This window comes from Euphorbia lathyris, chromosome 1 (assembly GCF_963576675.1).
Source record: "Euphorbia lathyris chromosome 1, ddEupLath1.1, whole genome shotgun sequence".
NCBI lineage: Eukaryota > Viridiplantae > Streptophyta > Magnoliopsida > Malpighiales > Euphorbiaceae > Euphorbia > Euphorbia lathyris.
In genome coordinates this window covers 101,800,479-101,872,567 of record NC_088910.1, presented here as the reverse complement: position 1 = coordinate 101,872,567, position 72,089 = coordinate 101,800,479, and the positions used below count along the sequence as shown (strand labels likewise).

The 72,089-nt window shown below is 37.0% G+C and overlaps 1 protein-coding gene and 1 long non-coding RNA gene across 4 annotated transcripts; both read left to right on the top strand.

Moving 5' to 3' along the window:
* Positions 1-15,913: 15,913 nt before the first annotated feature.
* LOC136212468 (mini zinc finger protein 2-like) lies at positions 15,914-16,493 on the top strand. The gene has a single exon (XM_066002772.1). It carries the CDS (start codon positions 16,011-16,013, stop codon positions 16,299-16,301), a length of 291 nt encoding a protein of 96 aa, XP_065858844.1. The 5' UTR covers positions 15,914-16,010; the 3' UTR covers positions 16,302-16,493.
* Positions 16,494-27,501: 11,008 nt separating this feature from the next.
* LOC136209180 (uncharacterized) lies at positions 27,502-32,266 on the top strand. Of its 3 annotated transcripts, none has more exons than XR_010677424.1 (5): positions 27,502-27,806; positions 28,657-28,720; positions 29,979-30,461; positions 31,041-31,128; positions 32,030-32,266. It is a non-coding gene; the product is annotated as an uncharacterized lncRNA (long non-coding RNA). The 3 variants fall into 3 exon arrangements; XR_010677425.1 differs by lacking the exon at positions 27,502-27,806 and adding an exon at positions 27,836-28,561; XR_010677423.1 differs by lacking the exon at positions 28,657-28,720 and having other exon boundaries at positions 27,504-27,806.
* Positions 32,267-72,089: the final 39,823 nt, after the last annotated feature.

Here is a 72,089-nt window from a genome sequence, read left to right as displayed (position 1 = left end):
TAAACATATTACTTGACTTGGGGTGGTTTTAAGTTTATTAGTTTATTATAAAGTTTCGTCTCACTTCATACTTGTATGAACACTTTATAATCACTTTAAACAAACTTAGGGATTTCCTTTTATTAGACTTATTTAGTTCTTAAAAGAGGTTGCCTTTATATAGTTTATGAAACCATATCTATTTAAAACAAATGATGTAAAGAACACTTCATTTACATTAAGTTTATATCCTAGAACAATTGTCTATAGGACACTAAACCCCAACATACGCCCCGCGTAGATGAGCTTCTGAAGTCATATTTTTGTCCTCTAAAAGGTCCACGCTCCACGTGGAAAGGGTCACGCTCCGCGTAAATGATTTACTGACGCTTATCGAACACTTCTCACTGATTTAAGCTCCGCGTGGACGTTTATTCATCACCTTTTCCATCTTATATGTTTGTCCTGCAAAGCACAATTATGAACACCGAGATTACTTGATTTATTTATTTATTTTATTTATTAAAAATGATGAAAATCAACTAAAGGTACATAATTTATTACTTGTTGCTAATTTAATGAAATATGCAATAAACTAGCACTAAACCTAACAATTTAGCTTAAAAATAAACCGTAAATTACCCCAAAAGATAGGGATAAAATGTCCCTATCACCAACTGCCACATACAGTACTCCACCATATTTAACTTTTAAGTGTGTTCCATCTACACATATAACAGGGCGAATATGTGCGTGAAAACCCCGGATTGAAGCACCCATAGCCATGAAGAAGAATTTAAAATGATCTTCATCGTCAGTTTCAATATGTGTCACCGTACCTGGATTAACAAATTTCAATGTCTCACAATAGTCAGGTAACAACATATACGATTCTTCAAGTGAACCACTAGTGCTATCTACCGCCCAACATCTTGCTCTCTAAGCTTGCATATATGATAGGTTGATTGAAAAATCTTTTTCAGTCTCCCAAATGATGTGACTTGGGTGGTACACTTGATTCTCCATATTTAACCTATCTCTAAGTATGATACCTGCGACTTATTTCCCCGCTTGCCTATGATGCGGCAATAGTTGTCCACCCCGATCGCAGGTGTGACTGTCCATACTGTCAATTCTTCGTAGCATGAACATATCTGAACCTAGTATGACTCCACCTCTAGCCCGCCACTTGCATGTGTCAAAATGTTTGCATCGAACCTCAAACAATGACTTAGTTGATCTGTGCACCTTCCATTTGAACATATTATCAATTGCATATCTCCCAAGTGCATCTTGCAGTTCTCATTTTCTTTTGAACATATCGTGCGCTTTCAAACCACCATCCCCTGAAGATTCTGTAATTTTCATCAGAATGGCCGGTTCCTCTAGTACCTGTGGAACATACCGAAATGGATCCGTTCTCCTTCTCCGTCTGGCTTCATTATCAATCTCATTCAAACTTGGTTGAACATTATCAATCGATGGGTCTGAAACAGATCTTTGGCGATCATTGTTATCATATACGTGATCATCATTATCATATCCATTGTAATCGTTATCATATCCATGATCATCGTTATCATAGCCATGCCCATCATTCTCATAGCCATGACCATTATTATCATATCCTTGATCATCCTCGTTCCCTACGTTCTCATACCCAAACATTTGATCCAATGTAATATCGTCTAGCCCAAGAGGAGATTGGGTATATGGATTCATGATATGTTTTTCCAGAGCACGAGTCTCAAATGCTATGTTGGGAACACAAGAACTTAATCTGGATAGTTTACTTGGCCCAACATGTTCATTGTTCCGTGGTTGCCGATTTCAGCAACAATTGGTCGCCGTACTTCAGCAACAATTGGTGGCCGTACTTCAGCAACACTTGGTTACCGTACGTCCGCAATAATTGGTCGCCTTACTTCCGCAACACTTGGTCACCGTACTTCCACAACACTTGTTCGCGGTGTCATAGAAACATATAATGACATCACATCGGGTTTATTCCATCGACAAAACTCAACGAATCCAGCAATATCAATGTCCTCCACTATGTCTGCTAATCTTCCAAAAAGTTTATTTGGACCGTATGTTGTGTGCATTGCCATATATATTTCATGTGAGGTTGCATCAATATTCAGCGAAGCGTGAATTCTGTCTCTCAAAGTTTGATAATCAGTTGGCGTTGAAAAATGGAGCACCTTCGATTGACCACCAATGTATATCATTGTGTCCATGGGCCCCTCTTTTTTCCATTCTCCATCCCAAGAAAGCATACACAGACAAGTATTCAGGGTGGACATATTTCTGCATTATCATAAAAAAGAAGTAAATTATATATTATTTGTAAATTAAAGAAAGCTATCGAAACATATCATGATATACACATTTGGAACTATAAGATCGGTCGATATTTGTCGATATTGCAGTATATATCGACACATATCGGCACATATCGACACATAAGAATAAATCCTATGTCGATATCTGTCGATAATACATAGATATCGATAAATATCGACATATATCGCTACGATGCACTCTCATGATATTTGTCGATATTGATCAGAAATCGACAGATATCGACAGAAGATCAAGAGACGTTTTTTTGAATGATCAGTTAATGAGCATTAAATGCAGTTAATGATCACTTTGAATGACACTCTTTTTCGAATATCACTCTATCAATTAAAGATGAGTCTTGGCTATTGAGATTCCCCATGAACATTTCGATGCTTTCTCCTATAAATATACGATTTGTCTGTTCATAGTTATTCATTCTAGTAAACTTTCATTTTACCATCTAGAGCTAAAAATGGAGAGAGGATCATATTCTCGAACTCAGGCGCCACCTCCACAACCTCCTCTTCCTGAGTTCGAAACACTCATTTCTTCCTTTCGTCACGGCGACACGGACGAAATCATTCGCTTCATGATAGGCATGGCGAAAACCATGTCTTTTGTTGCAGAATCCTTGACTGCCCATCTAGAGTCAGTTGAGGATGAAAAGAAGATGATGAAGAAGGAGGTGAAGGCCCTCAAACGTCAGTTGGAGAAGTCCAGGAAGGAGCTCGCTGACGCCCTTTTGGGTCCTGAATATATTTTTTAGTTTATGTTTTGTGTTTATGTTTTTAATGTTTATTTACTTTTTTTCCGTTTGTTTGTGTTTGTGTTCTTAATGTTTATGCATCATTTTTTGTTTGTGTTTTGTTCATTTTTAATGTTTTATGTACTCTTTTTTTATAATATATTATTATGTTTGTTTGAATCTTATGGTTTAGAATAGAACACAACATAGATTATTTGGAACTTCGGTCGATATAAGTCGATATCAAATACAATATCGACATTTAACTTCGATCGATATATGTCGATATCGAATGCAATATCGATATATCGATAAATATCGATACTTCAATATCTGTCGATATTCATCAGAAATCGACAGATATCGACACTGTCGGGGAAAAAATCTCAAAGTGATGTTCCAAACCAAAATGCATCTTCCTACAATAATGCCACTGTTTTTAGGGATTCGCACGACCAGGATTAACATGAAAAAGCAACATAAACAATATACATTGGGTTGTAGAGAAAGAAAACGATAGATCTTAACGATGAATGGACTAGGCTTTACATATTTTCAATGGAACTAAAAACCAATGAACAACTTATATGAATGTATAAAATCTTGTTATATGAACTGTGGGTTGGATTGATTGTTGTTCGTAATCGTTCTGTAAATTGATTTGTTCTTTAGAGAGAGAGAGAGAGAGCGCGAGAAAAACAATGAGAGGGGGAAGACAACGTTATTATTATGAAGAAGACGAGGGCAAACTTGAAATTTATTTAATGAAATATGTTAGTTTTGGTTAGTTTTTCAAAAGGAGTTAGAAAAGAAAACTAACACCTGCTAGTTTTGTAATTTTCAATGTTATCAAGCCCGGACCGGACCGGCAGGTCGGACCGATTCGACCGGGAACCGAATGGCAGTCCGGTCCGAGCTTGACTGGTTGTTTGATATCTAATTTTTTTTTTCCAAAAACTAAAAATTATTTCTGAAAGAACATTAAATGTGGTTTCCTTTTTGAATGAAGGTCATGAAGAAGACGAACAAAATGAGTCCGACATCCTAACTAAATTAACACCCTTAGTAAAACTTTCGAACTACTAGTCCTTAATTTATTAAAAATAAAAAAATAAAAATATAAAATAAAGTGAGAACAACAACAAATCAATATTTATCACAAAAATCATCACTAACTAGAGAAAAATAGAAATTCAAAGTGGTATGCCACCAACTAATCATATCACTAGATAGACCAAAACTAACCAAAACATTTTCTACCCAATTCCCCTCCTTATAAATATGAGAAACGACAATGACATGGAAGAAATTTGATGCAGACAAGTGAGTCACTCTGTGCGCACAAACTATGGAATCGAATGACATTCAAATTTAGACAAATTCACAACATAGTTAGACTTGCATTATATCCATATCTTGTGCCAGCCATTTTTCGAAGCATGCTAAATGAAAAAATTGGCCCCCTTAAGCTCCGCTAGAAATGCTTGAGAAGAGGTAATTGGAAATGTAAAAGCTCCACACATGAATGAAGGAAAATAGACAAGTCTAGGCACATCGGAATTATAAAATTTTATCTATTTCTCTTTTTCTAAGATCCGTTAATTGTTATTTCATATTCAGCTCTCCCACACTTATGATCCACCCACACTGGAGGCCTTCAGATGGACTTCCAAAACCAACCCAAATTTTCGAGCCGCAACATCACTAATGATGTTCTCTTGGCTTCCACTATCAATGATCATATTACACTTCACTCCTTGCACCAAACAACGAGTATGGAAGAGTAGGTGTCGTTGGTTCTCTTCAATTTGGTTAAAGACTAATAGTCGCCTCACAACATAGACTGCATGATCATCTTTATAGCCTCCATCATCCTCATCTTCGATAGGCTCACAAAACACATCATCCTCGTCCTCATAATCATCTTTATACTGTTCCACAACATTTGCACTTCGTCTTTCCGTAATTCATATTGGATCGATGCCCTGGTTCGTTGCATCGGAAACACTTGAAAGCTTCTCTTCCGCATTAGGAGCTATCACCACCAGGTCTGCGGTAGCCATCACGTCCTTTCACAAGTTAGCCCTTCAAGATACCTTGAAGTCTTTTGGTTTTTGGTTTTCAATAAGTTAGCCCTTGCAGAAAGCCTCAAGAACTCCAAAGTATATTCATGCATGGTTTTTGTGCTTTATGAACAATTCCGATAAGAACTGTAGATATACTACTCATAGTCAGGTGGTAAGAACCATTCCCTCAGCATTGACTTCATCTGTAACCAAGATCGTATCGGTTCCCTTCCTCCTCTCATTCTTTCTTTTTTCACGCGGTCCCACCAAACTCATGCACCACCATTTAGTCGATATGCCACTAACCGAACCTTCCTTTCGTTCGGTATTCCAGCATACTCAAAGAACCTTTCAACTTCTAATAACCAATCAAGAAACCCTTTGATATCAAGCTCACCCCCAAATGAGGGTAAATCAATTTTCAACTTAAAGGCATCGTCTCTATCATAATTACATCCATATCCATCCATAACATTCATATTATCCACATACGAATTTTCCCCTATATGATTCATACGCCCATAGCCAATCATACCAACATCATTATTAATACCCATGTTTTTAGCGATTCTATTAGGCTCAAAATCATCAAATGCATCTCAATCACTATCGCTCTTGGCATTGTGAATAATGCCTGGATTAAGACGTCTTACCTAATGAACCCTAGGACCCATTTGTTGTTGAACAAGATTTTGCCTTGGTGGTGGAGATGGTGGTGGGGTTGGTTGCAGGTGGGGTTGAGGTCTAATAACGTCATACTACCTTTGGTGAGAACCTCCAACCAGCAGTAGACAGATACTTCTAATCTCGAGTTTGAGCTCCTCAAGGGATATAGCAAACGCTGTCGTATTTGCATTGTGCCTTTCATTTTGGTCCATGAGAGCTTCTCTAAATCCCTAAATACAAGCTTCCATATCTTCAAACTTCTTATCATAGGGTTCCAATGCTTCTTGTGGTGGACGGGGTTGAACCATTGTCAGTAAGAAGTCTCCAAACGAAAAACGACTTGGCTCTAATACAAACTGATAGGGATTATTATCGAAATAGAGGTTTTTGATCTTAAAGCCCACAAAGAGTTCCTTATCTACCTAAAATAGAAGAAGTTATCCCAAGGTTTCATGGACTAAATCCGTAGGAGTAATGAAATCCCCATTGTTGAAGGTGTAAAACCTTAACAAAACTACAAAGAGAAGATAATAGTTTTTTATTTATAAAAGTTAAGTAATTACAAAGAAATAGATGGATTTATAACATCTCAATACCTGAATGGAAAATTATAAAAAAAAAGTAAAAGCCTACATTTAAAGATATAAAACTTAAAGGGGTAAAATGGGACTGAGTTAAAAAAAGGTTCATGGAAAAATAGTGAATAATACAATGTAGACGGGTATATCAGACTTGTCTCCTTACTGAGCAAATAAGTCACGTCTCCTTGGTGAGCACGTCAATCTTGTCTCCTTGGTGAGCAAATAATCAAGGGTTCATAGAAGACAAGATAAGACCGAAGTCATCCCACACCAAAGCCGAAAAGATACCTTATAGGAAGACAGAAACAACCTTACCAAAGAGTAGTCGAAGCTAGGCCTGTGGTGTTACCACTCTCTGTTTGGACCTGGACTTGCCGAAAAGATGTCCTCATAAAAAATGCATAGACCAAATGGACTTAAATATGGATTATAGCATGCGTACAACATATAATAATAATATAATAATATAAGTATCATTATAAATTTAATAACAAGTAAAAGAATTAAATAAAATTAAAATTTATTGAAATTAAATAGTAATAATAATAATAATAATATTTTGTCTTACGGGATCATACTATATCTTTTGTCAAACCCGACCATAGACGACCCCAATCGGCATCGGGCGTGAAATAGGAAGATCATAATCAACACTTAGGAGTCTCCAATTTATCCCAATATCATAATATCATATTATATAACAATTGAAATACCAAAGTTCTAACCATAATTCTAACAATAAGCAGCCACTTCCAAACCTCGCCTAATCGATCGGTAACCTTCTCTATATCCTGTACTTTATCACCTAAAAACATTAAAACATTTAAAAACGTGAGACAAAAATCTCAGTAAGAAACTATCAGCTATAAAAATCAACTTTACTTAACATAGCTACACATATACATTGATAAAGGGATTTAATCAAAACCTTATAAAATATACTCAAAACTTAAGTTCATATATAGTCAAAGTAGTAAACCAAAACCATAAAAATATATAATCTTGTATCCATTCTTGAGTTCAAAATCTTATAAAATATTGTAATCAAATAAGTGTTTTATCAAACCAACTCGTATTTAATCAAACGTAAAACCTTATATCAAAATCAATCATAACCGAAAACATAATCCAAATGAACTTAAAACATTGTATCCATCCTCGAGTTTCTCCCCTTAAGTATCAATCCATAACCACATATATAATCGAGACGTCTCTTAACATTGCCTATCCCATATGGTCTTACCCAACACTTCGCTGCCACACCCAATAGGTCTTCAAACTGTGTACACAGGCCATGTCCCTCACTGAACGTGGTCTTCAAATATAAAACCACCGATCCGGATAAGTCTCGATGGATATAAAATCATAAAATCATAACGTACTCAAATTTCCTTTCACAATAATTTGGCTACAATTAGCCATTTTGTATCATAAAAAACATATTTGGACTTCAATCCAAAATAATAACAATAATAACCGCAACCGATTTCTCAATCCAAAAACAATTCGTAATAAATCATCAAATTCATTTTGTTCAATATAGATATATATTGAAACCAAAAACATATATGTATATATGTAAATCAACCAAATTAAGCCTTAAATCAACATAATCAAGTAAAATCTGAAATTCACATAGAAGCATAATCAATAGATTCATTTGAACCATAATTTCATAATAAAAAGCAAAATCATGAAAAACCCCAATTTTACAAAATTCCTGCATAACCTTAAAATATCACTTTCTGAATTTTTTTTTATTATATGTATATCTATATACATAAAACTCAAAATATAGTTGATAGTTACTTACCTTGGTCACTAATTGAACAAAATACACCCGATCGATTCGCCGCTAAATTCTGTCTAAGACGTTTCCCTCCAAACACTGCCGAAACTCAAAAACTCTTCGGTTAGGACTTAGATCTATATATAAGGATGCTATGGTTCCAATTTCGAGTGATTCGGACGGTCGAATCTCCGTAAATCAAAGAAACGGTGAAGAAACGGTTCAGAGAAAACTGATGATACAAATGAATGAAAAAGAAAATAAAAGAAAAGAAAAGAAGATAATCACACCGTCTGCTAGATTTGAGATATATATCTCAAATTTGGTAAATATCACATTTGATCCTCCATCTTTATATAATCTTATCAAATTATTCTAAACTTTTAATTTATACATAAAACCATCAAAGTAACTCCAAACTTTTCCTATAACACCGATTTAACTTCACACACCCAATAATTATAATATATATTACTATCAAGGTATAAATTCTAAAAATTTAGATCCGGACGTGACAATTCTCCCCACCTTAAGAAATTTCGTCCTCGAAATTCATATTCTCTAGTCTCTCTTAATTTCCTTTCGAAACCATTTTCAAATTATCAAGATTCCTCATAATCATCATAAGGCCACAAATTCTAACGTTTCCTTCCATTAACTCCATGATTTATCAATATCGATATCTTTGTTACAATCATTTAAATATAACTCTTAGTAACTCTAAACTTCAACCTAGTCAATTCCATCACCAATAAATCCACAAGAAAACTTCAAATATCATATATTCAATTTTATATCATATGATATACTTTATATTCATATCTTCCTAAAATACACCAAATCTCACTTTAATAAATTGAAATCACAATTGATTCCATCAATTGCATATATATATCAAATATATTTCACCTATCTCCAAGTTCTACAGACTTCAAAAAAATATCACTTTTAAACCGCTAATATGTATGATATTATATTTTTCTTAAACTTCAAATAATGCGAATAATGATTTGCATCAATATATAATCTTATTTCATCATAATAACAATATTTGTATCTATAATTTTTCACTCCAATCAAGATGAATATGAACTCCAAGTCATCATCATCAATCAAATATAAACCTTATATCGATAACATATTTCCTCTATGAATATCACATTGACTTATTTATTTTCGTAAAACCTCTATAATCAAATCCTTACAAGAAGAAAAATCAATATGGATCATTCTTATACCCATCATCCTACATCCCATCAATAACTCCAAATAAATTTAAGTTTCTCATCAAACTATATGGATAACAAATACGATTTACTTAAATCGCAATGTGAAAGTTTTTGAAATCTCCAAACAATATCCTCAAACACAATAAAAACCTAAAATTTTTATAATGTCATTCAATTTCTTTATTTGATTTATAAATACTCAATTTGATATTTATGTAAATTTAGACTATAATCCTCGAAACTTCAATCTTTTCTCCAAACCATAAAACCATATAACCAAAGAAGATAGAGTACCTAAATTACGATAATCAATGTCTTTTTTTTTCCTCCAAACTCCAAATGATATCTTTACACCCATAAAAGTCAGTAAATCTATAATATCATTCGATTTTCTTATTTTACCTATAAACATATAAACTTAAACCATAATCACACAAACTTCACCTAAAAATAACTTCTATTAACAATATATGTACTACAAAATTTCAATTATCAACATATATATCCTCTTATATCATATTTATCTCTTAATTTCCTACCTCAAACTGTGCTTAAGATCAGCAAAATTTGTCCTCAAAATTCATATCTTAATTATTTCCTCAAACACTATTTAAGCTTACCAAATGTTTATATGTAATCATCAAATGATGAACTCTAATATATTCTCTCACTTTACTTCTCATTGATCACTAACATCGGTATCACTCTAAACATTATTTATATAACTCTCAATAATTCTAAACCTCAACCCAATGAAGTTCACTGATTCTATAATATACTAAATTAATGTTATAATCTCCCAATCATTAATCAACTTCCAAACCCATTAAATGAAACCTCCATATTTTATCTTTTTCAATCTCATATCTATTATCTTCAATTTATCACTTTATCATTTCCTCGATCTCCTATAGTCCTAAGAAGATCAACTTATCATGTAAACCAGTAGCAATGTCTCTCAAATAAGGAGAAAAATCAAAGCAAAAACCAAATTCTGGTTTAACGCTAAAATGACTAACATATGCCGTTTTCAGCATAACTTTTTCATACGGAGTCCGATTAAGGTGATTCCAAAACCCTTGGAATCGTAAGACAAAAATAAAGAACTTTCATTTAGGACTCTATGACAGATTCGGCCTATATCTGGTCAAAAAATGCATCATAAGATTAAGATGCAGATCTGATTCTCCCGCAACACCTATATAGACAATTCTCTATTATCTCTAGCTCAAAGTTATAATTCATTCATAACCCATATCACCAAATATCAAATAATTTGCTAATTTTCATACACCCAATATGTTACTAACCATCAAATCTCATTTCTACCCCGCATTAGCTAGTTACTCAATCCTCGAAAAATTCCAAATTATTCCTTAGCTATCACCAAATATCTATATTCCTCAATTACTATCGATTATTTCTTAGGTATTACCAAATATCGATATTCCTCAATTACTATCAACCTTAGGTCCGAAGAATATAACCTAGAGCTCTGATACCAAACTGTCACACCCGACCCTAGACGACCTCAATCGGCATCGGGCGTGAAATAGGAAGATCATAATCAACACTTAGGAGTCTCCAATTTATCCCAATATCATAATATCATATTATATAACAACTGAAATACCAAAGTTCTAACCATAATTCTAACAATAAGCAGCCACTTCCAAACCTCGCCTAATCGATCGGTAACCTTCTCTATATCCTGTACTTTATCACCTAAAAACATTAAAACATTCAAAAACGTGAGACAAAAATCTCAGTAAGAAACTATCAGCTATAAAAATCAACTTTACTTAACATAGCTACACATATACATTGATAAAGGGATTTAATCAAAACCTTATAAAAATATACTCAACACTTAAGTTCATATATAGTCAAAGTAGTAAACCAAAACCATAAAAATATATAATCTTGTATCCATTCTTGAGTTCAAAACCTTATAAAATATTGTAATCAAATAAGTGTTTTATCAAACCAACTCGTATTTAATCAAACGTAAAACCTTATATCAAAATCAATCATAACCGAAAACATAATCCAAATGAACTTAAAACATTGTATCCATCCTCGAGTTTCTCCCCTTAAGTATCAATCCATAACCACATATATAATCGAGACGTCTCTTAATATTGCCTATCCCATATGGTCTTACCCAACACTTCGCTGCCATACCCAATAGGTCTTCAAACTGTGTACACAGGCCATGTCCCTCACTGAACATGGTCTTCAAATATAAAACCACCGATCCGGATAACTCTCGATGGATATAAAATCATAAAATCATAACGTACTCAAATTTCCTTTCACAATCATTTGGCTACAATTAGCCCTTTTGTATCATAAAAATCATATTTGGACTTCAATCCAAAATAATAACAATAATAACCGCAACCGATTTCTCAATCCAAAAACAATTCGTAATAAATCATCAAATTCATTTTGTTCAATATAGATATATATTGAAACCAAAAACATATATGTATATATGTAAATCAACCAAATTAAGCCTTAAATCAACATAATCAAGTAAAATCTGAAATTCACATAGAAGCATAATCAATAGATTCATTTGAACCATAATTTCATAATAAAAAGCAAAATCATGAAAAACCCCAATTTTACAAAATTACTGCATAACCTTAAAATATCACTTTCTGAAATTTTTTTGATTATATGTATATCTATATACATAAAACTCAAAATATAGTTGATAGTTACTTACCTTGGTCACTAATTGAACAAAATACACCCGATCGATTCGCCGCTAAATTCTGTCTAAGACGTTTCCCTCCAAACACTGCCGAAACTCAAAAACTCTTCGGTTAGGACTTAGATTTATATATAAGGATGCTATGGTTCCAATTTCGAGTGATTCGGACGGTCGAATCTCCGTAAATCAAAGAAACGGTGAAGAAACGGTTCAGAGAAAACTGATGATACAAATGAATGAAAAAGAAAATAAAAGAAAAGAAAAGATGATAATCACACCGCCTGCTAGATTTGAGATATATATCTCAAATTTGGTAAATATCACATTTGATCCTCCATCTTTATATAATCTTATCAAATTACTCTAAACTTTTAATTTATACATAAAACCATCAAAGTAACTCCAAACTTTTCCTATAACACCGATTTAACTTCACACACCCAATAATTATAATATATATTACTATCAATGTATAAATTCTAGAAATTTAGACCCGGACGTAACATCTTTAGATACCACAGATCTTGCAGCATCTTTGTCGCAAGGTCATCCAGCTCCATTGGAGCTGGATTTTCCAAAATCACTCTATTTTTAGAGTACAGTGGAGAAGACCTTAGTATCTATATTTATTTTTGTAAATGAAGTACAAAACTGCATCTAGTCATATAAACTTATTTTTTAGTTTTCAAATTTAATCATAATATTTTTAATTAAGTTTGTTAGTATATATACACCAAAATTCTTATACTTGTATATAGTAATAAATAAATAAAATTGTCTTAAATTTTTATTAAATTTTTTTTTATTTGTTCTTTAATATAATATCTTTAAACTAACATTAAATATTATATATATTTTTTTATAATTTTTCAAAAAATCATAATTTTTATTAATAGCAATCTTCGTAGCATTCCTTTTGGCTCACAGGTGTCGTTGATCTGACGTGTTGCTGTTATCTCTTGCATCTAGTTAATCTGGCATTGCAGGAACGAAGCTATCTTTAAGGAAGTTTCCCCTTCTATCCAGCACTCGAAGTTCACACTCTTTCGAATGATTCAATAGTCTTTGGCCTCTTCTAAAGGTTTCTGCTCTTCACAGAGAGATGCTGCTATCTTATCCCGTCTTCTGGCTTCTCCTAGACTGCCTCCTGCTCCCAACATTATTCCGGTCCATTGGCTTAAACCTCCTCCGGGCTGGGTTAAAGTCAATGTGGATGGCTCTGCTTTTGGCACTCCTGGCGAGGCTGGAGCGGGAGGCATTTTTCGCAACCATCGAGGATTTTCCAAAGGTTGTTTTGCTTTTTCTACCCCGCCTTTTTTTGCTTATTTGGCTGAATTGAGAGCCGCTATTTTCTCAATTGAACTTGCTTGGGAGAAAAATTGGCATCAGCTTTGGGTTGAATCAGACTCAATGTACGTAGTTAATCTGCTTAGACACTGTTCCATGGATGTTCCTTGGAGTATTCGTCAGGAGTGGTTGCATTGTCTCAGCATTTGCTCTAGAATGAACATTATCTTTACACACATCTTTAGGGAAGGAAATAGAGTTGCTGATGCATTGGCAAAGTTTGAAGTCTCTTCCTCCGTGATCAATTGGTGGCCTTCAGCTCCTGCTTTTTGCCACAGGTTTATCAATGATGACATTTGTAGTATTTCACAATTGCGTTTTTCTTGACTTTTCTTATCTTTTCTCGTTCCCCCTTCTTTTGTTTGTTCTCTTTCTTCTTCTCTTGTTCAAACACTCACTTTTTTTATTTATATATTGAGGGTTTGCCAGTTCTTGGGCCATGGGTGCTCACCCCGTCTAAGTTCTATCTCGTCCCAATTTCTATTAAAAAAAGATTAGAGATAAAATTTTATGTAGTTCTACTTCTATTTTAATAATTTATAAATGATTGTTTATTTATTTATAAATGAATAAGTTTTACACAACTAAATTAAACTTCTATAATTATATAAAAATTAATAAATAAATTATTTCTTTTAGAAGATAAATCAATTACTTAATAGTGGAGAAATTATGATTATGTAGGAAAAAATAAAAAATAAGAAATAAAATAGAAAATAGAAAATAAAAAATAGAAAAATAGATGTTTTATTATTAAAAAAAGAGAGTAAAAGGTATTTTTAATATTTAAAATTTTATTTATTATAGTTTGACTATTATCTCAAATATAAGGTTTAAAGAGTTGATGAAAATAAAAAAAAATTAAGAAACTATATAATTATATTTAAAAATATAATAACTATATAGACAAATATAGTTGGCAATTGGTATCAATGAACCCCACAAAAATGCCTTTTTAGCATAACCACCAGATTAGTCCCATTAGTATACAAATTAGGTATGGAAAAGAAAAATGAAATTTCTCACTATTTATAATCTCAGATGAAAAGTAAGTATAAATATATATATACACTACATTTTAAAAGAGCTTAGCTGGTTATTCCATTTTAAACCAATCACAATCTGATATCCAAACCAAAGTTTTCTCATCATTTTTGGCTAATTTTCTATTATAATTCTGAAATTATTGTTTTTACTTTCTTCTTTGAAAGAATATTTCAGTATATGTATTAATTAATGGGTTGTCAAGGCAGTTGCCTTGTTCATTTCACCACTACTACTCTAGGATTTATTGGTAAAAAAGCATGTTTTATATAAATGAGAAAAATACACTACATTTATAGCTTTTAAATATTTATTTTATTCACCAAAATGTTATTAATTTGAACTAATTTTATTTAGTTCTTTATGTATTACACCATTGTTTACATACACTATATAACCTTTTAAAGTTAAGTCCATAAATAAGAAAATAAGTATGATATTTGATGATAAGATTATGGTATTAAAATATTTTTCTATAAAAAAAATCCGTAAATTTTTTGAGATTGATTAGACATTTTAAGTGACTCGTCTTTCAATTAAACTATCGTATACACTAACAATTATAATTCAATCCTAACTTAATTAAGTAATTGTAGGTCCTTATAACTCATGTATTGACGGATCCACCTTATAGATTGTGGGATCCGCGGTCCCCACTCTCTCTATATAATTCACTAATTTTATTTAAAGGTTATCCCATAATAAAATAGAAATTAAATAAAAATTAAATCTAAACACAATTATATTTTAGCTTAATTTGATACTCTATTTATTAAGAATTGAGCATATTAAAATAATCAAAATTTATGTAATAGTATATATAGGCCCTATTGTATAAAATTCTTGATTCTAGCATTGAATCCATGCCAAGCTTAATTAAGATTTTAACTAAATACTTTTGTATTTATTTGATTTGTTTAAAATTATCATTTTTATTTTTATTTATTAGTCTCTTTACATGTTAAGAGTAACAAGCTTAATTAAGTGAATGTAGGTCCTTATAACTCAAGCAATGACAGATCCACACGATCATATATATATATATATATAGAAATTTTTGAGACAATCGCACACGCAAATGCCTCTAGACTTGCAGACTCATCCCACCATGTATCTTTAATTTCACAAATTAATGAGGTTGTCGGTACTCGAATCCTAGAGACTCTCATACCATATTATGGAACCAGCTCAAACTTATAGTTAAAGGCCAATCATACATCTTATATTAATCTCTGACAAAACATACCTAATCCAAAAGGCTCAATATTTTTTCTTAAGAAAAAATGCACAATGTTATAATAAGAAAATTAGAAGTAAATATAAATTAGGTCGGTAGAAAGTGCATAATATAATATAATAATAGAGCTTTACATGCTATAAATATACCCCTCTCTAGGGTTAGGGCTTGCAATTAGAACCTACACCTCACTTTCTCAATCCCTCTCCTAATTTTGGTTGCAGAGAAAGAAATTAATCCTCCTTCATCATAAATTAAGATGAGAAAGAGGCAAGTAGTAATAAGAAGAGAAGAAGCATCAAGAAATTCATCAGCTTCATCTATCACAGTAACAAGTGTTAGATATGGAGAGTGCGAAAAGAATCATGCGGCTAATGTTGGAGGTTATGCTGTAGACGGATGTAGAGAATTCATGGCTAGTATTGGAGAAGAAGGTTCTATTGCTGCACTTACTTGTGCTGCCTGTGGCTGCCACAGAAACTTCCACAGAAGAGAATTCGAAGCTGAGGCAGTCTGTGATTGTTCATCCAATGGGACTAATTCTAATTAAGGATTTTTAATCATGGAGGTTAATTAATTAATTACTTAATTTCCTGTTTGATGATATTGTATTGACTTCTTCTACTTTTCTTTCTTAATTTGGGTTTGATTGTGTTTTCTATTCTGTTAAAAGGATTGATGCTTATGAATATACCTCCATTATGGTATTATTTGTGTGAAGAAAAACCAAAATTCAAGAGTGTCAAGTTTGTTATTTCTTAATGAATTGAATACAATATCAAAGAATTATCTGCTGTGAATTTGCTGATGAAAATCTGATGTTGATGTTGTAATTGTGTGATTCTTGTTTGCCGAGTGCAACAATTATATTTCTTATTCTCGTCTTAATACATAATTATACGCCTAAACTTATCACGCTTTTAATTTCATGATGCCAAAGGGCAAAACATGATAAATTTAGATGCTTAATTTAGCTAGTTTGGTGGGACAAATTTAGGCTCTAGCTGGTGGTCCTCCCAACCAGATTTTTGTAATCCTTTTACTTCGGATGATAACTCCGATAAGGAGCAGTTTCGTTGTGCTTAAATTTGATCGTTTAACTTTCCTTTTAATACTATTCGTTCTCCTTCCCCTTCCCCTTCCCCTTCTTCAAACTCCGATTCCTATTTTTCATAGAGAAATTTCCTATTGATGGAGATCAATAAGAGATTTCTGTCAAAACTTCTGTCACTCCATCTCCGTGGGATTTTGGTGTTTGTTGTAGTGTTTTGGAAGTTGTCAATCTAGTTGGATTTTGGTGTTTGTTGCAGTGTTTTGGAAGTTGTCAATCTAGTTGGAATGTCTACTCGCCTATAAAAACCATTCTTGAAATCTTATTTATTAGCTTAAGCTTTTGTTTATTTTCTTTTTAAAATGTATTTGAGTTTGAAAATTTTCCTTATTTCATTGATCAATCTGGAATTCTGATTTTGTTTTAGGCTATTAATAATAATATAATTAAGGAAATGCAGTTATGTTATTAATCCATCAGCTCTTGAAGAGTTGAAAACATGAAAAATAAAATTTAATTGAAGAGAAATTATATTAATAGGGAAATGCATAATTGATGTAAGTCCATTAAGAAAATAGCAAAGTTATCTTAAAAAGGTCAGAGAAAAAAATCTAAGGAATATTTTCTAAATGCGGTAGTCATATCTGTATGGTAAGATCACTTTGTATTTAAGGTTAGAGGCCCACATATCTAATCATGTTGGTTGTTATGGTAGAATTTTTACTTAGCAATGTGCTTAAAAGCTCATTAAAGCTAATATAAACCATATCCTTTCTTTTTCTTAGTCAATCAAATTTAATTAGTTTTTAATTAATTCAATATTCCAACATCAAATTAAAAGTCAGTCCAATTAACAAGATGCTGCACGATTACCAAGCTTTTATTTATAGACACTAATTAATTAGTGTACCAAATTAATAATTGCCAGAAAAATATCACAGAAAGAAACCAGTCCGATTTGTGCACACAAAAAATATGAATGCTGTTGATTTTCTTGTTTCTTAGTGTTAAAAAAGGAACAATGAAAATTCAGTACATATGGTTAGATATTCTCCATGTGAATTGTGTATTAACCATAAGTATTCAAGTTAGGTTTTGCATATGAGTAAGGAGCCAACCTTTTTTTTAATTGGGTATTAGTCAATGTCAAAATATATATTACTTAAATTTCTTGAGAAAAATTAAGAAAAAAGATTTCACGTTTTAAGAGGTTGAGGATTGTGTAATTTTTTTTTTTTTTTTACGATACTTGTGGTTTTTTATGTTAGTAAAAGAAGATTTTTTTTTAGTGATGTTCAAGTTGTGGAACTTTTGGTAACGTTGTTGAAGTTAATGACGTGAGAAGAGATTTTTTTTTCGATCAATCTATTTTCATGTAATTCTTTAAAAAAATAGCTTACGACAAGCGAAATTTCAAAATAATGGCAAAGATAAAGTCCGTTAGTTGTTATTTGCATAAATAGATAAACCGAATATCTAATAATTGAATAAAAATGGAGTCCGACTCCTATAGGTTTTTTTTTTTGCTAATATCGAAACCACATGTACCATTTTGTCACCAAATAATTAAATCCTGAAAATGTTAAAGGGTAAACCCAAAATTATTACTATAATTTTTTTAAACTTTTTTTTTCCTGAAGATATTATAGGAAAGAGATGGTAACAGTATCCCTAGGAAATTTTAATTTGGCAGACCCGAAATGAGGCAAAAATTGCCTAAAAGCATTAATGATTTATCTCAGATATGGAATTTGTTTCAGAATTTTCTTATATCAGATCTGGAAATCCTTCTATAATTTGGTGGTGTTTGATTTGGAATTTCTTTGAGAATTTGTTATCTTACGTGGGTATATAGCTTGAAATAAATTTTACTTTGGGCTACCTTATTATTACTTTCTTTTCCTTCAATTTACATACACACACTCGTGTACGCTTTGTTTCAGAATATCTCAAGTACTTATTTTTCTGGGAAATTATTGACTATGATCAAGGACAAAATGGCCTTCAATTTGTTAGCATATATAGTATATGTTTCAGAGTTTATTTTCTATTATTACTCATCTAATTAAAATTATTTCAAATATATATATATATAAGATGAGAAAATATGAGAGTAGTTCTCTGTTGTCGGTTGAGATTCCCTTGATGCCTCATATGAGATAGAAATTGAGATAAAAGGAGGAGCTAGGGACCGCCAACTCCATTCTACTAAAGTTAGAAGAATTTGAGAAAGATGAGTAATGAGCAATTGAGTCCAAATTCCAGAGAATGTTTGTGTACCTTAATTGTGCAACATCTTGTCCAGTTTATAAGGTGTTAGATTAAATCTCTAGTGGTCGGTTCGAGTGTGTCTCATAGCTCAGCATACGAACACGCGTCATCATATGAGTGGTGAATGTCCAATGTAATAAGAACAATTTCTATTTTACCAAACCGTCTTCCTTTGAATCCAGACATGGAATTGGGGACATATTCTAGGTTGGTTTCGGAACTCTCCTATTGGTCTACGTATCTTGGCAGTTTGCACATCATAACGTATAGTTTGATCTAAAGGCTCTCCTTACAACATGTGTCCTTACTTTCTTTGATGGGGACACGTGTACAATTCCTTATATTCGCGTGATATCAAATGCCCCTTTTGGTTTCCGAAGTTCTTTAAAGCTTCATTTGGCAATCCGGTAATAGCGGAAGTAGAAGCCATGCCTTATTAATCACCAAACGTGATATCTTGCACCCATGTGGTATCTGATTCTTTCGCCACGGTAGGTGAGACATCTAAGCACTTTCTTAAAATTAACGTCATTTTGCAAAGCATGCAGTTTTTTTTACAGACATTTCTTCCCATCATTACTGCTTCTCCATAGCAATGATGCCACATTCTTGATGTTGCCCTAACTAGGAGTAGATAGATGAAAAACTTTTGGAGCGTCGTTAAATCGTCATGATGTGGACACTCTATAAAAGGGACACAAAGTGAAGCACTTTTTTCTTCTTAAGATTTCTGCATTCTTGCAAGTTCCTATTTCTTCCAAACTCCTATTTTCAATATCTTAATTTTGTCCTCTTATTTTCTTTTGTATTGAAAAGAAAAAATTATCGTCGGCCACAAAAGCTTATCATCATTGATCAAACTTCCTCTAGCGATTCTGAGGTCATTGTCCCAAATAAGAAAAACCAAAAGAAGCAAGATCTCTAATAGAATTCCAATAGAAAAGGAAAAAAAGTGGCCCCTCGGTGAAAAGCCCCAAAACCACAAGTGCATGCTTCTACTGATAAGAAACAAACTCCTTAAGCCTGGGCTCAAGGCTTGTCCTTAACTGCAAAACAGCTGGTGTAACCGACCCACGAGTTCTTGCTAGTGTTTATGATACTTTTGTTAAATAAACGAATTGTTCATTTGAGTTGTTTAATTCATTAATTCAATATAGTTGTTAACTATTAAAAGGCATTTTATCTTTGATCACGTAAATAACAAGATAAAAGTAATCCTCAGTTTATGTTCACAAACATATAGTGTTCATACATAATAAAGTGAGATTGTACTTTATGTTTCTAATTAAATGATAATAAATTTAAACAGCTTAGGTGAAGAACTATTTTAAGGGATTGATATAATACCATTGAGACATGCATGTAATAATGTCTTCTATTTTTGGACAAGAAGCTGATCATACAAGCTATATATATCTAGATGTCTAGACAGTTACATGGATGTGTATGAATGAGTGAGATCCAGTATGAGATAACAGGATGGATAAATCTGTCTGATGCCACCTGTATTATCTTATTTTAGATAATAGGTATAACTAATCCTTAAACTCAAATCATTATCAAGGTTATTTTGGATTATGTAGTGTGATGCTATAAATTTGTTATCTAGCAGGACCCATTAGGGTGTGCGTTGGGCAGTGATTGGGTATCACATGAAGTAATTGCAGGATACTTGAATGATAGATTAAACATTCATCACTCTCCATAGATGAGGATATATCCTAAGCCTCTTGCGGTAGAATTACTCTAAACCCTTGCAATGTGATATGGTAAGAGTTGAAATGGAGATTTCACTTAACTTGTCTATTCTGAGTTAATTCAACATGTGGAAGTGAACAAACGTCTCTATATATGTGACTTGACATTTTCCATAGTCACGATTCGATTGGATATAGTTGATGAAAGATCATATTACATTGAAACTATACACTCAAAGGTAAAATGTCAAAATCAACTTGACTTCTTATGGCTCCTAAGGGAATGAGATACTTCTTTCTTAAGTCTGGGCACTCACTCCGTTATACATGTAGTTGGATTAATTTCGATTGAATTAATATAGAGAAATTAAGAAGTTAATTTTATATTTAATTCAGCATTAACTAAATTGCAATACACGTATACGACTGCATTAAGAACTTGATAGGCCACACATATTAACAATTAAGAACCAAGGACAACATGGTAATTTTAGAATTATTCTAATAGGAGAGAGAAAATATGCTCGATGAATTGTATAGTACAGTAATTTTCACCTGATCAGTGACTGATCAATTGAATTTGGTCAGTCCCCGTTAGATCTAGAATATGTAAATTTAAGTTGTACAATTTTTTTAATCTCCACCATCTGAATTTAATAAGTTTATATCTAATAGTGACTGACCAAATTCACTTGGTCAATCACTGATCAGGTGAAAATCACTATTGTATAGTATATTAGGTATTAATTGGTTAATTGATTTTTAGAGTAATTGTAATTAGATTATGATTTTTACCCGGGATTGCTTTTATCCTCTTTTATAAAGTGCAGAAATAATAAATTTACCGAAACTGAAACCTATACTACCTGGACAGAAACCATGGATCTGCCGTCTGTTCCCTATTACTGATCTGAGGTGGTCCCCAATCGGTAATAGGGGTCCCTGATCGAAGACCATGTCTTTGATCGAGGAATGCCTTTCGGGCAGACCCTCTATTTTACGTGTCAGAATTAGAAAACAATGGAAAGAATGAAAAAATGAAAGAAGTAAATAGCAGACAGGAGGGATGGGCATTTAAAACCCTTCAGAAAGTAGGCCGACGTACGTGTGATTTTGACTTGAGCAGCAACTTGGACCCGTGCAGCAAGTGATTTGAAATGATGAAATATGGTATCCCACGAACTTGAATCGAAATTCACCGGTTTAGAAGAGATTTTGACCCAAAAGATCAATTCTAGAAGTGTGATGACTACAGAATGGAAAATCAGTAAGAATAGTTGTAGAAAACGTGTTTCTTTGACTAATAACTTTGATATAGTGTTGAATTTGGGTGTTAGAACCTCTAAAAATGGCTTGTTTGGTAAGATTTGGTGTAGAAACCTCACTTTTTCACTCAATTTCACTAAGTTTCACTCAATTTCACTCTAATTTCACTAAGTTTCTTTCTCTTTCTCTCAAAATGGCCCAACTACCTTTCTCCTTGCGTCTGGCTGTTTATCCCTTTTTTAGTAGTGGGGAAAGGGCAAAAACTGCTAGAAAACTAACTAAAAACTGCCCAAAAATCGTCAAATATTACCGATCAATGACCATAGTACCCGATTGGGGACTAGGTACGCGATCGAATACTATATTTGGCAAAAAAGTGTTTTAAAACCTCAAAAACTACAAATCAAAGATAATTTGATGAAAATGAAGTAAAACAAGCTAAGTGACATAAAAACAGGGTCCAGCTTTTACCTCGTATCTCGCACAACACGCCGTGTAAAGCCCACCTACACAAACTGTTAACTAGAGTGTAACATAGACGCATCACTAGGGTCGAAAAAAGTCTATGCTCATACGTACCTCGCCAAACAAAAAAGTTGACGTTGTCATTCCTCTTTAGACTCTTAGTATACACTGCCAAATAGCTTCTGGTACTAGCGGTGAAAGGTCCAACTGTAGAAAAATGGCTCTCTTTTAAGAATATCATAGTGGTAGCCTAAAGGGAAGAAGAGGAAAAGGTGTATATTAGTTGTACAAAGTCCCACATTGGAAAGTTATACTTTTTGGGGGAGTTTGGAAGGCTATATATTTAGGCTTGGGTTTTAGGCTTAAGGCACCCCACAACAAGCCTCCTCTAATTTCTAAGGCTTTGTTGTTTTCTCCTCCTTTCTCTATTGTAATGGCTCATTTGCAATAATATTTAGTAGTGTCCGGGGACGTAGGCAATATTGGCCGAACCTCGTTAAATTCTGGTGTTTTCTCTATTTGTTTTATGCTTTAGCTTTCAATTTGCTAGTCGTTTCCGCAATAATTGGTATCAGAGCCTTGGTTTAGAAACTTAGTATGCTCTATGCACCGCAGTTAGACTGATCGGTCGGCACATCAGAAAAGTTTCTTTTCTCGGGGTTTCGTTGGTTTTAAATGTTGAAACACCTTTCCACACGATTTTGATTTGACAAAATTATAAATGTGAATGATACAAATATTCTAACACATTAAATTTAAATGCTTTGATTTATTCACACTAATGTGTTTGTTCAATGTTGAGTTATTTGATTTATAAGACATTAAAATAAAAAGCCTAAAGGCCCATAAGAGGAAGTCAAGCCTAAGTCAACAGATCAAGACCTCATGGCCCAGGAAGACAAAACGCAGTCGTTCTAAGTAAAACGCCAGCCCAGCATGAAGAAGGATCGAGAAGCCTTCATCTAAATGGCTTCAAGACGAAGCTGCTGAGTTGAGCGATAAGGTAGTCAAGTCAGCGGCAGAACAGAAAAAACTTAGAGACAAAGTATTTCTACTTTGGGTAAAGCTCAGAAGGCACAGAAAGCTGTCTAGAAGACTTTACTATAAATGTGGAAACTGATAGCGTGAACGGCTAGGTAGAGTTTCTATGACGAAATATATATTACGATAAGTGCGTTATGGCTATGGATGTGATCTTCCTAATTACTTTATCTCTACTAGACGCTACGACTTAGGGGCAAGTGTACCCCGTCGTATCAAGTAATAATCCGGTTAAGACCAGGTATCGAATCCGCGGGATTTATAACTGCAAGTATTAAACGACTCGGTTTTGTATGTTATCTAAGCGGTGAATACTTTGAGTTGATTCGGGGAACAACTACAAACTACTCCTAACTACGGGTGAGGCAAATTTATATAACAAAACTCTACGAAATGATATGGATGGCGATAAGTTATAAATATGACAAACAATGACTCCTAATGTATATACGGTTAATGATTTACTCTTGCAATGACGACTACGTGTAGTGTGACCGATCCGTGAAGTACTTAGACTACGTGGTTCCTAGTCAAGGCGTGTCTAATGCTTGCGATCAGAAATTAGGGCCCGTAAGTTCCGTGGCTTGTTAATTCCTACGGTTTTCGGAGCGTCACTTCCGGTAAGGCAACACCTATGTGAATCCCTAAAGATAGCTCGAATGGCGTCGGAAATCGCGTTCTCCTACACAATAATCAATTACGAGTATCAAAACAAATAACAAACATCAACACATATATAGAAAAAGAGATTATGAATCATAAATTATAAATATGGAGAATGTAAATATGAAATACAACCAAGCCTAGTACATAGGAGGAGTACAAGCTAATTAGCAAGTGAAAAGGGAAGAATCCACCCTCGGAACTAGCTAACCGGACTTAAAGCCGTCTCTTAGGTCTTGGAGGTGGAGCTTTCGAGCTTGGTGAATGGAGATGGAATGGAACTTTGACGGGATACCGGAATCAACGAACAAGCTCTCAAGATACTAGAGTTTAGCTATATAAAGCCTAAAAACAAAATCTAAAACTACAATAGCAAGAACTTAATCTATATCAAGAGTTTCTTTTTATGCTAAAAAGAATTGTATGAAATGAGTGCTAGTCACTCCAATTTATACACATCAAGCTAGGGTAGATTTGTAATTTCACAAAGTACAAGCATGGAGCAACATTATTTTCTACAGAATTCCCATGATACACCTCGCGTATGGTGGAGTACGCCCCGCGTAATTGCCCATTCCGTCTGAAATCTTCTGCATGTGGACCAAATCCAGATCTTGTTGTCTCAACCACGCCCCGCGTAGACTGGAATGCGCCTCGCGTGTTTGAGTTTCTGAGATTTTATTGCTTGAATTTGGTCATTTACGCACCGTGTAGCTGAGGCACACCCTGCGTAAATGAGTCTCTGAGCTTTTTGCATTTGAAGAACTCCCTTACATGCCCGCGTGTAAGGTGGTACGTCCCGCATAGGGTAGTTGATTCAGGGAGACCATGCAGTCTGACTTTCAGGATTAGGCTTATCATTTCTGACACATGTTCCACGCCTCGCGTGGTTGTTGATACGCCTCGCGTATTGCTGAGTAGATCCCACGTGGTACCTGTGGATAAGGCAATTATTTCTGACTAAGTGTTCCACACCCCGCGTGAGGAATGATACGCCTCGCGTATTTTGGTGCATTTTCACTTCTTGCTCGTACCTGAAATACAATTCTCGAGAGCCGACTTAGCTTGACGTTTTATTTTCTAAATTAATAAAAAATAAGGAAAATTATCCGAAAGTATGGAATTTATTTTTATTTCGTTATTTTATTTAAAACACTCTATTTTTGCAATTAAACTTATTTATTTCATCCAAAATAAAACCGTAAATCATGCTAAAAGATAGGGACGAAACGCCCCTATCAGAAACATTCTGTTTCATCTGACGAAAAGCTGTTGAGTACTGGCAAAGACAGAAGATACAAGAATTTGATTGGCCGAGGACACTGAGCACGTACTGAGTGAAAGCGACAGGAAGCCGTTTGCCTCCAACGGTTATTTCGAAATTCGAAATCACCGGTGCCTGAAGTGTCACTATAAATAGGCCTCTCAAATGCTTCATTCGATGTAGATCTTCAATCAAGTCGAAACGCTGACCAAATTGATACTTGAAGTTCTGTGAGAAAACAAAGCAAATCTTACACCAATTCCAATCTTTTGTGTAAAAGTCTAGAGTGATTTTATTCATCTAAAGTGTCTTAGCAATTGTTGTTTAGGACAAACACTTATCATTTCTAGAAGTATAGAAAGGAGAAGCTGAGTACTCGGTTATAGTACTCAGCGGTAGTAATAGGAGTGAGTAAAGGAATAGAGGAAGGTACTCTTGTATACTCAGCTTCTGTTGTAAAAGGTTTTGTGCTCCACCTTTAAAGAGCTCAGTAGAGGATTCAAAAAGCTTGGAACGAGTTTCGGTGACGGGACGTAGGCGGAGAGGCTGAACCAGGATATGTCTGCTGAGTAACATATTTATAACCCTTAACTCCTTTATATATTGCTTGCTATAAAACTGACTAAGTAACGAATTCACGCTGAGTTAAGTGCATTGAGAAGCTGAGTTCAGGAATAGACTCAAGTGCTACCTCCTAACTCAAGAAAAGAAACAGACTTAGTCACCAGTTGACTAAGCTTGTGTCTTAAACTACTCAGCACTGCTGTGTAAACCTTTTCTTAAAGAAAAGCAGTCCGCCTTAACGGACAAATTTTTTGAATAGTTCCTATCCCCCCTCCCTTGGAACTAATCTTGTCACGTTACACGGGACCAACAAGTGGTATCAGAGCTTAAAAGCTCGCTGAGCAAGATTGATGGGTGTCGAATCCACCAAAGATAAATATAACTTTACTTGACGGAAATATGGATTTTTAACAAGGGTAAGTAAAGGTCGAACCCAAAGGATTAGTACTGATTTAACTAAATTAATAACCAAGAAAATAACAAAATTAAATAAAGGGGGGTTGAGTAGATTGCTGAACTAAATTAACAAAAACAACGAAATAGAATTGGGATTGAATGTAAATAGTAAAGAAGATTTCAGCTAAGGGGTTCTCAGGCAAGGAATTCAATTAGTCTTGATCATTGACAGATAAAATAGACTCTTATACACATACCAGATCAGTTTGGAGTATTCTTCCTTAATATTAAACTAGTCAAGCACGGCAAATAACTAGTTCCTAATCAATAAATAATCCAGCCTCAGCGGTCAAGATTCAATCTATTGACAACCTTATGAATTAGAAGAACCCGATCTTAGCCAACCGACACTCAGCGTAGACGATTCAGAAACTAAGTTATTTGTTCATTCGACTCAAATAAACTCAATTACTTTTGTATTAATGTCACATGAAAGACAATCTCGGGTTGTCAAATCTGAATCTATTCTTTCAAATACAAAACTAACTTGATTTATATTATCGATTGCTACTATGATTAGTTCGTTTAGGTAAAACTCTAACTTTACCAATTCAGCCGTATGACAATCCAATTCAAAGAACGACCTGCAGTTATCATTCGAAGAATGAATAATCAATTGAGAATAAATCCCTAAAATGCAATGAACAAATAAGCGGTAAGATAAGAATTAAAGCACAACGGCCTCACAATAATGAAGAAAACCTCCTTTGAATTAACCCTTAACTGAAAATAGAAGTTTAGCTATGAATAGCCATGAAGAACAACCTTTCTCTCTTGTGAAAGAGACACTATAAAAAAAGAGAGTTTTAGGCACAAACACTTAGAGACAAATAAACTATATTGTCCTTAAATATAATTTGATAAATTAATAATAGAGACAAAAATTCATATAGTGCCCAATACTTTTTAAGGTTAGGATAGGGGACAAAGTTTAATTAATAAGTATTTATATAAAATAAATTAATTTTCAATAATAAAATAGGGTACAAACGTAAAAAGTTTTCCATTAGTTTGTCCCAAAATACTAAGCGGGAACAACTCCCCCAAAATAAAATTCTAAAATTGAAAATCCCTCTTCTCATTGCCCCAAGTTTTCCACCGCCTCTATCTCCCACTATGCGATCAAACTTCTCATTGCCCCAAGTTTTCCACCGCCTCTATCTCCCACTATGCGATCAAACTTGTCTCTGCACAATCCAAGCGCTCTCTCTTTCCCTTTCTCCGACCCGTCTATCTTTCTCCCTTCTTCTCCGGTCTACGATTCGGTACACCTCCATTGGTGGCTCTGACTATAAAAGCTCTGTGTGTCACAAACAGGTATTTATTTTTTTAATTTGTGAATTGATTTGATTAGGGTTTTGAACAATTTTGGGTAAACGCATGGTTTTTGTTTTTTAATTTGACGAATTTCATGATGGTAGAAAATATTTAAGAGAATCACAGGATGAGCATGTAGAAACGTCATTTTTTTCTAATAAAAGATGACTGAAGTTACCGTCACTGAACTTTTAATGTGTTTGAATTATATTTGGAGGTTGGAAAGGGAGATGGAAGCTAAGACCTTGTTAGAACCTACAAACTTCTTGAATTCTAATAATTCTAGCTAGATAGTATCATTAATTTCTTAATTTCTTCTTTTTTCCACAACCTTGATCTGGTTTTAGTTTTAATTGTCATGTTTGATCTTTAGATTTAACTATGTTTCAGATCTTTGAGGGATAATTCAATTTGTTTTCTATCCCTGACCTATATATGCAAGACCTATGTAGTACTAATATTCATGATTTGGGAAAGAATTGAATATTCCATGTTCAAGCAATAATTAGTTGCAGCCATGTGAACACAATTTTTTTTAATATTATTAACATAATTGAATATATATCAAGATTCTGTTTCAAATTTATTATCTTCACAATTTCATTTTAATTTGACACTATTATCTACATAATTGATTATATATCAAGATGTGATTTTTGATCATACAAAGACATAAACAAAATTATTCATAGAAGCAGTTAGATTGCAATGTGATGGAATCTTTAGGACAGAGCTAAACAGAGCTGTTGAATGAGGTGAAACATTTTGGGACTCAGATGACCATTTTTCATTCAGAACCCTTTTATTTATTTGGCTTTGCTTTGATGTTATGTATTGTAAAATCTTTTAGGATAGAGTTGAGACAGGGAACTAGGACAACGTTGTTGAATGAGGTGAAACATTTTAGGACCGAGGTAACCATTTTTCATTCTTAACCATTTCATTTATTTGGCTTTGCTTTGATTTAATGATTCATAATAGTTGACTCAGGTTTTCACTTGGGTGGTTATTGTAGTTAGCACATAATATGATCATCTTATTAGAAGTGTGGGATTGGTAATCTTGAGTGTGATGCTCATGCCTTTCTGTTATACTAAGTTTGGTTGGATTAGATTTTTCCTTTTAGTAAGTTGTAAATTTGCTATATGACAGTGACAGATTTCTTCAATTTACTTTGTTGTTTAAATAGCCTTGTTGAAGATAGATTACTATTTTGAATTTATAGAATGCTTTACTTGATTATCTATATGCTTTTACCCTGACATGGCCTTCCAAAAGGATACCAAATATCCCAGTTTGATATACCAATTGCAACTTGCTTGACATCATTGATAATTGGTTTGATTTGTCTTGAATCATTTTTTATCTGTCGCCCTAGTATTGCTATTTATTTGTATATTTCATATATTAGTTTTGTCTTAGTGAGTAAGCCTTACTTGCGAATTTTTATTAAATGCATTAGAATGCTAGTAGCAGAATGTAATCTATGTATTTATACAATGTTATCTGACACATTCTACTTGACTTGCATGAGCTTGATATCTAGCTTGTGGTCTATACTCTATCATGATTAATATTATTTTTGCTCTGCTATATGATTGAATTATACTGTAGACCTTAAACTTAAGAACCAGTTGAGTAAATTCCTGAATTTGGATCCAGAGGATTGAAAATTTCTAAGTATCTTTTGGGCTCATCAGTCATCACTAGCCTTTGTTTTCTATTTTTGCAATTGCAGTGGGGAAGGGAGATGTGCTGTTGGGTGGAGGGAACAGAAAGAAGAGATGAGATAGGAGAGTGCTATCTGTTTTTCATGCAAGAAATGTTTTCCTATTTCATGTGTGAAATAATGGGCATTTTAGCTACATTAATGTTGTTAGGTTAGGCTACTTTGTTTTCCCTTGTGGTAGATGTGACATGGGAGAATGTTATATTGCTGAACCGATCTCATGCCACCTACCAATTCATCACGGTGAAGATGTTATATCCGAACAGGAAATCCATGTTTCAAATCATTTAACGCCTTTATCCCTGGCTAGAATGATCAAATTATTGTCTTTATAACTATGCTTTAGTTGTGTAGAATTAGTTGACCTATGTTTTTTAACATCCAAAATTCCTACTTTTTCCTGTTCCATGCGCTTATACTTGCTGTTTTGTTTTCCAATCCAGGTTCATGCTCTGTGGAAGGATCTGGTTCACAGATCCATCAGCAAGACTCTAGTATGTTCCTGCTAATGTTAATTTCCCCTGTTATATTCTAGGGTCCTTTTGGTAAAATTCATGTAGAATGTGTATTCAGTATGTGGATGACATATTTAAAGTTCTTATAGCATTTGTGTTGGAGAATTCGGAGCCATAGTTGCTTAAGGCGACCGAGGCGATCAAGCCACCACCTTCTGTTATGGGAGGCGGCGAAATTCGAAAGGCGACCACCTTTCCACCGCAGGCGAGAGGCGGTTCTGGGGAAGAGGCGGTCGCCTTTGGGTCTTAGTTGAAATTTAGGTTAAAAAATGGAGTAACTGTAATCTGACAGTTCATGCGATTGCGATAGAAAGGTTCTCTGTATCCAGTTTGAAGACTCCATCTCCTCCGGGCTTCATCCACTTCGACAACTTCACTTCATCTCCTCCAACAGCACTGCCGATCTAACAGGTACATACTTCGACAACTTTACTTCTCTTCTCTGTTCTGTTCTAACTTCTAATTCTTACTTCATCTTCTTAGTTTCTTTTCTTCCTCTCTTACTTTTCTTAGTTATAAGTGTTATGCTGCCTTTATGACTTGTTCTAATCTTATGCTGCCTTTATGATTTGTTCTAAATGTTATGCTGCTCAAATTTTTATGAAAGTTTGTGAAGTTTTTACAAGTTCATTATTAGTAGTTTGTTGTGTTGTGCAAGTTTGTTATTAGTTTTGTTAAGTTTATCATTAGTTATTAGTTCTAAGTGTTGTGCTGCTCAAATTTTTATGTTTTATGGTCAATTTGATTCTTTATTTCAGTAGAAGCACTTCAAAGTTGTCAATCCTTTATGGCAACGTGCATAAACAAATCACTATGGAAATTGTGATCCCTCTATGAAAAAGAAGTATTTTTTATGTTATGATCTTGATAGCATAGAAGCTGATAAGGTTGTGAAGTTTTAGCAGTTACATAACCTATCATCGATAATAAGCTGCAATTATCATTTCCCAGAGTATGCATATAAACTGATCTAATGATTAATGCAAATAGGTGCAAACCGATATCATTACATGTGTTTAAACGACCTACTAGCACTTGGTGGTGGTGGCAACTTTGCTTTGTGCTTGGATGGAGATTTGTAAGTTGAATTTTTTACTAATCCACTTTGAATTTCTTCATTTGGTGCAAAGAGAAAAATAGAAAAATCATCTAGATGTTATTTCATTTAATCCTTTTATTTATGTTATTTTTCTCTTATTTTTCCTTGAGGTAGGTTAAATGGAACTAATGGACCTTCTGAAACCTATGGGAAACCTAGAAGCAGGGGCACATCTTTTCCATTCAAGGAATAGAAAGGGAAAAACACTATAACACCTAATAGGTCTAGAATGGAAAATACCTCATGTGCATACAAAGGACAGTACACAACACCTTCAGACCAAATGTAAAAGCTCAGGAAAATAATCAACTCAATAATTAACCTCAATATTAGGATTAAAAAAACAATTTACTCAGGAATACAACCCAGGTACAAATTTATTATCAATAACTAGCATTGCTTCAAATAATTAACTCTGATTGGAAAATGACGCACGTGTGAAGTGTAGATTATAATATTCATGACCGAGAAGACAATTTGATGAATTATTTCTCAAATTGGCCCAATTTATCAACGTTAGGCGTAAAATTGCTCTTGCCTTCCAACATTAGGAGTAAAATTGCACTATTTTAAACGTTAGGGGTAAAATTGCTCCTAACCCAAAATGTTAGTGGTATTTTTGCACCTTAACCCTTTATTTATTTACAACATAATGTGAATAGAAACAATAGATCAACAGTACAAAATGTCTGGTCAAGCTGGTCACTTTCTTTATAAGAACTCATAAGATCAGTGTAAACATCAACAATGTAAAACATAAATTTTAGTGGTGTTAATAATACACTAACTATGCTACCTATGATTTTGGGAGTGATAGTGAGAATAATTATTTGATTTAGGAATGCAAATGTTATATGATATTTTCTGTGTACATTTGCAGATGAAGGATTTGAGAAGGATTTGAGAAGAATGAAATTATTTAAAGCTAAGAGGGATATGGTTTGATTGATCTTAGGAATTACGGTAGAACATATCAGAACTGATTTTATTTGGGAAGAACAAGCTCAATAGTTATATAATGAATTATGGTAGAATTATGGCTTGTACTTGTTAGTTCCTTTTTTCTAATCATCTTTTGTTGAATATTACTATTATATAATAAATAATTTTCTGTTGATTTTTTTTGTCTGATTTGTGTCTATAAATGAGGTTATGGTTTGCTGTTGAAAAACGAACCAGTAAATTACCGATTATGGTTGCTGTTGAAAACTTAACCGAAATCAGTAATTTACTGCTTTCAATTAATAATTAATATATTATTTTTTTAGAGCGTGTGTCGTCCTTTATTGTAGGGACAAAAATATGTCAGTATTACATGAGGACGACAATTGTCCCTAAAAATGGGGATGATCGTCATCCTTATGAACGGGGATGAGATGTTGTCCCTAAGAACGGGGACGACAGTCGTACGTAAGAATGGGGATGAGATATTGTCCCTAAGAACAGGGACGACAGTCATCTCTAAGAATGGGGACGGTAGTCGTCCCTCCTAACGAGGACGACAGTCGTCTCTAAGAATGGGGACGACAGTCGTCCCTCCTAACGGGGACGACAGTCGTCCCTAAGAATGGGGACGACATCATGTTTTTCGTCCCCTATAGAATCAAGGACGGAGGAAACAAGGACGAAAAATAGGGAAGAAAAAATTGTCCCCGAAAGTATAGGGGACAAATTTTTATGTTTTTGGGGACGATTTTTGTCGTCTCTGAAGGTGTTATTTTTTGTAGTGAGAGAACAAAAATAAAAATAAAAGCTAAACCTAAAAACTAAAAACGGAATGAAAATTGAATTCTGATTATAAAACGGAATTTAAAACTGAACTCTCATTAGAGATAGATCCTCTCCTATTTATAGGAGTTCTCCAACCCTAATTAGGAGATAAATCCTAACTAATTATAAAAATTAAATATTCTAATTTCCTAATACTATTTGGCTTCTTCCTTCCTGTTTTGCAGGGTCAAAACTCCTTAATAGACATCTGAAAACGTGATGGAATGGAACAGATTCACACTTGATCTATTTGGAAAGATTTCTGCCCGCCTGCTTCTTAGTCTTGGCAAGACTAACTCCAAGTTTCGACTTCAGGTCTTTAAAACAGTTCCAGATTTTATCTTTAGTCAAATTAGATCCAAATAGCCCCAATTCAGCTCCTTTCTTCATAATAAGTCCCTATAGAGGCATAATGCACAAAACAAGCAATAAAACCCACTTGTTATGCTAACCTTTCTCTCTTGTGAAAGAGAGAACAAAAATAAAAATAAAAGCTAAACCTAAAAACTAAAAACGGAATGAAAATTGAATTCTGATTATAAAACGGAATTTAAAACTGAACTCTCATTAGAGATAGATCATCTCCTATTTATAGGAGTTCTCCAACCCTGATTAGGAGATAAATCCTAACTAATTATAAAAATTAAATATTCTAACTTCCTAATACTATTTGGCTTCTTCCTTCCTGTTTTGTAGGCTCAAAACTCCTTAATAGACATCTGAAAACGTGATGGAATGGAACAGATTCACACTTGATCTATTTGGAAAGATTTCTGCCCGCCTGCTTCTTAGTCTTGGGCAAGACTAACTCCAAGTTTTGACTTCAGGTCTTTAAAACAGCTCCAGATTTTATCTTTAGTCAAATTAGCTCCAAATAGCCCCAATTCAACTCCTTTCTTCATAACAAGTCCCTATAGAGGCATAATACACAAAACAAGCAATAAAACCCATGATAACAATCAAACCGGCTAACAAATAGCATAACAAGTGGGTATTTTATTGCTGAAATAGACACTTATCAAACACCTCACACTTACCCAATGCTTGTCCTCAAGCATACCAGATCATGTCAACAGTTCTTAGCTCTAATGATTTCGTGTTTACTAACCTTTCCCGATCCCCCCTCATAATGCAAAGATTATCAGCCATTAACTCTCCAAGTCAAGAATTTATTCATGTTTAAATACACAATGTAACTACTTGAAAAATCTCACCAAATAAGCTTTTAACCATGTACATGAGAGATGAATTAAAATTAGCAGCACCCTCACAGAGGTCACTCATTGCACTCAAGTGTTTAAGCTATAATTAGTTTTAAGAAATCACTCAAGTCACAATCTAGAATGAAATTACCATAAGCTTGCCAATATATCAAATCTCCACCACTTAGTATGGATTCAAGACAATAAATCAAAAGGACTTAAAACAGGGTGTAACGTAGGCTAGGGTAAGGTTTGGAAAGGATAGGAGGAAGAAAGGGAAACCGAGAGTAGTAAAAATGTACATTCTACTCTGAAAATGGCCAAATGGAAATCAAAGCTCAATTATTTACAAACGACTTACAATTCTCAAACTTCGGGATGAATGTTCAAGATGAACTTAAACAACTATAAACAGACTGAAATGAAAAAACTAACAAGAAATTTTTCTTTGTTTCTTTTTCTTTTTGTTTTTCTTCTTTTTTTTTATGCCTGACTTTTTTTTCTTCTTTTTTTCTGAGGCTTTTCTTTCTGATTTTTTTTAATATGAAAAACCTTTGAACTAGAACAAGCAAGCTGCTATTTTACAAACTAATGTCTATTTAGACACCTTTTGAAGCACAACCACATATAATATAACTAAAGGACTATTCAATTGGATCCTCATACTTTGATGAACTTGTGGTTATTTTGAACATGGACATTGCTCAAAGCAGCAACTAAACACTGAATAAACTCAAAGAATATACAGACTCTGAAGGCTAAAATGTCCCTGACTAAAGGACTCAAACAAAGGCTGTGTCAAGAATGGGGGAAAGGCTCAAATGTGGCTAAACTAAGGGCTGGATACTGTTATTTTTGTTAGTCTTGAGCAAGACTAAGGGTTCGAATTTATTTGAAATGGCTAAGAAAAAAAACCTACTGGCCTTATCATTTTTAATGCTCAAATTCATCAGATGTGGTCTCGAAATGCATAACATGGCAAGTTCTAGAATTTCAAACTAAAATTGAGAAACACTCAGAAAAATAGAACAAAGTGTAATGTATTTTGTTCTTGCATTTAGGCTCAAAATCTTTCCAAAAATAGGGATAAAAGTGGTGTTGCTTCATTCAAAACATCTTTTCATGCCATGGGAGATTAATCAAGTAGTTCATATGCATACTTAAGGCAATTATGCAATCATGACCTTTTGAAATCAGTAACCTTACTCAATACAAAACTTAAGGATTTCAGTACTAAGTCAGCAACCTAGTTTCAATCGAGCACAAAACAGAGAGCTAGCATTGGTAATTTTAAGGACGAAGCAAGGGGTGGACACCTCACACTAGACTTGATCATATTTTCTGATTTATTTTCTTTTCAGACGGACACCTCACACTATTTCAGCACATATCCCATATAATTAAACTCGGAAAATTGCAGATGATTCACCCAAAATTCAGCAGCAAATTAGCACCAAAAACCAGAAAATTTGCATCAATTAACTCAGAAATTTTATGCAGCAAATTCAAAAATTTAATCCCAAACATACCTGCATGAAAATCATAGCAAAAAGAAAGCAAATTATTCTAATTAAATTACAGACCCCTAAATACCTCACACTTAATTCTCGTATTGTCCTCAATGCGGAACAAAACATGATTATAGGATGAAGGGCAATAGAAATTAAATGAAAGAGAAAGAAGAAACTGCCCTGATATGAATAACCATTCGATGATGTAGTGGAGGCATTTGTCTTGGCTGCAATTAGCGATATTATCACTTACTTCTGGTGGAGGATCATCTGCATGAGGAACTAGTGGATTTTAGATTTGATCATTGTTTGGTGGCTAGCGTCTCTTCCTCAATGATGGTGGCAGAATGAAGTTAAAGGTACTTGAAGTACTTGAGCCTATATCTGTCCATATTTAAGCACTTGTTATCCATGAAGTTCTTGGAAAGAATAAATAAAAGAGAAGCAAATCCATTAAGAAAGAAGATCATACAAGAATAATCAAAATAAAAATTTAATGCAAGAATTTAAATTTAAAAAGTAACAGTTTAGCTGTATCAAAGCTAAACAATGGGCTGCCTCCTAGAAGCGCCTTTATTTAACGTCTTTAGCCAGACGTCTGTGATTTTACATTATCCAATTCCTAACCGTTCATCATCCTTTCCATCCCAATCATAACCAAAAATATTTTCAAGATTGTCCGGGTTAGTCCTTTCCTGCATTGTGAAATCAATCAAGCCAACCTGAAAAACATAATGAAATTCAATTGGATATAAAATTATACCCTCTTGAATATCCAAATTTTCATTAGCCTTAGATGAGTCAATTGGAAAAAAATTCTCTAAATTTATGATTGAATTACTTGCACCCAAAACATAAAAATCCTTTGAATAATCTAACTCATTGACAGCTATATAATTTTTATCATCACCTACCTTATCATTTTCTATTATTTCATCTTCCTCTAAGGCATAATCATGAACTAAAATTGGAGTGGATAAATTCAAAACAATTTCATCAAGGGACATACCAGAGGTTGATGAATTAATAGAATATGATTGATAATTATCTGAACTTGATTGGTTCCAAAAGAAATTGGGACATAGAGAATAGTATGGATCAGAATTCCAGCGGTACTCATTGATGAGTTGAAGCACATGATCCATAATTATGAAAAATCACTCAAATGAACAAAAAAAATACAAACTTGATTATTAATAAAATTAAAGCAAGTTAAACTAATCCTCGGCAACGGCGCCAAAATTTGATGGGTGTCGAATCCACCAAAGATAAATATAACTTTACTTGACCGAAATATGGATTTGTAACAAGGGTAAGTAAAGGTCGAACCCAAAGGATTAGTACTGATTTAACTAAATTAATAACCAAGAAAATAACAAAATTAAATAAAGGGGGTTGAGTAGATTGCTGAACTAAATTAACAAAAACAGCGAAATAGAATTGGGATTGAATGTAAATAGTAAAGAAGATTTCAGCTAACGGGTTCTCAGGCAAGGAATTCAATTAGTCTTGATCATTGACAGATAAAATAGACTCTTATACATATACCGGATCAGTTTGAAGTATTCTTCCTTAATATTAAACTAGTCAAGCACGGCAAATAACTAGTTCCTAATCAATAAATAATCCAGCCTCAGCGGTCAAGATTCAATCTATTGACAGCCTTATGAATTAGAAGAACCCGATCTTAGCCAACCGACACTCAGCGTAGACGATTCAGAAACTAAGTTATTTGTTCATTCGACTCAAATAAACTCAATTACTTTTGTATTAATGTCACATGAAAGACAATCTCAGGTCGTCAAATCTGAATCTATTCTTTCAAATACAAAACTAACTTGATTTATATTATCGATTGCTACTATGATTAGTTCGTTTAGGTAAAACTCTAACTTTACCAATTCAGCCGTATGACAATCCAATTCAAAGAACGACCTGCAGTTATCATTCGAAGAATGAATAATCAATTGAGAATAAATCCCTAAAATGCAATGAACAAATAAGCGGAAAGATAAGAATTAAAGCACAACGGCCTCATAATAATGAAGAAAATCTCCTTTGAATTAACCCTTAACTGAAAATAGAAGTTTAGCTATGAATAACCATGAAGAACAACCTTTCTCTCTTGTGAAAGAGAGAACAAAAATAAAAATAAAAGCTAAACCTAAAAACTAAAAACGGAATGAAAATTGAATTCTGATTATAAAACGGAATTTAAAACTGAACTCTCATTAGAGATAGATCCTCTCCTATTTATAGGAGTTCTCCAACCCTAATTAGGAGATAAATCCTAACTAATTATAAAAATTAAATATTCTAACTTCCTAATACTATTTGGCTTCTTCCTTCCTGTTTTGCAGGGTCAAAACTCCTTAATAGACATCTGAAAACGTGATGGAATGGAACAGATTCACACTTGATCTATTTGGAAAGATTTCTGCCCGCCTGCTTCTTAGTCTTGGGCAAGACTAACTCCAAGTTTCGACTTCAGGTCTTTAAAACAACTCCAGATTTTATCTTTAGTCAAATTAGCTCCAAATAGCCCCAATTCAGCTCCTTTCTTCATAATAAGTCCCTATAGAGGCATAATACACAAAACAAGCAATAAAACCCGTGATAACAATCAAACCGGCTAACAAATAGCATAACAAGTGGGTATTTTATCACTGAAATAGACACTTATCAAACACCTCACACTTACCCAATGCTTGTCCTCAAGCATACCAGATCATGTCAACAGTTCTTAGCTCTAATGATTTCATGTTTACTAACCTTTCCCGACCCCCCCTCATAATGCAAAGATTATCAGCCATTAACTCTCCAAGTCAAGAATTTATTCATGTTTAAATACACAATGTAACTACTTGAAAAATCTCACCAAATAAGCTTTTAACCATGTACATGGGAGATGAATTAAAATCAGCAGCACCCTCACAGAGGTCACTCATTGCACTCAAGTGTTTAAACTATAATTAGTTTTAAGAAATCACTCAAGTCACAATCTAGAATGAAATTACCATAAGCTTGCCAATATATCAAATCTCCACCACTTAGTATGGATTCAAGACACTAAATCAAAAGGACTTAAAACAGGGTGTAACGTAGGCTAGGGTAAGGTTTGGAAGGGAAAGGAGGAAGAAAGGGAAACCGAGAGTAGTAAAAATGTACATTCTACTCTGAAAATGACCAAATGGAAATCAAAGCTCAATTATTTACAAACGACTTACAATTCTCAAACTTCGGGATGAATGTTTAAGATGAACTTAAACAACTATAAACAGACTGAAATGAAAAAACTAACAAGAAATTTTTCTTTGTTTCTTTTTGTTTTTCTTCTTTTTTTTATGCCTGACTTTTTTTTTCTTCTTTTTTTTCTGAGGCTTTTCTTTCTGATTTTTTTTAATATGAAAAACCTTTGAACTAGAACAAGCAAGCTGCTATTTTGCAGACTAATGTTTATTTAGACACCTTTTGAAGCACAACCACATATAATATAACTAAAGGACTATTCAATTGGATCCTCATACTTTGATGAACTTGTGGTTATTTTGAACACGGACATTGCTCAAAGCAGCAACTAAACATTGAATAAACTCAAAGAATATACAGACTCTGAAGGCTAAAATGTCCCTGACCAAAGGACTCAAACAAAGATTGTGTCAAGAATGGGGAAAAGGCTCAAATGTGGCTAAACTAAGGGCTGGATACTATTATTTTTGTTAGTCTTGAGCAAGACTAAGGGTTCAAATTTATTTGAAATGGCTAAGAAAAAAAACCTACTGCCCTTATCATTTTTAATGCTCAAATTCATCAGATGTGGTCTCGAAATGCATAACATGGCAAGTTCTAGAATTTCAAACTAAAATTGGACAACACTCAGAAAAATAGAACAAAGTGTAATGTATTTTGTTCTTGCATTTAAGCTCAAAATCTTTCCAAAAATAGGGATAAAAGTGGTGTTGCTTCATTCAAAACATCTTTTCATGCCATGGGAGATTAATCAAGTAGTTCATATGCATACTTAAGGCAATTATGCAATCCTGACCTTTTGAAATCAGCAACCTTACTCAATACAAAACTTAAGGATTTCAGTACTAAGTCAGCAATCTAGTTTCAATCGAGCACAAAACAGAGAGCTAGCATTGGTAATTTTAAGGACGAAGCAAGGGGTGGACACCTCACACTAGACTTGATCATATTTTCTGATTTATTTTCTTTTCAGACGGACACCTCACACTATTTCAACACATATCCCATATAATTAAACCCGGAAAATTGCAGATAATTCACCCAAAATTCAGCAGCAAATTAGCACCAAAAACCAGAAAATTTGCATCAATTAACTCAGAAATTTTATGCAGCAAATTCAGAAATTTAATCCCAAACATACCTGCATGAAAATCATAGCAAAAAGAAAGAAAATTATTACTTCTAATTAAATTACAGACCCCTAAATACCTCACACTTAATTCTCGTATTGTCCTCAATGCGGAACAAAACATGATTATAGGAAGAAGGGCAATAGAAATTAAATGAAAGAGAAAGAAGAAACTGCCCTGATATGAATAACCATTCGATGATGTAGTGGAGGCGTTTTTCCTTGGCTGCAATTAGCGATATTATCACTTACTTCTGGTGGAGGATCATCTGCATGAGGAACTAGTGGATTTTAGATTTGATCATTGTTTGGTGGCTAGCGTCTCTTCCTCAATGATGGTGGCAGAATGAAGTTAAAGGTACTTGAAGTACTTGAGCCTATATCTATCCATATTTAAGCACTTGTTATCCATGAAGTTCCTGGAAAGAATAAATAAAAGAGAAGCAAATCCATTAAGAAAGAAGATCATACAAGAATAATCAAAATAAAAATTTAATGCAAGAATTTAAATTTAAAAACTAACAGTTTAGTTGTATCAAAGCTAAACAATGGGTTGCCTCCCAAAAGCGCCTCTATTTAACGTCTTTGGCCAGACGTCTGTGATTTTACATTATCCAATTCCTAACCGTTCATCCTCCTTTCCATCCCAATCATAACCAAAAATATTTTCAAGATTGTTCGGGTTACTCCTTTCCTGCATAGTGAAATCAATTAAGCCAACCTGAAAAACATAATGAAATTCAATTGGATATAAAATTATACCCTCTTGAATATCCAAATTTTCATTAGCCTTAGATGAGTCAATTGGAAAAAAATTCTCTGAATTTATGATTGAATTACTTGCACCCAAAACATAAAAATCCTTTGAATAATCTAACTCATTGACAGCTATATAATTTTTGAATAGTTACTATCCCCCCCTTTGGAACTAATCTTGTCACGTTACACGGGACCAACAAGTAGTATCAGAGCTTAAAAGCTCGCTGAGCAAGATATAACTATCTTGAGCTGATCCCCACAATGGCTGAGAACAGCACTCGTTTCCTCCTAGAAAATCAGACAACTCAGATTCTTCCTGAGGGACTGTCCATTACTCGGCCTCCTCTGTTCTTCGGGTCTAACTACACCTTTTGGAAGAACAGAATGAAAAACTTCATTCAGGCAACAAATATGAGTGCATGGCTTTCTATAGTCCAAGGCTCATTTGTTCCTGTTGAAACTGTTGACGGCCAAACGGTTGTTAAAGCTGAGACTAAATGGACAGAAGATGGCCTCAAGAAGCTACAAAATCATTCTTCGGCTATAAACATGCTTCACTGTGCATTAGATGCTGCAGAGTACAACAAAATTTCAGGTTGTGAGTCAGCACAGGAAATCTGGAAGAAACTGGAGGTCACCTATGAAGGAACCAACAAAGTTAAGGAGTCCAAGGTGAACCAGCACATGAGGTTATACGAGCTGTTTGAAATGAATGATGATGAAGGAATCTATGAAATGAACTCAAGATTCACAAACATAATCAACGAGCTCAAAAGACTTGGCAAGATCTTTACTGAGGAAGAGCAAGTCAAGAAGATATTGAAGAGTCTTTCTAAAAGCTGGCAAGCCAAGAAAACTGCTGTTGAGGAAGCTCAAGACTTGACCACCTACAAATATGATGAACTCATTGGATCTCTGCTGACCCATGAGATCTCAATGAAGAACTTTGAGGTGAAGGAGAAGTCTGAGGACAAGAAGCAAAAGTCTCTTGTTATGAAAGCTGACTCCACTGATGGGAGCTCAACAGACGATGAAGAAATGGCCATGTTCACTAGAAAAATGAAAAGGTTGTTCAGAAAGAATGACAAATATTCCAAGAAGCCTTACAAGAAGTTTGACAAGTGCAAAGCTGAGTCCAGCGACAACAAGTACAAGAAGGACAGCTCAAAGCCCATCACATGCTTTGAATGTCATCAAACTGGCCATATCAAATCAAGTTGTCCTACCTTGAGGAAGGAAAAGAAGAACAGCAAGAATGCAATGGTGGCAACCTGGAGTGACAGTGATGAGTCATCATCATCAGAAGCTGATGCCACTGAGTCAGCAAAGATTTGCTTCATGGCAAATGAGCTTGCTGAGCCTTGTGTTTCTGAGCATGCTGACCCTTCCATTGCATCTGACGATAAGGCACACTCAACTGAGGTAATATCACTACCCCTGCTCAGAAATGAAATGATAAATGCCCTGAGTGACCTCTACACACTTATCAAAAAGTGTAACAAGAAGGTTAGAGCACTCAGCAGGCGATGTGACGAGATTGAAGAGGTCAAACTCAGTGACCTTCGATATCTTCTCCACGACAACTCAACTTTGCATAGCAACATAGAAACTATGCACAAGTTTGTCTCTGAGGTCCAATCAGATTCTAAGAAACTGAGAAAGGACATCACATCTATTCAAAATCAATTCAAGGTTCCGAATAAAAGAAATATTCCTCTGAACACTCAGTACCAAAGTACTAGTCAGCAGAGATGGAATCCTCAGCGGAATGTCCAATGTGACTTCTGTGGGAAGAAAGGACACACCACAAAGGTGTGCTGGCATGCTCAGCATTGGGGTGCTGACCAGCCAGTGAGATATCCCCAACGAAAGGTCAGCTGTGACTTCTGTGGGAAAAATGGGCACACTATCCAAGTGTGTCGTCATAAGATTAAATATGATGTTTCACCTGCTGAGCCTAACAAACAAGGACCCAAAAAGACTTGGGTACCTAAAGTTAACTAGCTATATTGCAGGTAAGCCTGAGGTGTGCTAAGAAGTCAAAGATGTGGTACATTGACAGCGCATGCTCGAGGCATATGACTGGTGATGAAACTCAGTTCATCACACTTGTGCGTAAACGAGGTGGAAGCGTAAGTTTCGGAGACAACAAAAAGGGTAAGATAGTAGGGTCAGGAACCGTTGGTGGTAATCCTACTATTGAGTTAGTCTCCCTAGTCAGTGGACTTAAATATAACTTACTGAGCGTAGCTCAGCTATGTGACAACGGCAGAAAAGTTATATTTGATAACACTAGATGTAAAATACTCGAGGGAAAAACAAATGAATTAATTTTAACTGCCCCTCGTGTTGATAATGTCTTTATGCTGAATTTGGAAAAGAAATTTTCAAAAAATGTATGCTTAGTGTCAAAGGAAGAAAATTCCTGGCTATGGCACATGAGACTTGGTCATGTAAGCATGGACCTCCTGGCCAAATTAGCAAGAAAGTAATTAGTTGAGGGATTGCCAGAACTTAAGTTCGAAAAGGATCAATTATGCAATGCTTGTCAGTATGGAAAACAAACTAAAAAATATTTTCACAATAAAAACATTGTCTCAACCAAATGTCCACTCGAGTTGCTACACTTGGATCTCTTCGGACCAGTCCAGCCGCTGAGCTTGGGTGGTAGGAGATTTTCCTTGGTCATTGTAGATGACTTTTCTCGGTACACTTGGATCATCTTGCTGAGTAGCAAGGATGAAACTTTTGAGACGTTTTCAACATTAGTAAGAAAACTTGAAAATGATAAAGACCTAAAGTTAGCTCACATCCGAAGTGATAATGGTGGAGAATTAAAAAATCAACAGTTTGTTGAATTCTGTGAAGTCAGCGGCATTGACCATAATTTTTCTGTTCCTAGAACGCATCAATAGAATGGGGTAGTTGAGAGGAAAAACAGAACCTTGGTTGAAATAGCCAGGACAATGCTGAGTGAGAATAGGCTTCCGAAGTACTTTTGGGGAGAAGCTGTCAACACAGCTTGCTACATACTTAATAGGGCTCTAGTCAGACCCATATTAAAGAAGACTCCCTACGAACTTTGGAAAGGACGAAAACCCAACATTGGATACTTTCGTGCCTTCGGCTGTAAATGTTTCATTTTAAATACTAAAGACAGTCTTGCTAAGTTTGATTCAAAAGCTGATGAAGCTATCTTTTTAGGCTACTCAACAAACAGCAAAGCATACAGAGTTTTCAATAAACGAACTCAGATCTTAGAAGAGTCCGTACATGTTGAGTTCGATGAAACTAACCCTGCAGGAGAAGACAAGCAGCTAACTGAGGATGATCCACACTCAGCACCTGCTGACCAAGAAACAGCCGCTGAGTCACTACCTCAAGGGCTGACCAAAGGTAAAAGTGAAACTCAAATTGTCTTTACTAACCAATCTATACCTGCAGAGATTGTTGAAACACAACCAGCTCAAGACATCAGTCTACCAAAGGAGATCAGAATACCAAGAGGACACTCAGAGAGTGCTATTCTTGATGCTGCTGAAAACACCCTGATGACCAGGAATCAACTCAGGAGATACCTCAGCAATGTAGCATTCGTCTCAGTTCTAGAACCAAAGAACTTCTCTGAAGCTGAGCACGATGAGTTCTGGATGGGTGCAATGCAAGAAGAACTTGATCAGTTCAGAAGAAATGAAGTATGGGACTTAGTGCCAAACCCAAAAAGCCAGAAGACCATAGGAACAAGATGGGTGTTCCGCAACAAGCTAGATGAACAAGGGAACGTAGTCAGAAACAAAGCAAGACTTGTAGCTCAGGGCTGTAGTTAGCAAGAAGGTATTGACTACGGTGAGACCTTCGCCCCAATGGCAAGGCTATAAGAATTTTATGTGCTTATGCTAGTTTCATGAACTTTAAGTTATTTCAAATGGATGTTAAGAGTGCATTCCTTAATGGAGTTATAAATGAGGAAGTCTATGTTAATCAGCCTCCAGGGTTTGAGGATCCCAAGTTCCCAAACCACGTTTATAAGCTCAAAAAGGCTCTGTATAGTCTCAAGCAAGCACCACGTGCTTGGTATAAGAGGGTGACCAGTTTCCTGCTGACTAGAAATTATGTCAGAGGTAAAGCTGATACAACCTTATTCATTAAGAGGAAGGGTAAAGATACCCTACTGGCTCAGATATACGTTGATGACATTATTTTTGGTGCCACTAATGAGTCCATGTGCAAGGAATTTAGTAAGCAGATGCAGACTGAGTTTGAAATGTCAATGATGGGAGAACTCAACTTCTTCCTTGGACTTCCAATCAAACAAGGGAAAAATGGCATCTTCATCAGTCAAACCAAGTATGCTAAGGAGATATTGAAGAAGTATGAACTTGAGAACTGCAAGTCAATATCTACCCCAATGGGCACTGACATTGTCCTCTGCGCTGACGAAAATGGTAAGTCAGTAGACAGCAAATTGTACCGAGGTATAATTGGCTCTCTACTCTACTTAACTGCTAGTAGGCCGAACATTCAGTTCTCAGTATGTTATTGTGCTAGATATCAATCTAACCGTAAGGAATCTCATTACATAGCTGTAAAAAGAATCCTTAGATATTTGCAAGGCTTAGTGAATGCAGGTTTATGGTATCCCAATACTTATGATTTCACACTCATTGGATACACTGACGCTGACTACGGACGGGACAAGCTTGAACGAAAAGCACCTCAGGAGGATGTCATTTCCTTGGGAGCTGTCTTGTATCTTGGTTCAGTAAGAAGCAGTCGTCAGTGGCCCTGTCAACCACTGAAGCTGAGTACATTGCTGCTGGAAGCTGTATTGCTCAAGTCCTCTGGATTAAGCAACAGCTGGAAGATTATGGTGTTCAGACTAAAACAATTGAAGTCAAATGTAACAACAAATGTGCCATTGACCTATCAAAGAACCCAATCTAGCACAGCAGGATGAAGCATGTCAGCATAAGGCATCACTTCATCAGAGACCATGTACTCAAGGGAGAGATCAAGTTGACCTATGTCCCAACGGATGAGCAGCTTGCTGATATCTTCAGCAAGCCACTGGCTCGTGAGCAATTCAACATACTTAAAGAAGCTATCGGTATGTTTAATCCTCTTCAATAAAATTCTATGTTTAAATTAAACGTTGAGTGATTACCATGCTGAGTGAGTGATTCGTGCTAAATTAATAACTATTGCATGCTGAGTATAACATGATATGAAATCCCCCATGCTGAGTAGATGTACACACTGAGTGATTATCTTAAGCTGAGTCACTAAGCACACGAATAATTATTCTATGTAAAACTGACTACTCAGAATACCAGACGTATCTTAACGCTGAGTAAAAGATCCGTTGTAGAATTAATACTAGCACGCACATTAAATAGCCACCTAGGATGACGTAAGCGTAATAATTAGAAAACACATGCGCCGATTGTGTCATAAATTCCATAATCATTGTCGGTTGATTATCTCGATGTCAAACCGCCACCTCAACGCTTCAGATCAACTCGACACCCCTATAAATAGTGGATGAATTCCCACTTCTACCTCTTTACACTTAGAAATTCTGGAAATCAAATTCTATCTCTCTAAAAATCCCAAACCTCTCAAAAATCTCTAAGAATCATGTCTAACGATTCTCAGAATATCTCCGGTGCCGGTTACGATGACAACCGCTCCGATGAAAACCCTCTATCTCCTGCTCAGCAGGAATATAGCGAGACTCCCACCAAGTCTCAAGAACATGGTCAGCATGACCAAACATCAAGCAAGAAAACCCACGCTGACCAAGCAACATCCTCAAAGAAGCAACAAAAGGATAAAGGGAAGAAGCCACTAGAGAGAACCTACACACCGGTCTATGAGAGTGTAAGGGGATACAAGGTTGACCACTCCCGATGGTTCTCTAAGGGATTTGTTGAAGCTGAGCAACCCTTCTGCGAGTGGATTTCTAAGAATGGCTGGACTGAGCTATTCTCTATTCGAGAAGCCACTTACCCAGAGTTGGTGAAGGAATTCTACGCTAACCTGAGAGCTGCTGATGATAACAGTGACTACATGGTCACGAAGGTCAAAGGGAAAGACATCTTTATCAACCCTCCTTACCTTGCGAAGCTGCTCAAGCTGGAAACCGAAGGAGCTAAACTCAGAACAACGAATGACCACGGTAAAATTAAGTATCCCACTGAGTTTTGCAAACTCGCCAGTCATACAGGGGAAATCGCTAGTACTTTCATGGGTCAGCATCAGAAAATAGCACACTACATACTGACCAACTTCCTCTTTCCAAAGGTCAACTCCACGTCTTCAGCGTCTAACTTCGAGCAGTGCTTCATTTGGCACATGCTGACCTACCAGCCGATCAACATGCCAGTTTTTCTCATCGGTGGTTTTCAACGAAGTAATGGAACCCTTAGGTTAGGCTCACTTATCACCAAAATCCTCAAAGACTACCAGGTGAGCTTGGTTGAGGAAATTGAAGTCTGGGGGACTGAGATTACTGCAGCTACATTATTCGGCTTGGTCTACGACCAACCCATTGTACCTAAGAAAGGAAAGGGGGCCGCGGATAAGGAACCACAAGGCATGCTGACCAGAGAAGGGAAGAAAGTAAAGCAAGCTCGCACTGACAAAAAGAGGAAAGCCATTCAAACCTCTTCCAAAGACGCTGATGCTGCCCCGAAAAAGATTCGGTTTGTGTCCAAAGGAACAAAGCCTCAAGTTGAACAAGGTCAGGTTGGGCCCAAGTCAGCAGAAAACCTCAAAAGGCAAGCTGAGCCTGAGGAAGAAGAAAAAGAGGACACTCCTGAGCAGCCTTTGAGAAAGAAGAAGAAGATCTCCTCTGGGTTGAGTCCTATTGATGCACCCCCACTTGACGTCATCATCTCTGAAGACTCATATTTTATGAGAAGTCAAGGCATTGATCTTGAGAAAATCCCCACTGACCAAGATGAAGAAGAATTGGGTAATCTCGGAGGACAGTTTGATGCTGAGGAGATAGCAGATGTTGAGCAACATGAGACAACTAACACTGAGCAGGTTGAAGAACAAGCTGAGCCAACAGCAAAGGATCATGCTGGCCTAGGGGTAAATTCACCTTCTGAATCTCTTGACTCTATTCAAGCTGACCCCTCTCCTCCAAAGACTAAGAAATTAAGGAGACTTAAGAAAAAGACTCATAAATCCCAAGTTATTGACCTTCTGGATGACTCACCTCTACGGGATCCCATCATTGATCTCTCTGACATGCAATTCAATATCTTCTCCAATCCCACTGAGTCTTCTCCAAGAGAGCACCAGAAAAAGCAAGCCTCTGTTTCTCAACCTAAGGAACATGCCGACTCAACTGCTACTCAAGGTCAAGTTCATACCGAGGAAGTGCTCGAAGTTCCTGCTCCTCAACATATTGAGATAGCAAAGGAAAAACCTGCTCAGGTCAGTTCTGAAACTCCTCAACCTCCTCAAACTAGTCAGCTTCAGCCTGACTCTGAGCAGTTAAATGACTCTGCTGATCAACCTCTTCCACATCCTCAAGTGCAGAATATCAACCAGCCAATTCCTGCTAGTAGTCAAAATAAAAGTCCAGCCACTGACCACGCTGGCACTTCAAATAATGAACAACACCAAACACCTCCTCCATCTGGTGCTACTCATATTCTGGCATCTGGGCCAAACATTGATGGATCCTACACTTACCTGCACGCCACTGATTCTGGTCGAAGAATCATTGACTCAGCTCAAGCCTTACTCCAGGACCTTCATCAATCCAATGTCGAAGCCGTTGGGTCAGTTCATGTTGAGCAAACTCAACTTTCCTCTGTCACTCAGCTTCTCACCGAAATCAAAGGTCTTAAGGATCTTCTGAGTGTTATGACATCTCTCCAGTCTCAACAACCCAAGCAGGAATCACTAGTAAAGCTGGCTGAACTCCAGCTGACTATGGTAAATCACATGAACTCTCTCTAGGGTCAACTTCAAAACCTGTCAGCTGCCAACTCAATGTATGCAACCTCTGCTGAGGTTCATCACCTCTTTACCCAGCTTCATTCTGAACTAGCCAAAACCAACGAGCAACTCTCTTCCTCCTCCCAATGCTCCATTGAGCAAATTAGTGAGGTTTTCCGTCTACTCAACTTGAGTAAGAAAGAGATGGAAACTGACCAACTCAAGACCAATGAGCTTCTGCAATACTCCCAATCCATCTTCAAACATGCGCGTCACACGAATGCTCAACGTCAGTATTATATTTCGGCTTTGCTTAAAATGTTTCATCAAGCTTATGCCATGCTGACTGATACTATCACCTGGGTTGGGAAGTCTCAAGAATATATTCTGAGTATGCTCAGTGCCTCGGTCAGGATTCCCGGTTCTGTCTTGGATGATGGTGTTCCCATTTTTGATGGTCTCAATGAAAGCACGAAAAAGCTTAAGGCATATTCCGTGAGGTTAACTCGTGCTGCTCTCAACGACACCTTCATTCCTCCTCCGCCCGATGCTGGCAAAATGGGGAAGCATCTGGTAGTCAGCAGCAATAAAGACACGCCAAGGGAAAAGGCAAAGATAATATTGCCCAAGTCAACAGAAAGAAATAGTTTGGCTAGATTTGTTAAGATCTTGACTTGTACTTTTGTTGATTATCTAGCGTATTTTGTCTGCCTTATGTGATGCTTATTTATGTTTTGTGCTAAACACTAACGTATCTTCATTAAGTCAACTGTGTTATTTATTCACATTGCTTTATGATTGTCTGCTGTGTTGATCTAAACGTTGACCTCTTTTATATGTCTTCTTAACTAAACCTCATTGAACAAAGATATACTCAGCATACTTTGATATTTAAACTCAATCTTCCGCATAACTTAACTGAGTAAAAAGAATATGTTCCATGAGCTGACCTAATTCTGAAAACTGACCTTAGACTTACTTGATTAAACCTTGAAATGTTTAAAGTAAAACTAAGTTAGTAGCTCAACCCTTACGGGGGAGTATCTTGAGAAAAACAAGGTCAACTATCATGGGGGAGCTCAACACTGAGTTCCTAACTGAATATTTTTGCCAACATCAAAATGGGGGAGTTTGTTGAAACACCTTTCCACACGATTTTGATTTGACAAAATTATTTATGTGAATGATAAAAATATTCTAACACATTAAATTTAAATGCTTTGATTTATTCACACTAATGTGTTTGTTCAATGTTGAGTTATTTGATTTATAAGACATTAAGATAAAAAGCCTAAAGGCCCATAAGAGGAAGTCAAGCCCAAGTCAACAGATCAAGACCTCATGGCCCAGGAAGAAAAAACACAGTCGTTCTAAGTAAAACACCAGCCCAACATGAAGAAGGATCGAGAAGCCTTCATCTAAATGGCTTCAAGACGAAGCTGCTGAGTTGAGCGACAAGGTAGTCAGGTCAGCGGCAGAACAGAACAAACTTAGAGACAAAGTATTTCTACTTTGGGTAAAGCTCAGAAGGCACAGAAAGCTATCTAGAAGACTTTACTATAAATGTGGAAACATTCTGTTTCATCTGACGAAAAGCTGCTGAGTACTGGCGAAGACAGAAGATACTAGAATTTAATTGGCCGAGGACACTGAGCATGTACTGAGTGAAAGCGACAGGAAGTCATTTGCCTCCAACAGTTATTTCGAAATTCGAAATTGTTGAAATACCTTTCCACATAATTTTGATTTGACAAAATTGTTTAAATATAAATTATAACACATATCCTAAACACACTAAGTTTAAATGCTTTGATTTATTCTACTAATGTGTTTGTTCAATGTTGAGTATAAATGTTATAAGTCATAAGGATTGGAAGGCCCAAGCCCAATACGGAAACCAAGGCCCAAGTTAAACAACTCAGTACACTCGGCCCGCGTATGTCAAGACGCTGCCGTTTTTGTTCAAAACGCAACTCAGCAATCAGAAGGATCTAGAAGACCTTCGGGAACAACTTCAAGATGAAGCTGCTGAGTAGTCTCGACAAAGCGTACAAGACAGCAGCTGGCAAAGGAAAACTTCCAGACAAAGTGTTTCCTCTTTTGGCAAAGTTCAGACGACACAGTATGCTGTCCAGTTGACTTTACCATAAAAGGAGAGACCATCTGCTGTGCTGACCGAGGACAGAAGATACACGATTATGATTGGCCGAGAGCTCTGTGCAAGTCAGGATGACAACGACATATAGCCGTTTCCCTCCAACGGTTATTTCGAAATTCAAAATGACCGAATGACCAGACGTCTCTATAAATAGTGCCATCACAAGCTTCACAACACACAGAACTTGATCAAGCCATTACGCTGACCAAATCTCTACAAGTTCTGCAAGCAAGAAGCAAAGCAAATTTCTTACACTACATTTTCATATTTGTGTAAAAGTCTAGAGTGATTGTAAATCGTCTAAAGTGTCTTAGCACATCTTTGTATTAGGACAAAAACACTTATCATTTCTAGAAATAGAAAGGAGAGGCTGAGTACTCGGTTTTAAGTACTCAGCGGAGAGATTAGGATTGAGTAGAAGTATAGAGGAAGGTACTCTTGTCATACTCAATTGCTGATATTGTAAAAGGTTTGAGGCTCTACCTTTAAAGAGCTCAGTAGAGGATTCGAAATCTCGGAAGTGTTCCGGGGACAGGACGTAGGCTTAGAAGAAGCCGAACCTGTATAAATCTGCTGAGTGAAGTATTTCTAAACCTTAACTCCTAATTTATATTGCTTGCTTTAAATAATCAAAACTGACCAAGTAAAGAGGTCAAGTTGAGTTGTGCGCGTTGAACGTCTGAGTTCAGGAATAGACTCCAAGTGCTATCTCCTGACTCAAGCTGAGGAACTGACCTAGTCACCTGTTGACTAAGCCAGTATCTTGCTGTTTACTCAGCGCCGCTGTTCAAACCTTTTTCTTTAGAAAAAGAAGTCTGCCTAAATTGCGAAAAAAGTTTAAATAGTTCCTAACCCCCCCTTGGAACTATACTTGCAACTAAACAATGGACCAACAAGTGGTATCAGAGCCTAAAAGCTCACTTTAAAAGGTCTAACAACCTTGAGCTGATCCCTACCATGGGCAAAAACAGCACTCGGTTTCTCCCTGGAAACCAAACAACTCAAATACTGCCTGAGGGGCTGTCCATTACTAGGCCTCCCCTATTCTTCGGGTCAAACTATACCTTCTGGAAGAATAGGATGAAAAACTTCATTCAGGCTACAAACATGAGTGCCTGGCTATCTATAGTCCAAGGGCCGTTTGTACCTGTTGAGGTTGTGGCTGGCCAAACAGTTATAAAAGCTGAGGCCAAATGGACAGAGGATGATCTTAAGAAGCTTCAAAACCATGCTTCGGCTATCAATATGCTTCACTGTGCGCTCGATGCTGCAGAATATAACAAAATCTCAGGTTGTGAGTCGGCACAAGAGATCTGGAAGAAGCTGGAAGTCACCTACGAGGGAACAAACAAAGTAAAAGAATCCAAGGTGAATCAGCAGATGAGACTGTACGAGCTGTTCGAGATGAACAATGATGAGAGCATTTCAGACATGAACGCAAGGTTCACCAACATCATTAATGAGCTCAAGTCAAAAAGATACTCAGGAGTCTTCCAAAAGATACTCAGGAGTCTTCCAAAAGACTGGCAAGCAAAGAAGACAGCAGTTGAGGAAGCTCAGGTTAACCACCTACAAATATGACGAACTCATCGGTTCATTGCTGACCCATGAGATATCCATGAAAAACTTTGAGGTGAAGGAAAAATCTGATGACAAGAAGCAGAAGTCACTTGTCATGAAGGCTGACTCCACTGACGGGAGTTCAACTGATGATGAGGAGATGGCCATGTTCACAAGAAAGATGAAGAGGCTGTTCAGGAAGAACGACAAATATTCTAAAAAGCCTTACAAAAAGTTTGATAAGTATAAGGCTGACTCAAGCGACAGCAAATACAGAAAGGACAGCTCAAAGCCCATTACATGCTTTGAGTGCCATCAAGCTGGCCATATTAAGTCAAACTGCCCCACGCTGAGGAAAGACAAGAAGAGTGGGAAGAAGGCAATGGTGGCTACTTGGAGTGACAGTGATGAATCTTCATCAACAGAAACTGAGGCCACCGAGTCAGCGAAGATATGCTTTACGGCTGACGAACTTGTTGAGCCATGCGTCTCTGAGCATGCTGACCCATCCATCGCATCAGATGATGAAGAGCAATCAAATGAGGTAATTTCTCTTCCCCAGCTCAGAAACGATATGGTTAATGCCCTGAGTGATCTCTATACACTTGTTAAGAAGTGTAATAAAAAGGTTAGAGCACTCAGCAGGCGCTGTGACGAAGTGGAAGAGGTCAAACTGAGTGACCTCAGATACCTTCTTCAGGACAACTCGACTCTGCATGATAACATGAAGATCATGCATGAGTATGTGTCTGAAGTCCAGACAGTTTCAAAGAAACTGAGGAAGGACGTCACAACCATCCAGAACCAACTAAAGGTTCCTAAGAAAAATAACATTCCTCTGAGAACTCAGTACCAAGGTACTCAACAGAGATGGAATCCCCAGCGAAAAGTCCAGTGTGACTTTTGTGGGAAGTTAGGACACACTACTAAAGTGTGCTGGCATGCTCAGCACTGGGGTGCTGACAAGTCAGTAAAAAACCCTAAACAGAAGGTCAGTTGTGACTTCTGTGGAAAGAATGGCCATACTGTCCATGTATGTCGTCATAAAATAAAATATGATGCTATACCTGTTGCACCTAACAAGTCAGGACCCAAAAAGAATTGGGTACCTAAAAGTAACTAGTTACAATGCAGGTAAGCCTGAGATGTGCCGAGAAGTCAAAGATGTGGTATATTGACAGTGCATGCTCAAGGCATATGACGGGTGATGAAACTGAGTTCATCACGTTTGAACGTAAACGAGGAGGGAGTGTAAGTTTTGGAGATAACAAGAAGGGTAAGATAGTAGGCTCAGGAACCATCGGAGGTAATCCTACTATTGAATCTGTCTCCCTAGTCAGCGGACTCAAATATAACTTACTCAGCGTAGCTCAGCTATGTGACAATGGGAGAAAAGTTATATTTGATGCTACTGGATGTAAAATATACGAGGGTAAAACTAATGAGTTAATTTTAACTGCCCCTCGGATAGATAATGTCTTTATGCTAGACTTAGAGAAAAAGTTTTCAAAAACTGTCTGCTTAGTAACAAAGGAAGAAAATTCCTGGCTATGGCACAGGAGACTTGGTCATGTAAGCATGGACCTCCTGGCCAAACTAGCAAGAAAGCAATTGGTTGAGGGACTGCCTGAACTTAAATTCCAAAAAGATCAATTATGCCACGCTTGCCAAGCTGGAAAACAAACCAAACAATCTTTTCACAGTAAAAACATTGTCTCAACTAAACGTCCGTTAGAATTACTACACTTGGATCTCTTTGGTCCAGTCCAGCCGCTGAGTCTGGGTGGAAGAAGATTTTCCTTGGTCATTGTAGATGATTTCTCTCGGTATACGTGGGTTATCTTGCTGACCAGCAAGGATGAGACCTTTGAGACATTTTCAAATTTGGTTAGAAAAATTGAAAATGAAAAAGACCTAAAATTAGCTCATATCCGTAGTGATAATGGTGGAGAATTAAAAAACCAAAAGTTTGTTGAATTCTGTGAAGCCAGCGGCATTGACCATAATTTTTCTGCTCCTAGAACACCTCAGCAAAATGGGGTTGTAGAAAGGAAGAATAGAACTCTGGTTGAAATAGTCAGGACAATGCTGGATGAGCATAGGCTTCCAAAGTATTTTTGGGGTGAGGCTGTTAACACAGCATGCTACATTCTTAATAGGGCTCTAGTTAGACCTATACTCAAGAAAACCCCCTATGAACTTTGGAAAGGACGAAAGCCCAATATTGGATACTTTCGTGCCTTTGGCTGTAGATGTTTTATTTTAAATACCAAAGATAGCTTAGCAAAGTTTGATTCAAAAGGTGATGAAGCTATCTTTCTGGGCTACTCAACAAACAGCAAAGCATACAGAGTTTTTAATAAGCGAACTCAAGTTTTAGAAGAGTCAATACATGTAGAGTTCGATGAAACCGACCCTGCAGGTAGATACCAGCCACTGACCGAAGATGATCCAAACTCAGTAACCATCGCTGACTCAGAACCAGCTACTGAGTCATTCACGAAAAGGCTGACCAAGAGTAAGAGTGAACCTAAGATTACTTTTACTGACCCATCTACTTCTGCAGAGATTGTTGAAACAGGAACAGCACAAGACATGAATCTACCCAAAGAAATAAGGATTCCTAAAGGGCACTCCGAAAGTGCAATCCTTGATTCTGCTGGGAATACCCTGATGATGAGGAATCAACTCAGGAAATACCTCAGCAATGTTGCTTTCGTCTCAGTACAAGAACCGAAGAATTTCGCTAAAGCTGAGTACGATGAATTCTGGATGAACGCAATACAAGAGGAGCTCGATCAATTTCGAAGAAATGATGTATGGGAGTTAGTGCCTCATCCAAAGAGTCAAAAGACCATCGGAACAAGATGGGTCTTCAGGAACAAGATGGACGAACAAGGAAACGTAGTCAGGAACAAAGCAAGGCTTGTAGCTCAGGGCTACAGTCAGCAAGAAGGTATAGACTACGGTGAGACCTTTGCCCCAGTGGCAAGGCTGGAGGCAGTTAGAATATTATGTGCATATGCATCTTACATGAATTTTAAATTATTCCAAATGGATGTCAAAAGTGCATCTCTTAATGGAGTTATAAACGAGGAGGTTTATGTAAATCAACCTCCAGGTTTTGAGGACCCTAAGTTCCCAAACCATGTTTACAAACTAAAAAAGGCTCTGTACGGCCTCAAGCAAGCACCACGTGCTTGGTACGAGAGGCTGACCAGTTTCCTGCTGACTAGAAATTACGTCAGGGGCAAAGCTGATACAACCTTACTGCTGGCCCAAATTTATGTTGATGATATAATATTTGGTGCAACTAACGAATCAATGTGCAAGGAGTTTAGCAAACAAATGCAGACTGAGTTTGAAATGTCTATGATGGGAGAACTCAACTTCTTCCTCGGTCTTCAAATTAAACAAGGAAACAATGGCATCTTCATCAGTCAAGCAAAATATGCCAAGGAGATCTTAAAGAAATATGACTTGGAAAATTGCAAGCCAATATCCACTCCTATGGGCACTGACACTGTCCTCTGCGCTGATGAGAATGGTAAGTCAGTAGACAGCAAGTTAAATCGAGGTATGATAGGCTCTCTACTTTACTTAACGGCCAGTAGACCGGACATTCAGTTTTCAGTATGCTACTGTGCTAGATATCAATCTAACCCTAAGGAATCTCATTACATTGCTGTAAAAAGAATCCTTAGATACTTGCAAAGCTCAGTGAACGCAGGTTTGTGGTATCCAAATACTCATGATTTTACACTTATCGGATACACTGACGCTGACTATGGACGAGATAAGCTGGAACGTAAAAGCACCTCTAGAGGATGCCACTTTTTAGGAAGCTATCTTGTATCCTGGTTCAGCAAAAAGCAGGCGTCAGTAGCCTTGTCCACCACTGAAGCTGAGTACATTGCTGCTGGTCACTGTGTTGCTCAAGTCCTGTGGATCAAGCAACAACTTGAAGATTATGGTGTTCAAACGAAGATAATTGAGGTCAAATGTGACAACAAAAGTGCAATTGATCTGTCCAAGAACCCAATACAACACAGCAGAATGAAGCATGTCAGCATCCGACATCACTTCATTAGAGACCATGTACTCAAGGGTGAGATTAAGCTGACCTTTGTCCCAACGGACGAACAGCTTGCGGATATCTTCACGAAGCCACTGGCACGTGAGCAGTTCAGCATACTGAGAGAAGCAATTGGTATGTTTAATCCTCTTCAGTAAATTCCTGTGCTAAATGAATATTGAATGCTGAGTGAATTACATGCTGAATGATTTATTGTTTGCTGAGTATCTCCTTGAAACTGACTGAATATACAATACTGAGTAAACTTGCACACTGAGTAAATTAGTTTAGAACTTGAACTTAAAATCATCCTTAAATAATGCACTAACCACTCAGAATATCAAACGCTTGACATTCTAAATACTTAGTGATTAATCTGTTAGCATAAATGCCAAGCACGCGTATAACCTAGGATGACGTATTCGCCGTAATGTGTCATAAATGCCAGGATCCTTGTCGGTACATGATCCCAAGGCAAAATTGACACATGGATTTGGTTAAGATCCACACCGTTCAACTTATCTATAAATTATGGGCATTTCCCCATTTTTTACTCTTTACGCTTAACAAATTCTTAAGGCTAAGAAATTACTCAAATTTCTCTCTCTCAAATACCTCTATTCTCTCCATCTTAAAAGAATGACTAAGCTATCCTTCAACGTCTCCGGTGCCGGCCACCAAAAGTCCAGCTCCGATGAACCTTCACGAAACCCCTCTACACCGAGTAAGGGTAAAACTGGCCAAACCTCTGGCCAAGGGAAAGCTGTTAAGATCAGGACCTACTCAAAGGTCTTCGACAATGTACGTGAATGGAAGGTAGAACCGTCTAGATGGGTTTCAGAGCACTTTGTACAGAACGAACAACCATTTGCTGAGTGGATTTCCAAGAATGAATGGACTGGACTGTTCTCGGTCAGGGATGAGACATATCCTGACCTAGTGAGGGAATTTTACCACAACCTCAAGGTTGCCAGTGACTCCGCCGACTACCTGAGCACTGAAGTAAAAGGGAAAACCATCTTCATCAACCCTCTGTACATAGGAAATCTCCTCCAGCTCAAAACTGAGGGAGTAAGGCTGAGAAAGTCAGGAGATCAGGACAAGACCGACTACGTCCATACCTTCTGCAAACCTGAGGGTCACTCAGGAGAGATCTCAGCATCTCCGATGCGACAGCATCAGAAGATGGCTCACTACCTGCTGAGCTATTTCATTTACCCAAAGATCAACTGCACTACATCAGCAACCAACTTTGAACAGTGCTTCATATGGCACATGCTGACGTACACCCCCATCAACATGCCAGTTTTCTTAGTTGCTGGGTTCCTACGCAGCACGGGTACAATGAGGTTGGGATCAATCATCACCAAGATCCTCATCGACCACAAGATTGACCTCGAAGGTGAGGAATCTTTTAGAGGAACCGAAATCACAGCTGCCTCGCTGAGGGCACTTAAATTTGGACAGCCCTTGAAGAAAGGAAAAGCTACTGCTGCTGCTGGCCAAGCTGATCAGACTGAGGAGACTATTGCTGAGCCTAAGAAAGGGCGAAGAACTAAGGCCCCAGTTTCTCGGAAGAGAAAATCTGCTGAGGCACCTAATGTTGTGTCTCCAGCAAAGAGGCAGAGGTCAGCTGGAAAGTCAGCTGAGAAGAGAAGCAGGCAAGATGAGCCTGACACTGAGGAAGCTGCTGAGCTATCTCAGAAGAAGCAGAAGTCTTCAACATTGGCACCTCTCGACGTCATGCCGACAGATTTTATTGTACCAGGTGATTCTCATTTCACTCAATGCCAAGGTACTGATGCTGAGGAACCTGAGGTCCAGTTAGATGACCACTTCATCTCCCAAGTTGAGGAAGAACTTGATGGAGATAATACTGAAGAAGAAGAAGAAGACGATGAAACCAGCGGTCAGGATGACGCTGAGGAGTCTGAAGAGTATGACAGCGAAATTGAAGCTGAGGACGCTAACACTGGGTTAGCTGGTGGAGCTGTGCAGACTGACACTGAGTTAGCTGCTGGAATTGAGCAAGTGGATCAAGCTGACCAGACCCATAATGAGGAAAAAGAACCTACTCACTCAGAAGAACCTGCTCATCATACCTCTCCACCACGTAGAAGGCGAAAGCTGGTTAAGGCCAGTGAGAAAATGGTCAGTGAACCCCCTTTGCAATCACCATCTATTCCTGAACTTGTCCTCTCCAAGACAACAAAGGATCCTTCTACCGTCCAATTAAAATTTTTCAAATGGCCCTCAACTTCCTCTACTACAACGCCGTTGGAAAAACAAGCCTCTGTTTCTTCTCAACAGGAACATGCCGAGCATCATACTTCCACTACTTCAACCAGTCAGGTTGAACCGACCACTGCTCATGCTGTCTCCTCAAGCATGGTGCTGACTCCCCATCCTTCTGCCGTCAGCACAGACAGTGTTCGAGTTAACACCTCTACAACCAATCTCTCTGCCGATCACACAACAATTCCTCCATCTCAAGTGCAGATTGAGCAAACTCATCCTGTCACTGACCAGGGTACTCCTCTCACACCCTTCTCTTCTGGTCATACGGATGTACATAGGGATGCCACTGAGTCCGGTAAGAAGCTTATCGACTCAGTGCAAGCTCTCATCCAAGATCTTCAACAGTCTGCTTCACCTGCTGCTGGATCCTCATTCCCAGAGACAACTCAGCTCTCCCAAGTCACTCTACTTCTCAACGAAGTCAAGGGACTCAAGGACCTGCTGAATGTCGTCTTATCATTTCAAGCCCAGCAAGCAAAGCAAGACTCACTTGCCAAGTTGGCAGAGATTCAACTGTCCACAATTCAACATCTGAACTCGCTACATCAGCAAGTCCAGAGGTTATCTGCTGTGAACACTGACTACGCCACTTCCTCAGAACTGAAGATGCGTTTTGCTCAGCTGCATACTGAGCAACTCAAGACAAATGAGCAAATGGTGTCCTATAGTCAGTGCTCAGTTGAGCAAATCAGTGAGGCTGTCAGGCTACTTAACCTGAACAAGCAAGAAATGGATACTGACGCGTTGAAGCAGAATGAATTGATGTCCCTCGCACAACAATCCTTCAACCATATCCGTCATAATAATATTCAACGACATCACTATGACTCGGCACTTCCGAAGACATTCCACCAAGTCTTCACTGGCCTCTCTAAAGCTCTCATCTGGCAAGCCAAAGCTCAAGCCTTCAGTGTAAATATGCTCAGTGCTGCTGATCTTCATATACCAGTAGAAGTCTCAGCTGATGGGGTTGCCATTTTTTATGGCGTGAACGAAAGTGCTGACAAACTAAAAGAGCTTTCACAAGAACTTTCTCGTACTGTCTTAACCGATGCGTTCAAGCTCCCTGAAGTTGACAAAATGGGGGAGAAAGCGCAAGCTGCCAGAGCTCAGCATGAGCGACGTCAGTACGAGCGAAGTCAGTCACAGGGCAAGAAAAAGAAATAGATAGACTAGCATGCTTAAGCCACATCTGTGTAACCCATTTTGTCTAGTTTACTTCTTTTGTCTATATACTTGCTGACTTCTCTCAATATATATATCATACTTTATTTCCTGATTTCAATACTGAGTTATGATATATGCTTTTATAGTACTGAGTTACTTTGTATCTTCATCAGTCATACTTAACACTTATAATATTTATTAAATAAATGATATGCTGATAACATGTTTGACATCATACTATGATCTTATGAAACATTCTGATAAAGAACTCATTGAACAATAATTTGCTCAACGCGCTCTGTATATCTAAAACTTCCGCTTAACACTGAGTAAATAGAATATGTAATATAGCTGACATACACCTAAAAACTGACCTTAGACTCACTCATTTAAATTCTTAAATGATGCAATTAAAACTAAGTCAGTAGTGCAACCCTTACGGGGGAGTTTGCTGAATGCTATAAGGTCAACTATCATGGGGGAGCTCATACTGAATGCCTTGCTGAATAGTTTTGCCAACATCAAAATGGGGGAGTTTGTTGAAATACCTTTCCACATAATTTTGATTTGACAAAATTGTTTAAATATAAATTATAACACATATCCTAAACACACTAAGTTTAAATGCTTTGATTTATTCTACTAATGTGTTTGTTCAATGTTGAGTATAAATGTTATAAGTCATAAGGATTGGAAGGCCCAAGCCCAATACGGAAACCAAGGCCCAAGTTAAACAACTCAGTACACTCGGCCCGCGTATGTCAAGACGCTGCCGTTTTTGTTCAAAACGCAACTCAGCAATCGGAAGGATCTAGAAGACGTTTGGGAACAACTTTAAGATGAAGCTGCTGAGTAGTCTCGACAAAGCGTACAAGATAGCAGCTGGCAAAGGAAAACTTCCAGACAAAGTGTTTCCTCTTTTGGCAAAGTTCAGACGACACAGTATGTTGTCCAGTTGACTTTACCATAAAAGGAGAGACCATCTGCTGTGCTGACCGAGGACAGAAGATACACGATTATGATTGGCCGAGAGCTCTGTGCAAGTCAGGATGACAACGACATATAGCCGTTTCCCTCCAACGGTTATTTCGAAATTCGAAATGACCGAATGACCAGACGTCTCTATAAATAGTGCCATCACAAGCTTCACAACACACAGAACTTGATCAAGCCATTACGCTGACCAAATCTCTACAAGTTCTGCAAGCAAGAAGCAAAGCAAATTTCTTACACTACATTTTCATATTTGTGTAAAAGTCTAGAGTGATTGTAAATCGTCTAAAGTGTCTTAGCACATCTTTGTATTAGGACAAAAACACTTATCATTTCTAAAAATAGAAAGGAGAGGCTGAGTACTCAGTTTTAAGTACTCAGCGGAGAGATTAGGATTGAGTAGAAGTATAGAGGAAGGTACTCTTGTCATACTCAATTGCTGATATTGTAAAAGGTTTGAGGCTCTACCTTTAAAGAGCTCAGTAGAGGATTCGAAATCTCGGAAGTGTTCCGGGGACAGGACGTAGGCTTAGAAGAAGCCGAACCTGGATAAATCTGCTGAGTGAAGTATTTCTAAACCTTAACTCCTAATTTATATTGCTTGCTTTAAATAATCAAAACTGACCAAGTAAAGAGGTCAAGTTGAGTTGTGCGCGTTGAACGTCTGAGTTCAGGAATAGACTCCAAGTGCTATCTCCTGACTCAAGCTGAGGAACTGACCTAGTCACCTGTTGACTAAGCCAGTATCTTGCTGTTTACTCAGCGCCGCTGTTCAAACCTTTTTCTTTAGAAAAAGAAGTCTGCCTAAATTGCGAAAAAAGTTTAAATAGTTCCTAACCCCCCCTTGGAACTATACTTGCAACTAAACAAGGGACCAACAGAAATCACCGGTGCCTGAAGTGTCACTATAAATAAGCCTCTCAAATGCTTCATTCGATGCAGATCTTCAATCAAGTCGAAACGCTGACCAAATTGATACTTGAAGTTCTCTGAGAAAAGCAAAGCAAATCTTACACCAATTCCAATCTTGTGTAAAAGTCTAGAGTGATTTTATTCATCTAAAGTGTCTTAGCAATTTTTGTTTAGGACAAACACTTATCATTTCTAGAAGTATAGAAAGGAGAAGCTGAGTACTCGGTTATAGTACTCAGCGGTAGTAATAGGAGTGAGTAGAGGAATAGAGGAAGGTACTCTTGTATACTCAGCTTCTGTTGTAAAAGGTTTCGTGCTCTACCTTTAAAGAGCTCAGTAGAGGATTCAAAAAGCTCGGAACGAGTTCCGGGGACTGGACATAGGCGGAGAGGCCGAACCAGGATATGTCTGCTGAGTAACATATTTCTAACCCTTAACTCCTTTATATATTGCTTGCTATAAAACTGACTAAGTAACGAACTCACGATGAGTTAAGTGCATTGAGAAGCTGAGTTCAGGAATAGACTCAAGTATCTCCTGACTCAAGAAAAGAAACAGACTTAGTCACCAATTGACTAAGCTTGTGTCTTAAACTACTCAGCACTGCTGTGTAAACCTTTTCTTAAAGAAAATAAGTCAGCCTTAACAGGCAATTTTTTTGAATAGTTCCTATCCCCCTCTTGGAACTAATCTTGTCACGTTACACAGGACCAACATTAAAAACTTAGTATGCTCTGTGCGTCGTAGCTAGACTGATCGGTCGGCACATTAGAAAAGTTTTTTTTTGGTTTCGTTGACAATTTAGCAAATTGAAAGGTAGTGTTTAAAACACTCATTTGGAAAAATCTCAGATAATATATTGTTTTAAGTGCTTAGGAAAATTCTGTCAAAAGGGCAATAATCGCCTAAGAAAGCTGGTACTTAAGTGAGACCGTTTGTGACTCCACCAGTGGCCTGAGAATTTTTCTAGTGAAGTTACTTAAGACAAATTTATTATTGGCGATTTTTCAATTTGAGCTGAGATGACGACTGATGAAACATCACAGGGTCTCACATCGGTAAAGACATCTATTCTGTCAAGAATAGGCGTGTCAAACAGCAGAATTGCTGTGGAGATCTTCAATGGTACTGGTCATTTTGGCATTTGGCAAAGCAAAGTTTTGGATGCCTTATTTCAACAAGGTCTAGATATTGCCATTGAAGGCGAGAAACCAGAAGATGTTGATGAGAAGGATTGGAAAACAATAAACCGTTTGGCGTGTGGTACAATTCAATCATGCCTTTCCAGAGAGCAGAAATATGCATTCAGTAAGGAAACTTCTGCAAGTGTTTTATGGAAGGCATTGGAGGACAAGTTCTTGAGGAAAAGCAGTCAAAATAAGCTTCATATGAAGAAAAGGTTGTTCAGGTTCTCATATGTTCTTGGTACAACGATGAATGATCACATCATGAGCTTCAATAAGCTTATTGTCGACTTGATGAACTTGGACGTGACTTTTGGAGATGAAGATTTGGCACTGATGTTGTTAGGATCGCTTCGTGAGGAGTTTGAATTTCTTGAAACGACTTTACTTCATGGAAAGGCTGAGGTGTCTCTTAAAGAAGTGTGTGCTGCATTGTATAGCTACGAATTAAGAAAGAAAGATAAGAAAGAAAGTAGCAGTGGCGCAGCAGAAGCACTAGTCATGAGAGGTCGTTCCCAAAAAAAGAGTAAAGGCAAGAAGGAGAGGTCAAAATCTAGAGTTGGCAAAGATGAATGTGCCTTTTGCCGAGAGAAAGGGCACTAGAAGAAAGATTGCCCCAAGCTGAAGAACAAATCTGGTAAAGGGAAGGCTGTTGCAGATTCAAATGTTGTCGAGTATGATGATAACTCAAACTTTTCATTGGCTACTATGGCATCATCAAGTGGGTTGCAAGCATGGATTCTAGACACGGGTTGTAGCCACCATATGTGTCCTAATCGGGAGTGGTTCTTTGACTTCAAAGAAATAGATGGTGGAGTTGTTCACACAGTAAATAACAGTCCTTGTAAGACAGCTGGAATTGGTTCAATTCAGTTGAGGAATCATGATGGAGCAACTAGAACTTTAACAGATGTCAGATATGTGCCGAGCTTGACGAAGAATCTTATTTCAGTAGGAGTCTTGAGCAAAAAAGGCTTCACCATTGTTATCAAAGAAGATGCCATGAAGGTCATCTCTGGCGCATTTGTAGTAATGAAGGGAGTTCAAAGGAGCAACAACTTGTACTATTATGATGGTAGTACAATTACTGGAGCAGCAACAGTGGTTTCTAGTGATGATAAGGAGCTAGAAGCAACCAGATTGTGGCATATGCGGTTGGGGCATGCAGGCGAAAAATCCTTGAAATCTTTAGCGAGTCAAGGGTTATTGAATGGAGTTCGGACCTGCAAATTAGATCTTTGTCAGCATTGTATCAAAGGGAAGCAGATGAGAGTGAAGTTTGGCACTGCAATCCATAATACCAAAGGTATTTTGGACTATGTTCACTCAGATGTATGGGGACCTTCCAAAACAGTTTCATTGGGGGGTAAATCCTATTATGTTACCTTTGTTGACGACTTCTCTAGAAGAGTGGGTGTACACTATGAAGTCGAAGGATGAAGTGTTGGGAATTTTTCTCATGTGGAAAAAGATGATGGAGACTCAGACAGGAAGGAAGATCAAATGTCTCCGATCAGATAATGGTGGAGAGTACAAAAGTGACCCTTTCATGAAAGTTTGTCAAGATGAAAGAATTGTTCGACACTTCACAATAAGAAATACACCACAACAGAATGGGGTGGCAGAACGGATGAATCGAACTCTACTGGAGAAAGTTCGATGTATGTTGTCCAATGCTGATTTGGGCAGACAGTTCTGGGCTGAGGCTGTAACATATGCTATCCATCTCGTTAATCGCTTACCATCATCTGCTATCAACGGCAAGACACCTTTAGAGGTGTGGCATGGAAAACCAGCTAAAGATTATAATTCCTTACGTGTTTTTGGTTCCATTGCATACTACCACGTTAAGGAATCAAAGTTGGATCCGAGAGCAAAAGAAGCAGTATTTATGGGCATTTCCTCTAGAGTCAAAGGATATCGCTTATGGTGTCGTGAGTCCAAGAAGATAATCTTTAGCAGGGATGTTACCTTTGATGAATCCACCATATTGAAGAAGGTAGAAGATAAGAAAGCAGATGGTACTCCACAGCAGGTGGAGGATACTTCCAAACAGGTGGAGTTTGAAGGAGGTAGAAAAATTGATCCAGCAATGGAATCTGATAGTCGTACTATAGAAGGATCAGATGAAGAATGTGAGGTTCCAGCACAAGAACCACCACAATAAGAGATGCCAATTGCATTGAGAAAGCCACATAGAAATAGAAAAAAGCCTGCTCGCTATAGAGATACGGTGGCTTGTGCATCTTCGGTTGAAGAAATTCCTACCTCTTATTTTGAAGCTGTACAAAGTTCAGAAGATGAAAGATGGAGAAATGCTATGGATGAGGAGATGCAGTCCCTTGAAAAGAATCAGACATGGAAGCTAGCAAGTCTACCAAAGGGAAAGAAGGCAATTAGATGCAAATGGGTGTTTGCAATAAAGGAGGGATTTCCTGACAAGTCCAGTGTTCGTTACAAGGCAAGGTTGGTGGCTAAAGGCTACACTCAGAAGGAGGGAATTGATTACAATGAAGTATTTTCTCCAGTTGTAAAACACACCTCCATAAGAATATTGTTGGCTTTGGTAGCACAGTTTGATTTGGAACTAGTTCAATTGGATGTAAAGACTGCGTTTTTACATGGGGACTTGGAGGAGGAAATCTATATGACTCGGCCAGAGGGATACAAGGTTCCTGGTAAGGAAAACTTAGTGTGCAAGTTGAGCAAATCATTGTATGGATTGAAGCAATCTCCAAGGCAGTGGTACAAGAGATTTGATAAGTTCATGATGGGGCAGAAGTACACCAGAAGCAAGTATGATCACCGTGTATATTTACGCAAGCTACAAGATGGATCATTTATCTATCTTCTCCTTTATGTTGATTATATGTTGATTGCGTCAAAAAATAAAGGAGAGATAGAGAAATTGAAGGCTCAACTGAATCAAGAATTCGAAATGAAAGATTTAGTTGAGGCCAAGAAGATTCTCGATATGGAGATAAACAGAGATAGGAAATTGGGGAGACTTTGTTTGACTCAAAAGCAATATCTCAAGAAAGTACTAAGACATTTTGGCATGGATGAGAAGACAAAATCAGTCAGTACTCCACTTGCTCCCCATTTCAAACTTAGTGCAACTCTATCTCTAGAAAGTGATGAAGAACGAGAACATATGTCAAATGTTCCATATGCGAATGCAGTTGGTAGCTTGATGTATGCGATGGTGTGTACGAGACCCGACATTTCACAAGAAGTTGGAGTTGTGAGTAAGTATATGCATAATCCTGGTAAAGGACATTGGCAAGCTGTGAAATGGATTCTACGGTATATCTAACATACTATGGATGTTGGTTTGGTGTTTGAGCGGGATGTGAAAGTCGGCCAATACGTAATTCAGACTACGCCAGTGATTTGGATAATCGACGATCAACTACTAGTTATTTGTTTACCATAGCAAATGCACCAGTTAGTTGGAGGTCTACCTTACAGTCGACAATTGCTTTGTCTACGACAGAGGCAGAGTACATGGCAGTTACAGAAGCTGTTAAGGAGGCAATTTGGCTTCAATGGTTGCTAAAAGAGTTGGGACTTGGACAGAAGCATGACAAAGTGCATTGTGACAGTCAAAGTGCTATTTATTTAGCAAAGAACCAAGTCTATCATGCAAGGACGAAGCATATCGACGTTCGTTATCATTTTGTAAGGGAAATTCTTGAAGTGGGTCAAATACAGCTTCAGAAGATTCTGACCGCTGACAATCCTGTAGATATGGCAACGAAGGTGGTAACATCAATCAAGTTTCAACATTGTTTGGACTTGATTAATGTCATCTCTACTTGAAGTTGCAATTTGAAGACACTACTGAGTATAAGAAAGGGCGAAGAGATAGTTTGGTTGATGTTTCTTAGAAGATCGCCAAGGTGGAGATTGCAGAAAAATGGCTCTCTTTTAAGAATATCATAGTGGTAGCCTAAAGGGAAGAAGAGGAAAAAGTGTATATTAGTTGTACAAAGTCCCACATTGGAAAGTTATACTTTTTGGGGGGAGTTTGGAAGGCTATATATTTGGGCTTGGGTTTTAGGCTTAAGGCACCCTACAACAAGCCTCCTCTAATTTCTAAGGCTTTGTTGTTTTCTCCTCCTTTCTCTATTGTAATTGCTCATTTGCAATAATATTTAGTAGTGTCCGGGGACGTAGGCAATATTGGCCGAACCTCGTTAAATTCTGGTGTTTTCTCTATTTGTTTTAGGGTAAATTCAAAAAAAAAAAAACCATGTGGTTTCGTGTTCTTCCAAAAAAACCCTTGTTGTTTGTTAATACAAAAGAAAAGGACTGTGGTTTGCGCCGTTACCCAACAGTCCTTTTTTTTGTATTAACAAACCACAAGGGTTTTTTTTAGAATTTACCCTTTGTTTTATGCTTTAACTTTCAATTTGCTAGTCGTTTCCGCAACACCAACCACATGTCGTTCATTGAGAATTCCTCCACACAAGTTGTTAATTCTCTATGTTTGTGCTTAGGGAGACGCAGCTACCCAGCCATTGTTAGAATGATCCATTTGTCAACCCATAAATTTAATTTAGATAAGCCACCAAAATCATAATCCGTTGATGTCATCAAATGTCCCCCGAAGTGAGTTCCAAACAATCAAATGGAATAACTTACCCTTTGGAAGACCCAAATTGTATAGAAACTAAACTTTAACAGTGATATTACCATTGAATTCGAGCTAACCATCTGTCAAGCTAATTTCTCAATCATAGCTTTATTTAGAAGTCTCAAGTTTTTTTATCCCCAACCCATCTTGCTATATTGGACGACAGAAGCATTTCTATGAGATTGTGATAAATTTGCAGTTATCTGTCGAGCCCGTCCATATGAAATTGTAGATTCTTCTATGCATTAAATTGATCAGGCTGATAGGCTACTGATAAATGGCGAATGAATGAAGAAATGAGCTAGTAATAAGGAAATTCACGAACGTGATCCTTCTTGCCGTCGAGAGCGGATTTCCCTTCCATTTCGAAAAAAACATTGAGGATTCCATCAAAGATGGCCTTAAGAATTAAAGCCTTTGGGGAGTCAACAAATAGGGGCACACCTAGATATGTAAATGGCAACGAGCCGATACGAATGCCTACGAGGGGCGGGCTAGATGTTGTTGAAACACCTTTCCACAAGATTTTGATTTGACAAAATTAATTAAGTGAAAATAAATATTCTACAACACACTAAGTTTAAATGCTTTGATTTATTGTCACTAATGTGTTTGTTCAATGTTGAGTTTATAATTTATCATAAGACATAAAGATCATAAGGCTCAAGCCCTATACGGAAGTCAAGGCCCAAGTCAAACAAGACCAAGATCACTCAGCCCGCGTATTCCCAAAACGTCGCCGTTGAAGTAATGAAACGCATGCTGAGTAAAGAAGGATCGAGAAGATCCACATAGACAACTTCGGTATGAAGCTGCTGAGCTGTCTCGACAAAACGTACAAGACAGCCGCTGACCATAAGACAGCTTCCAGACAAAGTATTTCCTCTTTAAGTAAAGATCAGAAGACACAGCAAGCTGTCTGGTTGACGTTACCCAAAATGGAGGAACATACTGTCACACTGACCGAAGAACAGAAGACGCTGGAATCTGACTGGCTAAGAGAACTGCTGGCAGACTGAGTGAAAATGACCTGTAGCCGTTTCCCTCCAACGGTTATTTCGAAATTCGAAATAACCAGAAGCTCTCATAGCTCTCTATAAATAGAGCATTCAGAATCCACATTCAACAGAGAACTTTGAGCAAAAGCCGTTACGCTGACCAAACGTATACAAAAGTTCTCCATCAAAAGCAAAGAAAATTCTTACACTACAAAGTCTATTCATTTGTGTAAAAGTCTAGAGTGATTGTTTTTCAATCATCTAAGGTGTTCTAGTAATTGTTGTTTAGGACAAAATCTTTATCATTTCTAGAAGTAGAAAGGAGAAGCTGAGTACTCGGTTTTAGTACTAGTGAATTAGAATAGAAGTGAGTAGAGGTATAGAGGAAGGTACTCTTGTTATACTCAGCTTCTGATTTTGTAAAAGGTTTGAGGCTCTACCTTTAAAGAGCTCAGTAGAGGATTTGAAATCTCGGAAGTGTTCCGGGAACAGGACGTAGGCTTAGAAGAAGCCGAACCTGGATAAATCTGCTGAGTGAAGTATTTCTAAACCTTAACTCCTTATTTATATTGCTTGCTTAAAATAAACTAAAACTGACCAAGTAAGAGAGGTCAAGCTGAGTTGTGCGCTACCAACAAGTTGGTTCAGGAATAGACTCTAAGTGCTATTTCCTGACCTAAGCAACGAAGCTGTCCTAGTCACCAGTTGACTAAGCCAGTGTCTTGCTGAGTGTTAAGAGCCGCTATTATATAAACTTTTCTTAAAGAAAAGAAATCTGCCCAAATTATTTTAAAAAAAGGTAAAATAGTTCCTAACCCCCCCTTGGAACTATATTTGCAACCTTACAAGGGACCAACAAGTGGTATCAGAGCTTAATATCTCATTACTAAAGGTCTAACAACCTTGAGTTGATCCATACCATGGGTGAAAACAGCACTCGGTTTCTCCCTGGAAACCAGACAACTCAGATATTACCTGAGGGGCTGTCCATTACCAGGCCTCCCCTATTCTTCGGGTCAAACTATACCTTTTGGAAGAATAGGATGAAGAACTTCATTCAAGCTACAAACATGAGTGCCTGGCTATCTATAGTCCAAGGTCCGTTTGTACCTGTGAAAGTTGTTGCTGGCCAGTCAGTTGTTAAAGCTGAGGTTGAATGGACAGAGGATGATCTCAAGAAGCTACAAAACCATGCTTCGGCTATAAATATGCTTCATTATGCGCTGGATGCTGCAGAATACAACAAAATATCAGGTTGTGAATCCGCACAGGAGATCTGGAAGAAGCTGGAGGTGACCTACGAAGGAACCAACAAGGTGAAGGAGTCCAAGGTCAACCAGCAAATGAGATTGTATGAGCTGTTCGAAATGAACAATGATGAGGGGATCTCTGAGATGAATGCAAGATTCACCAACATCATAAATGAGCTCAAAAGACTTGGAAAAATCTTCACTGAGGAAGAACAAGTCAAGAAGATACTCAGAAGTCTTCCTAAGGACTGGCAAGCCAAGAAGACAGCCGTTGAAGAAGCTCAGGATTTAACCACCTATAAATATGATGAACTCATCGGCTCACTGCTGACCCATGAGATATCCATGAAGAATTTCGAGGTGAAGGAAAAATCCGAAGACAAGAAGCAAAAATCACTTGTCATGAAAGCTGACTCAACTGATGATGGCTCAACTGACGATGAGGAGATGGAAATGTTCACGAGGAAAATGAAGAGGCTGTTCAAAAAGAATGACAAATACTCCAAAAAGCCTTATAGAAAATTTGACAAATATAAGGCTGACTCAAGTGACAGCAAATTCAAGAAGGACAACTCGAAGCCCATTACATGCTTTGAGTGCCATCAAACCGGACACATCAAGTCAAGCTGCCCAACTCTGAGGAAAGACAAAAAGAAGGCAATGGTGGCGACATAGAGTGACAGCGATGATTCTTCATCAATTGAAGCTGAGGCCACAGAGTCAGCAAAGATATGTTTCATGGCTGACGAACTTGCTGAGCCATGCATTTCCGAGCATGCTGACCAATCTGATGAGACAGATAATGAAGAGCAATCAAATGAGGTAATCTCACTCTCTCAACTCAGAAATGAAATGGCTAATGCCCTGAGTGATCTTTATACACTTGTCAAAAAGTGTAACAAAAAGATTAAAACACTCAGCCGGCGTTGTGATGAGGTGGAAGAGGTCAAACTAAGTGACCTCAGATACCTTCTTTAAGACAACTCAGTTTTGCATGAAAATATGAAAACCATTCATGAGTCTGTCGTTGAAGTCCAGTCAGTTTCCAAGAAACTGAGGATGGATGTCACAACCATTCAGAACCAACTAAAGGTTCCAAACAAAAACAATTTTCCTCTGAGAACTCAGTATCAAGGTACTCAGTACCAAGGTACTCAGCAGAGATGAAATCCCCAGCGAAGAGTCCAGTGTGACTTTTGTGGGAAGTTAGGACACACCACTAAGGTGTGCTGGCACGCTCAGCACTGGGGTGCTGACAAGTCAGTAAAGAGTCCTAAACAGAAAGTCAGTTGTGACTTCTGTGGAAAAAGTGGCCATATTGTTAATATATGCCGCCACAAAATAAAATATGATGCTTTACCTGTTGAACCTAACAAGTCAGGACCCAAAAAGAATTGGGTACCTAAAGGAAACTGATCACAATGCAGGTAAGCCTGAGATGTGCCGAGAAGTAAAAAATGTGGTATATTGACAGCGCATGCTCAAGGCATATGACGGGTGATGAAACTCAATTCATCACGTTTGAACGTAAACGAGGAGGAAGCGTAAGTTTTGGAGACAACAAAAAGGGTAAGATAGTAGGATCAGGCACCGTTGGAGGTAATCCCACTATTGAATCTGTCTCCCTAGTCAGCGGACTCAAATATAACTTACTCAGCGTAGCTCAGCTATGTGATAATGGGAGAAAAGTTATATTTGACGATACTAGATGTAAAATATATGAGGGAAAAACAAATGCGTTAATCTTAACTGCCCCTCGGATAGATAATGTCTTCATGCTAAACCTAGAAAAGAAGTTTTCAAAAACTGTATGCTTAGTCACAAAGGAAGAAAATTCCTAGCTATGGCACAGGAGACTTGGTCATGTAAGCATGGACCTCCTGGCCAAATTAGTAAGAAAGAAATTGGTTGAGGGACTGCCTGAACTTAAATTTCAAAAAGATCAATTATGCCATGCCTGCCAAGCTGGAAAACAAACCAAACAATCTTTTCAAAGTAAAAACATTGTCTCAACTAAGCGTCCGTTAGAAATGCTACACTTGGATCTCTTTGGTCCAGTCCAGCCGCTGAGTCTGGGTGGAAGAAGGTTTTCCTTGGTTATTGTAGATGATTTCTCTCGGTACACATGGG

What these genes read in the sequence shown, in the direction of transcription:
- LOC136212468 (XM_066002772.1), top strand. Translation starts at nt 16,011, where the DNA reads ATGAGAAAGAGGCAAGTAGTAATAAGAAGAGAAGAAGCATCAAGAAAT.